At 37.0% G+C, this 72,089-nt stretch overlaps 1 protein-coding gene and 2 long non-coding RNA genes across 5 annotated transcripts in view; 2 read left to right on the plus strand and 1 right to left on the minus strand.

Annotated features, from left to right (window-relative positions):
• Positions 1 to 2,260: 2,260 nt before the first annotated feature.
• On the minus strand, positions 2,261 to 58,733 carry Spopl (speckle type BTB/POZ protein like). 3 transcript variants are annotated; one of them, XM_041674640.1, is made up of 12 exons: positions 58,498 to 58,733; positions 28,336 to 28,471; positions 28,045 to 28,166; positions 27,643 to 27,794; positions 26,008 to 26,135; positions 24,404 to 24,499; positions 20,868 to 21,045; positions 20,735 to 20,790; positions 12,003 to 12,125; positions 10,105 to 10,247; positions 9,971 to 10,024; positions 2,261 to 6,352 (listed from the first exon to the last, which is right to left on the minus strand). In XM_041674640.1, exons 2-12 carry the CDS (start codon positions 28,411 to 28,413, stop codon positions 6,208 to 6,210), a joined length of 1,275 nt encoding a protein of 424 aa, XP_041530574.1. In that variant the 5' UTR covers positions 28,414 to 28,471; positions 58,498 to 58,733; the 3' UTR covers positions 2,261 to 6,207. The 3 variants fall into 3 exon arrangements, with proteins under 3 accessions (XP_041530574.1, XP_041530575.1, XP_041530577.1); XM_041674641.1 differs by lacking the exon at positions 24,404 to 24,499; XM_041674643.1 differs by lacking the exons at positions 28,045 to 28,166; positions 28,336 to 28,471; positions 58,498 to 58,733 and having other exon boundaries at positions 26,004 to 26,135; positions 27,643 to 27,672.
• An 8,795-nt stretch (positions 58,734 to 67,528) lies between these two features.
• Positions 67,529 to 71,022, plus strand: LOC121462607. The gene is made up of 3 exons (XR_005976345.1): positions 67,529 to 67,540; positions 69,352 to 69,416; positions 70,950 to 71,022. It is a non-coding gene; the product is annotated as an uncharacterized LOC121462607 (long non-coding RNA).
• Positions 71,012 to 72,089, plus strand: part of LOC121462608 — a 13,053-nt gene continuing 11,975 nt past the window's right edge. Inside the window, exon 1 of the long non-coding RNA XR_005976346.1 lies at positions 71,012 to 71,047. This is a non-coding gene — a long non-coding RNA (uncharacterized LOC121462608). The remainder of the gene's footprint in view (positions 71,048 to 72,089) is intronic.

Below are 72,089 nucleotides of genomic sequence, written 5' to 3' on the forward strand. Positions count from 1 at the left end.
TGTGGTAGTGGCAGAGATGCCTACACCGAGGATCTATTCCTGAGGGTCATTCCATCCTCTGCCACACATACTCAACCTGCCAGATCTAGCCCAAATCCCACATCCAGTATACCAGCAGTGCTTGGCCACCCCTGACTGTTTCCACAAACAAAATCAAGATTTCTACCAGGACCTTCCCTGTTTGCTCCCCAGCCTAAAGGGATCTAATGTGTCACAGCTAACCTCTCATCCCACAGAGATCTACCTCTACACTCAACATCTAGACTAGTAAAAATACCTTGCACACCAGCCTAGTCTCTTCTATCTACTTGACTTCACCCTACTTAAGACATTAACAACGCCTAGGCCAAACCAGCAGCACATCCTCTCTTCTGTTCCAGCATGTTCTGTACATATCAAAACCGACTAACAAAAGAAGTCCAAATGTCCACATCTTATCCTAAAAATATAAACATGATGAAAAGTCAAGCCAGTAGCTCCCCTCCAAAACCTACCAGACTTGTAGAAATGTTTGTTAACAGACTTACCTAGATGAATCCAAGTACACAGAATTAAAAGAAGAGCCATTAAATTCATCAAACAATTTAAAGAGTTTAAAGAAACAGCTCAATAAAACCAAGGAGAAAGAACTTAAGGAGAATTTAATGCCTGAGTAATGAACAAAAAAATTATCAACAGAGGACTGATCAAAATGATAAAGTTCAACCAGGACTTGAAAAATAAATTCAATAAAGAAAAACACTTTAGAGGACTCAACCTAAAATGAAGATAGAAGTGAAAAATCCTATAGCACAACTAAAAAAATCAAAGAAGAGCCTTACAACAGAAGATAGAGGATCAGCACTTTAAGAAAATTAGAAGATCAAGGCCAAAGAGGCAAAGAATATGAAAAATCAGATAAATCAAACCCAGGAAAGAAACATAAAGGAAATGTAGGACACTATGAAAAGCCGAAACCCATCAAATTATAAGCATAGATGAGGGATAAAAATCCCGTAAATGGCATATACAAAATCTTTACCAAGATCTTAAAAAAAAAAAAAACCCTGACTAAGGAAAGGCATTGTACTTTCATATGTAAGAAGCACATATAACACCAAATAAACAAAACTAAAGAGAAAATCTCCATGGCATATTATTGCTAAAATACTAAGTATACAAAACAGAGAAAAGGTATATCGAAAGCTTCAAAAAAACAAAACAACAAAACAAAACACAAGTCATGTGTAAAAGAAAACACATTAGATAACAGCTGATTTCTCAATGATAACTTTGAAGGAAGATTCTGCAGCAAAGCATTCCAAAGCTGTGAGACTGTGTCTTCTAGAAATATCATAAGCTAGGCCCTTCAAATCTCATCAACAAGATTGCTTAGGCAAAAGCTGAATAAGAACAAGAGACATGATAATATGACTGATGGTGGGTGGGGTAGCCCTGAAGCCCTCAACCCCAACACAAAATACTACTGAAACTACGGAAGGTTGAGAGCAGTACTGTCTTCTACCAGCAAGAGTACTCCAATCGGTTATTTAATACCAAATAGTCAGCCCTAAAAACGTATATAGTACATAGAAGTAACATCAAACAGATTAAGTAGGCTGTATTTATGTATTCATGAAACACCCCCACTCCAATCGCCCATACACATATGCATAAACAATTCATGGCAAAGAAGGTTATGGATTTGAAAACCAGAAAGGAGAGCTCTGAGTGTCTAAAGGGAAGGGATAAATGTATAATACTCTAGTCTGAAAAATAAAAGAAACAATTTTTTAAAAAGTATGAATAAAGCAGATACAATTCCTGGCCCTTTAGGACTTCTCTGAGGTAGCAGAAAACAGAATATTCATCTCAACATTTATCAGCAGTGTATGATTGAAAGGCTCTTTTAAGTTCATTTTTGAGTCTGGATTCCAGCCTCGCTATCTTATTTGGTTACACATGTATGGAAAAGGTTCTGTTTAATAATCCTAATAAGAGCTTGGTGTATGTGCATGTATCTATCCATGTGTTGGGTATATGAGAAGTTTCCCATGGTGTGCTTATAGATGATTCCGTGGCCACAACTATTAAGCACTTTGTTACTCTTAGTGAGCTGCTTTAGGACTATGCTGTCTAAGCCTGCCTTTTAATAATAGCAAATATTTAAAATTATCAAAAATACAAGTTTCCCTGTGTAGAAGTCACACAGTACGTGAAATTTAAATGCTAAAGCAGACCTTTTTGAGAAGACTCAAATAAACCCAAGCAAGCAAATTAATTCTGAATAAGTAGTAACAATTTTATTTTAACTCAACGTGCTGAAACACAAAATCTATTTCCAACATCAAGACACAAATAGTATGTATCTCATTATAAAACACCAATTGATTAAATAAAGGCCAAAAAGTTAAATGTTTATATATCTGAATCTTGAAGGAAGTCAACTTCCTTCAGAACTAATAATTAAATAACTTTAGCAGAACTTTATTTCCATAAATGGGCTCAATTCATTTTTAAGCAATGCAAAATTGACCAGATTATAGTATACAATAAGCTTTACTAACAGGAAAATATTTAAATATAAGTATTCCTTCTCAGACACAAAGTTCACATACAACAACAGAAGATACAGTGTGATTTCATTCCTAGTAAAGATAAAGAGTCTTGCGTTTGAGGCACTCAGTATTTGTTCAGCTAGACCTAACATTTACATCATTCCATGAACACTTAAAACTGGGGCTCACAATCTATATATAAAAAGGTTTGCAAAATATTCTCATGTGTGCTGAAAGTGCTGTATTTATACTCTGAGAACACTGAAACAACTCACTCACTCACCCACTTAAGACCAGGCACGTCCACGTCAGGTTAGTTCACCTCTTAAATTATGTGGCTTTTAGTAAACTTGCTGAGCTGGATTTTCATGAAGCTTACACAAGTCTTCACTGCATTTTTCTAACAATGAATACTATCTTTGAATCCTCATTGTGTGTGTGTGTGTGTGTGTGTGTGTGTGTGTGTGTGTTGGTAGTGCTATGGATCCAACCTAGGGATCACAAATGTTGATCACTCTACCACTGAGCCACTCTCAAAGCCCTTATCTTTAATTTTATATAAAAAAAATTCTCCTTAGAGCTTATATACAAAATTTTAAACGGGCAAATTAAAGTTTTTGACAATTTAAAGTTTCAATTAGATCTTGTTAAAAAGTAAACCAGTAATGCTCCTGACACTTTTAAGATATTTAAAGCCATTATTTTAAAACTTAATCACACTTGACATCCTAAACCAGCAGTTTTCCTATTTTATCATGCAGAATGCTGGTCACATTTTTGAGGATTACACTGCCTTCTGGAAATCCACTGTCTTCTCAAATAAAACACACTAAAATGAGATACATCAATTTATCTGAACTTTCAGCATATATAACTAAGTCCTATTTTTATGAATTCAGTCTTAAACATATTACACACAGCCCAAGGGAATAGAGACACAAACACACACTAACCTCATACAAATGACCACATTTCATTCAAGGTTCTCCAATAGCTATTTGAAGACAGTGACACAGAAGTATTTAAGGAGGTAACATCAGCAAGCCATCTTATGGCACCTTCATATTTGTGCTCAAATATCAAAACACAATGAAAGTAAAAAATGAAAAAGGCACAAATAACAGTATTTTTAAATCTTAGTCTAAAGAACAGTTTTCCAATGGCTACATTTTTGAATTGCAATATTTAGAACCACTCCTTGAGTTCTGAGGAAAGCTTTGTTTAGGTGACTAGAGGTCTAACAGGAGCAAACTGGTAACTTGTAAGACAAAGATCGCATTAGACAGAATTCGTACCTATTTTGACCAAGTTTTATATAATTTAAAAATGAGGGAAGTATGTGGGTGAAATGCTATAATGCCTCTCCGATAAGAATATATTAACAGCCTTTTATCACTGACTCAAGAACCTATGCTACTGAAATATGCATATAAAAATAAAACACTGTATGATTCTGTGAGTATAATGGTAGGCATTGTATCATCACAAAAGTGGGCATTGCAGATAACATTGATATTTGCAGAGCACAGTGTTTGACATTTTTGGTACAAAGTATGTTAGCAAACTAAAAACAAAAATCTTTATAAGGAAATCCTTAAGATTATCAATAAACATTTATAATGACCACTATATGGTATTACTACTGATTTCATTATGTTTAGAAAGTAGACCAAATTAATGAGAATCAGTTTACAATGTGCCAAATATAGAGCAGTATTTTTATGATATGTGACAATATATGTCACAGCTGAGTGGAGTCTTTATTTTTCAATAAGAGGATGGGAAAATCTTGTATTTAAAGTCTATGTATGTATGTATATATGTATTTGTGTGTGTACAATGCTAATATAACAGGCTTCATACTATGATGAAATTAAGGGAGTAAATTTTTGCTTGTCATGATTCTCTTATACAGGGTGAAGCCCACTATCAGCTGAAAAACTATCAAAATAATTCATTCCATTTTAACTTAACAAAGTTGCAAACTAAAATATCTAAAAATATGATCTTTGCTTGTTTGCTCTTGAGAACTAGGCTTATTAGACATTTTCCTCAATGTAAGTATTATAGGAATACTTCCATTAACATCCAATAAAGCTATAGTAAAAAATAGAGTATATTTGAAAACCATAAGCTTAATTTCTTTGTTCTGAATTTTAAAACTAAATAAACTAATTACACAAATTTTAATATGGGTAATAAAGCTATATATGCAAACATACAGGCATATGCACCTGTTTTTCTAGTAACATTCTCTGTCTTTGCGTAGGAAGCACATTATCATGCTTTAGTCATATATGATCTGACAGTGACCACTTCTTCTCTAGGACAATGCATCCAAACATATCTCCCAACTATCAATCTCCAAATATCTGGGTATTTAAAGCTAAGCTCATAATAAAGAACTGGCTCAGAAAAAAAAATTGATAGTTTTTCTGTTCACATTATGCAAAATTTTAGCAATCTGCAAGTTAGTAACTGAAGTGGCAAGGAGAAAACATTTTCTAGAGTGCCTGCATACACTTTCGGAGGCTTCCCTATTTTCCCATGCATCTCCCACAGGCAAACATTATCCACTCATTGTTTAAAAGGAAACACATTGTACAGGACTCATTTATTGTTAGGTGCCTTTTCCAAAGTGTGGTAAAACAGTCATAAATTCAATAATGACTATTTGAAACCTAAATCAATTTATCTATAATCAAGCATATTTTTATGCATTATCACAAACATCCAAGTGGGTTCCATGTGTCATATAAACTTTCAAATGTTAAAACGTAATTATATCTTATTAATCCTGTCAAAAGGAAGAAAATATATATGTACCATTCATCATAGAAAAATTACACATTAAAAGTGCATATATATATGTATATATATGTATCTTTCTTAATTGGCCCACTCATGAAATGTACATTTGGTCATCCTCACTTTAACATCTACTGAATTATTCTTTCAGCTAAAAGTCAATAGAAATGTAAAACATTAGCAAAAACCATGCTTTCTTCTTACTTAACTTCAAATCATTTCTCATTGAAAATGCACATAAAGCCAGTTTCTTGAGTAATTGATATATAGATAAACATCAAAAATTTAACTAAAAGTTTAGGTCAACTCATGGCTTATCTGCCCATTGAAATGACAAATAAATTAACCGGAGCAGTGTATGGCCATCACTTACCTCAATAATAACAGGTTCTTTAGTGTCAACAGAACTGAGACTGGAGGCGCCTTTGGCAATCTCCAAATCAAGGAGAACCTAGTTTTAAACTTGGAGATTGCATAGAACAAAACCTATGAAATTCTTTTGTTTCTAAAATAATGGAAGATCATTTTCAAACTCAGTGTCTTCAGTTATCAATACTACTGCATTGTGGAGCTAGTGCAATCCTGCAAAGCCTTGGCAAACTGACAAGGCACAATAAAAAAATTAAACTACTATATGAACAAGAGAAGTCTGAAGATAATTTAAGGCCTTGAAGTGAATTAATCAGTCTGATTTAAAGCTGAAGTAGAAACCATAAATTATCCACCTGAAAGCAAGTAATAAGCTTTCCAGCTTCTATTCTGTAGACAAGAGACAGGAACAACTGTGGCTTATGGTTTCTATTGGACTCCTTCTGGACCTGCGGAGTAAAGGCAATCCATTTTCCTATTGTCCATGGAAGACTCAAGACTGCTTTAGCCGCTTGCGTGGAATACCAAACTGTGGACACTGTGCAGATGCTAGTGCTCGGAAGGCTTCTGCCACTAAATGAGGATGAGATTGAATCATGGACTTCCACCCTGGGGTTTCCATAATGTCAGTTGCTTGGCTGAAATAGAAGATTAAGTGATGTTTACTAAAAGAATACTTCTCAAATGCATTTTTGAGTTTTCACTTTTGCTTGTTTGCCTTTTTTAATTTGTCGATTTTGAAATTTGAGATAATGATCTACCTCTTTCCAAACATTCATCTGAATTCTTAAAAACATTACCTTGATCTTATTAGCATTTCTGTCAAAACTGAAAAGATTTGTTTGAACCCTGGGAATGTGAACTTGTTCTCATAGCTCTCCAATCACTGTTAACAATTTCTATTCCAAGTACTTGATGATCTATTTTCTTCTTACCTCCTCCAGGTCTTCTCTAGAGTTCCAGTTTTTCACTTACACTCTTTCCCTCTTACTACACTATGTATTTTCCCTCATCTATTAGTCACATTTTTATTTTCCCTCATCTATTAGTCACATTTTTAATGATCGCACCCAGTCATTAGAGACTGACAAGTTAAATCCTAGTGCTTCCCCACAAGGTTCATCATTAATCATCTGCTCTTTTTATCTGAATGAGCCTCAAGTCTCAAAGATTCAGCACTGTCACACAAGAACTCATCATCTTTCTCTTTTGTTTATCCTTCCTTTTGGCTGAAGCTTTCACCATTGCCCGGTGATTTAATTTAAATACCTGAGAGGCCTCCTAGAACCAGTCCTCTAATTAAGCATCAAAGTAACATTTTAATTCCAAAAGTCATCAAGAACCATAAATTAATCCTCATAATCTCACAACTGGATCATTATCACATTCTCCTAATTTTTGTCTTTAATCTCATGTCTCTTACTACAGCTTCTATAACGTTGCTATAGCAACAGGAATAGGACTGTATTATACCATACTCCACCGTCCCCTTTCCCTATATTTAAGGTTTAAAAATGAGAAATGTCAGCCCGGCTGTGGTGGCGCACGCCTTTAATCCCAGCACTCGGGAGGCAGAGGCAGGCGGATCTCTGTGAGTTCGAGGCCAGCCTGGTCTACAAGAGCTAGTTCCAGGACAGGAACCAAAAGCTACGGAGAAACCTTGTCTCGAAAAATAAAAAAAAAAAAAGAAAAAAAGAAGAAAAAAGAAAAAGAAATGTCCAGGGAGGTGGTAGGGCACACCTTTACTCCTCGGGAGGCAGAAGCAAGTGGATATCTGTGAGTTTGAGGCCAATCTTGTCTACTGAACGAGTTCCAGGAGAGGCTTCAAAGCTACAGAGAAACCCTGTCTCGAACCCCCCCCCCCAAATGTGGTTCCATCCTCCTTATTGCTTTCCATTCCACTTTTATGCTCCAGTTACTGTTACTATTTCATTTACTGTGTCCTATATGTACAACATGTTCTCAATGAATAACTGGAAAAGGAATACATTAGTTCTTTATCCTTTTCTTCTCTCTATTACATTATTCCAATTTCCCTTTGCCCATCTGTCAATCTGCAGAAACAATGCTAAGAATGGAAGGGTTATGGTGTTCAATCAGAGGCAGTAACCGTTATTGGAGATTTATTATACTTCACGTCACTGTCAAAAGTCCTAATGTTGCACTGTTTTAAGGATCTGATCTTTGCTTGCTTTCTCTAGCTTTTATTCACTATCCACCTACTTCGCACACCCTTTATTCTGCTTTTCTATAATATAAATGGAGCTACATTCCATAATTCATTGCAATTACTTGCTTAATCAATCTGCTATACACCATAAACTACGTGCATAGAGGGGAAACATTTGCTATGCTTGCCTCCATATTCTCTGTACTGAGCAACAGTGTTCTGGAAACACAGTAAACAAATAATCATGCATCTCTACACAGGGCTATATACTTTGTTTCCTGCAACCCTTTCAGTCCGTCATTTCTGCTATTTCATTTTTATTCCTTCTGCAACCTTTTATTCATGTTTTGAAATGAAGTTCAGCCTGATCTTTGAAGCCATTCCTAACTCCCATGGCTTAGTCAAGTACCTTATACATATCTTCTTCTATCATTGCCATTTTAAAATACAAGGGTACATATGTGTGCATCTACCTCCATTAGATCAATTTCTTAAAAACAAAGACATTTCATCAAATGTCATTTTATATGCAGTTCCTTAGAGAAGTGCTCAAAATATAATGAACACTAAGTATATTGAATAGTAGCTGATATCAACAAACTACTATTCTTTGCCCAGCATTTACTACTATGGCATCATTGTTTAAAATTTTGACTAGTTGTTTAGGATCACAATGCTACTTATTAATTTACTTTAAACTTTTCTTTTAATGATTCAGTAAGTATTTACTGAAACTGCACATAATACGAAAATGTACAATCACCTCTTATTCTAATAGAAGAAAAGTTGTATGACTTATTTTCTTAACAGAGTAAATAAATCTTGAAAAACTAAAACTAAACCTATGCAATAAAAATCAAAGAGAGCCATTGCTGCTAATGCACCATGTTAACTTCATACCCTGATAACCCTATGGGGTCACACACTGGGCAGTAAACAGGACTCCCACGGACTTAAAAAACAGACCAATGCTTTACTTTCAGAAAACAAAATTTACAAACTAATATGAAACTAACAAATGCAATGGGAAAAAGTTAAGTGAATGACTGTCTTTAATACTGCCCCTTTTAAATTATCTTTTATCAACTATCCCCCACCCCTTGCAATAATGTATTTTGTTATAGATATCACACAGTGGCCTGTAACTCAGTATGTCAGCTTTTGATAATTTTCAAAAGTAGTAAAATTGAGGAGTTTATGGGTAAATAATTAAAACTTTACAAAGAAATCTTTATCAATACTTCCTTTTGCTATCTCAAATAATTACAAAGAATACTCTAAAGTAAGAGAAGAAAAAAATTTGAAGATTATTTCTAATACTTTGCACATTTGATGTAGAATCAGCAGGATTTAGCAATCACCCACCTCTGAGCAATCAACATGCTACTGATTTACAATATTAGGCAGATTATGTAAGGAGTTTGGTTGATCTAAACAGTAGCAAGTTAGCTCTTAAGCAGCAAGTCTCTGAGATAGATGACAGTCTAGAATACACAGCAAGACCTTGATTCAAAAATAAGCAAATGCTCAACAAACAAACAAACAAATAAATGAGTTTCGTGGACCTGTGAAGTTCTTCTAGTCTCACTATTTGAGACTAGAACAAGAAGAGTCAAATCTGAACCTATCCTAGAAAATTTACCAAGATCTTGCCACAAAAAGTGTTAAAATTCAGGTAGCTCTGTGGGAGTCCCTGTGTAGCATGTGAAATCCAGGGTTCCATCAATAAGCATTATCAAATAAGCATAAGCAAGAAAAATTAACAGCTTCCAAGGAAAATCTTGAGGATGCAGTCTTCCTTAATGCTTTTTGAGAGAACAGATGCCAGATTTCTAGCAATGCTCATAACGCCTGTACTCAGCTGTACACTGTGACATTTGTACATGTATTCAAGAAATTAAGAGCACCCATCCCAGTATGTCTGAAAAGTCAAACTACCAGAAATTCACCAAAGGCAATCAAATTATTATTGTTTTTTTACATAACTGGCAGTTAGTTTCATCAGAAGTCACACTTATAGGTCATGAACAAAAGACTATACAAATACTTCATTGAACTTATGCAGACTAAAACTGATGTCTCTTACTTGTTATTCCAGTTTTTCCCATCCTTACATCCAAGTTGTCGAAGTACACTGCACCTGCATTGAAAATTTAAACAGGGTTTAAGAAAAGCCCACTGAAGAAATGTCATAGGCACTGAAATTCAAGTATAGCTTACCTATTAATAAAGTCTATTGCCTGGGCTTTCAACTGTTCTGCACTGTGCAAATCTGCAAGGACAAGGGTATCAGCAACATTTTCTACTGAGAGGCTACTACACAAAGCTTCTTCACACATGACCTTCAGCCGTTCCAGTGCATACTACCCAAAAGAAAAACATAATCATTAAACATTTTTTCCAGTTATTTGGAGTGTAAGTACTTGTTGTAACTTAGCAGATAAAGTTCAAGAAAATTTGGTCTGGATTAATGTTATTTTTAAATAAACAAACTGCTGCTTTAGCTTATGAGGACAATGTAAATGAATACATTTAGGAGAAACACTAATTTGCTTTAGAAATCATAAGTGCAAAATATGGTGGATTGTAATGTAAGACAGCTATCTTAGTATCCAGTTATCCTAAAGAGTGCATGGTCAAGTAAACATTTCTTGTCTTCTCAAAGAAAAGAACTCAGCTGAGAGAAAATTTAAGCTGTATTTTACTTAATAAAAGAAAGCAAAGTAGTAAGCATATTTCAAAGAGACCTGAGTGTGCCTGTCCTCAGGTAGGAGAAGCAAAACAGCAGTTTGCAAGATTTTGTACTGTGGATTTGTGATGTCTTATGACATCATTTTAACTTTCTTCTAGGTAGCACCTTCATTTCATCTCACCATACTGTGCAAGGTCTAGAGCCGAGATGACCTTGTTTTAAATTCCCTGTGTATTAGATCTCCACTGGTGAATATATGCAACATTGTAAAAAGTGCCCTAAAATCTCAATTTCTCATTTCGTGGAAAGAACCCAAGCCCCGCTTCAGACCACAGAAGGGCATTCTGACTACCAGGAGACAATAGTTACTATGGCTTAGCTAGCTATCTGCCTATTCAGTGTGAATATACTTAACTACAGAAGTAGTGGTTGTCCAGAATGCTCTCCTGCTTCCTGCTCATATGTCATATGTGCCACCAGTTAACTACTGTAACACTTCATTCTCCTTTCTACTACTTCAGACTCTGCATGTATCAATTATTTATTATCACTATTCAATCTTGAGTGATTTAGTTGAAAGCTAAGTAAATATTAATAACCACTAATTTTTGCAGTTATTAATATAAAGCTGCAGTATTAGTAGCTGTATTGAGGTTTATTGACATAAAATAAACAGTATCCAGTTAAAGATTTTACTTTGATAATTTAATATCCACTGTAAACCCATCACCCACCGAAAAGAGTAAATATACCCTTTAAAGTCTTTCTTCCCCATACCATTCCAAGCAATATTTGTGATGTGCTACTGAGAAATTAGCTTGCATTTTCTGAAGTTATTTGAACACATATAATCACATAGTATGTACTCGTCATCTAGCACTGCAATTCAGTGTGACTATTTGCAGATTCATGCACATCACTGCTTATAGTTCAGCCCTAATATGAGTATCTCTCTTCCACCTCCTCCTACCAATGGACACAAATGTGTGTGTGCATGCGCGTGTGTGTGTGTGTGCATGCATGTGTGTGCATGCATGTGTGTGTCTGCACACACGTGCACGCCAGCTACTTACTGTAAAAACTCATTTTCTTTTCTAGTACTTCACACTCGGCATTTACCACATACTATTTACTTTGCCAAGACTGAGCCTTGAAGAATGACCACTGAAAGTTAAGTAAATGTTAATAATATAGTATGGACACATTTCTAGGCCCTGCATACTTTCCTCTCATGTAGATCTTTTAGACAATTTTATTTCCATATCATCCTACTTTACGTTATGTCATAAAACTCTTAAGTTATTTACAAACAGCACAAACTAATGTGTTATGTCAAAAGTTTTTATAGTTTTTTTTATGTATGACAGCCTCTCTAAGTGTAAAGTTTTCAGGGCTGCTTTTTGGTCTTTAAAATCCCATTACTTACTTTGTCTGCAGCTGCCAACAAGTTGTCAGCCATTTTATCAAGATTTGGTGCTTTTCCTGTGTAAACGAATCTCATCATTTCTTTAAAAACTTCAGGGTCTAAATCATTTATTTCCATGCGATTCTATTATTGAAAATAACACATAAAAAATTAGGAACAGGTACATATATGTGAATCCACATGGTTTATTTATTTTCACTAGACTCTAGTATTGAAAACAACAACAACACACACACACACACACACATACACAAACTAGGAATGGGAACATATGTGAATCCACACGAATCTTTGACAATAATCAAAAAACATATATTAACATTTTCAAATTCTATTTTTAAATCAAAGTTAAGTAATCTGTAGTAACTTAATCATCCAAGCCACAGTATAGGTAATTCTAACAATGAAAGCATACACTTATTTTATAACAGCTATGATAAGTCAGAAAGTAAATACATGGATAGAGAAACCATGTTAAGTATTACCTTGTGGGAAGCTTTCCAATTTTCATAATTAAAAGAGACAAAATATTGCAGCCCAAATAAAATTCATCTGTGTTTAGGTTCTGATCACATTTCCAAGGACAGTTACTGACTTTTCCCTGGTTGACTTTTAGGACCTAATAGAATACTTACTAAACCTTATAACCACAAACTGTATTCACAATTAGTAAGTGAAACAAGAGCCTGTACATAATTTTGATGAGAGCTCACCACCTGAGAACACTTGCTTTTGCAAAATGCCATGTAATGTTATTTACTGGTACTTCTGTACTTATTTGAGATAAACTCCCATTCAAGCAAGACCAGTTGTTTTTATACTTTGTAGCCTTATTTCCCATTCTCTGCTAAGATAAAGGAAGCAGAAAGTGTCATCACTTCAGAAACCATCTTGGGTGATTTTGGTGAAGTCAAGGTGTTAGGAATATAAGTAAAATCATTTTGTGTAACTTAAAAACAATTTAACGTGCTGCCTAAGCTTGCAACCAGGGAGCTTTGATAGAGCTAGACCTCAGAAGGAAGCCCTAAGCAGTTGTGATTAGTGCATAGCTCAGGACAGACTTTGATATGCTAATGAACTAACCCCAAAGTGGTGTTGATCTGCTGGTGAACCAATCCCAGCTGTGAGCCTTGTCAGAGAAAGCTACCATCCAGTGAAATGAAACAAAAATTGGACCTTTGGAAATGGTCCCTAGGATCACACTACTGTGCTCCAAACAAAGGTTTCTCTAGCCTAGGTTGATATTCACTTGCAAGAAGTCATGAGACTATGTGGCCTGACTTCAGTGAACACTGAACTTCAGTACTGTCTAACATTAGGGGTTATTGCTGGGCTCACTATGCCCACCTGTCAGTTATATAGCCATTTGCCTATGCTCTCAAGGACCTCCTGGGACCTCCACCAGCGCCACCCTCCCAGCCTCTTCACAAGGGACATGAGTTGAGTCTGCAAGCTTCTGAAGCATCCTCAATGGAGAAGATTACCCAGTGGAATCACTGCAACAGCATTTTACTCCTAGTCAACTGTTCCCCACTTGGAGATATGTCTGCTTGACTTTTAAATTAGTATGCTATTAAAAGAAATGTTTGTGTGAATAAAACAGGCATATTCGAAAGACAATTCTTGTGTGAGTATCCAAATTGCTGAGCAGTTCACAGCCTACATGAAACATAGCTCACCATCAAAGAGACAATACAGTGTTCCACATAAATGGAATCAGAAAACAATCAGGTGATGCTTGTCAAACATCTGAGAAAATATACCTCAAACCAAATCTAGTAAGGAGAAATAAAGACCACTTCATACTGACAAGGTAAACAGTCCATCAAAAGGACTCATAAAACATCTTTAACACAAGTAGAATTTCAAAAAAAAAAAAACAAACTACATACAACTAGAGATAAAATTAACACAAGCATGGGAAAAGTGAGGGATTTTAAAAATACCACTCTTACTATATGACAGATCATCCAGACAAAAATCGAGAAGTATGTAATTGAATGACCTCAAAAGATCCAACAGACCTAATAGACTAATTGACAACTTCTCCAAGAAAAAACTAGAGAATACAATTTCTTGTCATAAGCCCATGGAAATTTACCCCAAATAAGTTACAAACATTAACATAAAGCAAATCCCAACAAAATATAGGGAATCTGAAATAACTGCTTGTAACCTCTTTGACTACAAGGGAGAAAGCATAAAAACAACAGCAAAAGCAAGTACAGAAAACACACAAACTTAGGGAGATCAAACAAGATACCATTGAATGATAAGTCACTGAATCAATCAATAAAATATAAAAATTTCTAAAATGAGTTAAAATAGAAATATAATATACCAATGCCTATGGGATACAATGAAAGAAGTCCCCAGAAGGAAGTTCATAGCTCGAAATGTCTATGGGGCTTAGACATGTAGGAAATCTGCAACCTGAATGCCAGATGGCCCCCACAGCCTAACTCCTGCTTATCCTAGTGAATCCACCGGACTTTAGCTAATCTGCACCTCCCCCATCTTCAAACTTTGATAGGGTTCCACATCGAGTGCCCACAAATCTAGGGAGCCATGCTGCATTATTCCCAAACTTCAGACTTGACTCTGTTTACAACTGTGTGCCAGTCTACCCTGCTGAATCTCTCTGAACCTAGTCAGCCTATGGCCTTGCCACCTCCCAGACCAAGCCAGGAACACAAATGTTGGCCTAAATATGTTGAGTCCCACCTGTACTACCATTTCCAACAACCAGGCTTACTCCAGGTTACACATCATGTAGCCTTGTTCAGTTTGGTGAGAGCCCTGGGCCTTCGCCAACCTGTAACACATCCATCCTCCAGGGCTAGCCTAGAACACATCTGTGTGCCAGCAGACCTTGTTGAGTCCTAGAAATCATGTCTGCCCAAACCATCTCCAACGTTTAGGCCTAGAATCAGTCACTGAACCTGTGTGCTGACATAGTCCAGTGAGTAATCAAAAACTTGATCCACTTAAACTAATCAGTCTAAAAGAGAAACAGAGCCAAGCGGTGGTAGCTCACACCTTTAATCAAAGCACTAGGAGGTGGGAAGAGATATGGCTGGGTAACATGGGAGATGAATATAATGCAAGAGGGGACAGTATTCAGTCTAAGGTTTTGTAGAGAAAGCATTCAGTCTGAGAATTCATAAGATAAATATCCTAGTTACTGAAATTGTAACAAAATCTACACATCTATAGAAAAAAGTTGACTTCCAAACATCAGATGCATTTAGAACTCCAAACAGACATGACCAGAAGAGAACTTCTCCATGAAGCATCACAATAAAGAGGTCAAAAATACAAAGTACAGGGGCTGTAGACCTTGCTGAGAATTATAAAATCACTGGCTGCTCTCCCAGAACATCTGGGCCCAATTTCCAATGTCCACACTGTGCCTCATACCTATAATATAATGCTAGGTCCATTCTTAACAGACATAGAGGAAAACAAAAACAAACAAACAAAAATCCAACAAACAACTAGCCCCCAAAAGACTGTCTTAAAATTTATATGGAAGTGCAAAATACTATGGATAGAGGAAACAATTTTGAATAAAAAATATACTTGATTTCAAGTTATTCTACAGAGCCATAGTAATAAGAATAGCATGCTGGTGGCACAGAAACAAGACACACAGATCAACGGAACATAAAAACATAGTGGAAATATAAGTCTGTGATGTGAGATTCCCCTCTCTGTAAGCTATGAATAAGTTGTATTACCTTGGTTAATAAAGAAGCAAACTGCTTTGGCCTATGGCAGAGCAGAATATAGGTAAGCAGGAAAACTACACTGAGTGCAGGAAGAAAAAACGTGGAGTCAGGCAGAGGCCATGTGGCTAACAAGAAGCTCCAATTGACTCCCACTTTGGTGGGTCTAGAAGCCCCCCTTTTGTAAAGCTTTCTCAGGCTTTATGTGGAAATCATTGCCAAACTTTGGGTACCATTTGTAAAAGAAAGCTTCTGTCCCACCTGGTCCTGCAGCTCTTCAGTCCCAAAGAAATACACAGAGGCTTATATTGATTATAAACTGTATGGTCGGTGGCTCAGTTTATTTCTAGCTAGCTCTTACATTTTAAATTAACTTGTAATTCTCCTCAGTTTCCTGTGAGTTCTACATCCATAACAGTTTCAAGACTGTTGGCTGAGATGATCCAGACACATAAAACACTCCAGTCAGGACATGATCATAATCCTAAATTGTCTTTGGGTCCCCGTAAGATTATCAATGACCCCAAACAGCAGGAAGTAGCCTAGAAAACTATGCCCACATTCCCCAAAAAATGGATTATGCATGTTTGTCTTTGTTTAGCATGTTGGTTACAAGTTGTTACAGATAATGGTCAGGAAAAAAGCTAAACAAAGGAGCTTAGATTCAAAGTTATTGTTTAGAAAAGAGAAAAAGGGGAAGTGCTGTGGGATAATGTCCGTGCACTTTGTAAAGATCTGTCACTCATATTGGTTTAATAAAATGCTGATTCGCCAGTAGCCAGGTATAAAGTACAGGCAGGGCAACCAGACTAAGAGAATTCTGAGAACTTTCCACTTTCTGATGTCTTCTTCAATTTTTTTCTTCAAAGATTTAAAGTTCTTGTCACACAACTCTTCCATTTGTTTGGTTAGAGTTACTCTGAGATATTTTATGTTATTTTGGCAATTCTGAAGAGTGATGTTTCTCTGATTTCTTTCTTAGCCCATTTATCATCAGTGTACAGGAAGGCTACTGATTTCTTTGAGTTAATCTTGTATCCTGCGACATCACTGAAAGTGTTTATGAGTTGTAGAAGTTTCTTAGTAGAATTTTGGGGGTCACTTATGTAAACTATCATATCACTAGCAAATAGTGAAAGTTTGACTTCTTTTCCAATTTGTATTCCCTTGATCTCCTTTTGCTGTCTTATTGCTCTAGGTAGGACCTCAAGAACTATATTGAATAGATATGGAGAGAGTGGACAACCTTGTCTTGTTCCTGATTTCAGTGGGATCCCTGTAAGTTTCTTTCCATTTAGTTTGATGTTGGCTGTTAGCTTGCTGTATACTGCCTTTATTATATTTAAGTATGTTCTATCATATCCCTGTTTTCTCCAAAACCTTTTATCATGAAGGGATATTGCATTTTGTCGAAAGATTTTTTGGCATCTAATGAGATGATCATGTGGTTTTTAGTTTGCTTATATGGTGGATTATGCTGACAGATTTTTGTTTGTGGTTTTTAGTTTGCTTATATGGCGGATTATGCTGACAGATTTTTGTTTGTTTAACTATCCCTGCATCTCAGGGATGAAGCCGACTTGTTCATAGTGAATGATGGGTCTGATGTGTTCTTGGATTCAATTTGCCAGTATTATATTGAGTATTATTCATCAATGTTCATAAGTGAAATTGGTCTGTAATTCTCTTTCTTAGTAATATTTTTATGTGGTTTCGGTATCAGGGTAATTGTAGCCTGATAAAAAGAATTTGGCAATGTTCCTTCTGTTTCTATTGTGTGGAACAATTTGAGTAGTATTGGTAATAGTTCCTCTGCAGAGTAGAGGGTGCCTGAACTGGCTTTGTCCCACTATCACACTGATGATTATCTCAAATATCACCATAGAATCTTTGTCCAGCGATGGATGGAGATAGAGACAAAGTCCCTCATCAGAGCAACGGACTGAGCCCCCAAGGTCCAGGAGCAGAAGGTCAAGGGCAGAAGGAGGTGGTGTGGGAGAATTGTCTGTATCCTGTTAATTATATTTTAAATAAACACTGATTGGCCAGGCAGGAAATATAGGCCGGAAAACCAGACAGGAAGTAGAAATGTTGTAATGAGAACAGGAGAATTCTGGGAAGGAGGAAACTGATTCCTCCCACTCCTGCCCAGACCACCGAAGCCAACAGGATGTGATCTGCCCCACTGAAAAAAGGTATTGAGCCACATGGCTAACATAGATCAGAAAAATGGGTTAATCAAGATGTGAGAGTTAGCCAGTGAGAGGCTAGAGCTAATGGGCCAATCAGCTTATAATTTATGGAGACTTATGTGTGATTTTCTTTGGGGCTAAACAGTTGTGGGATATAGGCAGGACAAAAACCCCAACAACAAACAGGACCCCATTCATGTACAAGGAGGGAGAAGATGAGCAAGGAAGTCAGGACCACGAGGGGTTGGTCCACCAACTGAGGCAGTGTCCCTGTTCTAATGGGAGCTCACCAAATCCAGCTGGACAGGGACTGAATCAGCATGCGATCAAACTGGACTCTCTGAATGCGGCTTTTCTGAAAATAGGGGCTGAGAAGCCATTGATAAAGGCATCGGGACTTGTTTCTACTGCATATATTCAGCAGTTATAGGTCTGTTTAATTTGCTTATCTGGTCTTGATTTAATTTTGGTAAGTGATATTTATCCAGAAAGTTGTCCATTTCCTTTAAGTTTTTACAGTTTTGAGGAATACAGGTTTTCAAATTATGATCTGATGATTCTCTAGATTTCCTCTGTGTCTGTTGTTATGTCCCCCTTTTCATTTCTGATTTTGTTAATTTGGATATTTTTTTTCTGCCTTTTGGTTAATTTGGATAAAAGTTTGTCTATTTTGTTGATTTTCTTTATGAACCAACTCTTTGTCTCATTGATTTTTAGTGTTGTTTTTCTTGTTTCTATTTTGTTGATATTAGCTCTCAATTTGATTATTTCCTGCTGTCTAGTTCTCTTGGATGAGTTTGCTTCTTTTTGTTCTAAAGTTTTCAAATGTTCTGTTTTGGCAGATACACTGTTATCAGCCAGATGCAAAGGTAGCAAGATAAGAGTGCCTCACTGATAAAAGGTACCAAGCCATGTAGCTACACATGGACAAGAATTATAGATTAATTTAAGATGTAAGAGCTAGCAAGAAATATGCCTGAGCTATTAGTCAAACAGCGTTGTAATTAATATAGCTTTTGTGTGATTATTTGGGTCTGGGTGGCTGGAAAACAAATAGCGCAGTCCCCTTTTACAGGTCTATGTTCTACAGATATCTGATATTTGATAAAGTTGCCAAAAACATATTGGAAAGAACATGTATAAGTGATGTTGGGAAAATTGGTATCTACATGCAGAAGACTGAAACTAGACCCTGCTTTATAACCTTGTTTGAGGGAGGAAGGAAAAGGGATGTAGGAAGCATACAGGACATACTTCAGGGAATCAAGGATCTCAACATAAAATGTGAATTTATGAAATGTCTAGATGAAGAAGTAGGAAAGATACTACTATATGTAGATGCAAGAAAAAAACTGTATAAATCGGACCCTGGTTACTCAGGAAATAATGCTATCGATCAACAAGTAATTGCACCTCATATAACCAAACGTTTCTATACCTGGAAGGAAAAGTATCGAGCGGAGACACAGTCTACAGAATCGGAGAAAATCTTTAACAGCTATGCATCTGATTTAGAATTACAATGTAAAAAAAAAAAAGTAAAAGAAAACTAGAAATAAAAACAAAGAACCCAATTAAAATGTGCCATGCTTTAGAGCAGAGCACTCTTAAAGGAAGAAACACAAATGACTAATGGAAGCAGTGGTCAACATCCTTAGCCATTGAGACGATAAAATTAAAACTCCTTTGAAATACCCTATTACCCCATTCATAATGGCTATTATGAAAACAAAAGAAAATATGTTAAAGATATGAGGGAAAAGGAACCATTTTTTCACTTTTGGTGGGAGAGCAAACTGATACAACCACTATGAAAATCTGTGTGGATGCTTCCAAAAAACAAACAAACCAAAACAAAACCTAATAATTGGTCTGCCAAATGACCCATCTATACCACTCCTGGGAATATATACAAAGGAATGAATACCTAGCTACAGAGAAACTTATACATCCATGTTCATTGCTCCTCTCTTCAAAATAGCCAGGCAATGTAAGCAACCTAGAGTGCCCATCAGCTGACAAGCAGATAATGAAAATGTGGTAAACATACAATTTAGAATTTTAATCAGGTGCAAGAAAAATGAAATTATAAACAGATGGATCTAGAAAATACCATATATTAAATGAACTAAGCAAGTCTTGGACAGAAAAATTACACATGGTCTCCCTTAGGATTCTAGCTTTGAATTCTTAGACTGTGATGTTATGTTTAACTTAGAGAGACTATAGAAAGGGTCCATTAGTGGAAGTGGAACAAAATACAGGCCTAAGTGGAAGGGGAGGGCAGCAGAAAGCATGTGCTATGAAAGTAGAGAGAGGGAATACTAAGGATGAAAAAATTTACTTTCATGGAGAACAAGTTAGAGAACACAGAGAAGTAGGTGAAAAGATAATCAAAAACAATGACATAAAGAAAAAAAGCTCCACAAAGTTAATGATTGGCTATAAAATGTGTGAATATAGGTACCCCAAATGGGTGGCTAAAGTATGTCACAGAAGCCAGAGATTACTCAACAATATTCCAGTATGGTTTCTCCTCCTCCCTCTCTTTCCTTAGGGATGAAACACAAGGCATGGAGGCAAGTGCTCTAGCAATGAGAACATCAAAATAGCTGTTACTTAGAATGTTCAGTGAGCATTAATATTGATAGGTACCTACTGTTTTATTTCAGAACACATTTCCCCCAGTTCTGTGGTTTCTAAAGTTCTTCCCTGATATAACTTGAGAACAAGAACATACACAGATATTTTTAATATGTGCACTCTATCATTATACATATATACAAATTAATAACATTTTAACAACATTTACCTTTTTGCATTCTTCCATTTCATGTTCAAACATTGCACTGAAAACTGGAGATCGAGCTGTAACAATAATAAGCACCATTACTTAATGCACAAATTTATTTTTAAAATATTTTATTATCCAAAGGAGAAGATACCTGCAAGCACAGACTTATGAGCTTTGAATTCTTTTCCTCTCACAAAAAAGCAGCAATCTGTAAATCTTGTGTTTTCCCAGAGATTACCTAAGTCTTCTGCTAGCCGACATTCTGGTACCTTCAAAGTGTTTGTATTAGTATATCCTGATACATTTACTGAATCCTGAACCACACTCACCTAATAAAGAAGAAAACAAGGAAAACATTTTATACAGTATTTTAAATAATCAGTTACTATGTGTACATTTAATATTTTCAACTTAAAGTATCGTGGTTAATTCAATATATTATTGATCAAAAATCCTAGTACCCTCTTAAATAAATTTAATATAAGTGAGTGAAATAGCATAGAAGCTTAAAAATAACCTAAATATTTTTCAATAGTGACAGTGTATATAAAAGTAAATGTCTTACCAATTGATTAAAAAGTTAAATTATTACAATCACAAAATTATTTCCTAATAGAAACTCTGCAATATCATCATCAAACTTGGCAAGCTTACATTTCTGTAGAGTAAATTCTGTTGTTGCTTTTCACTTATAGCTCATTGTATTAACAACTCACGGTATTATACATACAACTTGTATAGTTTTCAGAGACATACAACTATTATTATACAGAAATTGGAAATTTGGGGCTGGAGAATTGGCTCAAGAGTTAAGAGCACTGCCTTTCCCAAATGACCTAGCTTTGATTTCCAGCACTGACATGGACATTTTCAACCACTTGCAACCCCGTGGAATACAACACTGTTTCTGGCCTCTCTGGGCCAAAGGCACTCTGTTGGTAGGGAGACACAGATGCAACCCCCCACCACATTAATAATATAAAACAGATATAAAAATAAAAATGGGGAACTTAATTTCAAGTTTCAAGATAAGTAGAATTGATTTAAATATTTATTAAAATTGATTTGAAACTTTTAGTTACAAGAATTCCCACAAAAGTGACTGCAATTATCAAAGTTCACGATATTTTATAGAAAGACAAAAATGAGTAAAGTACAAATATACTTTATGTGAAATCATAAGAGCTGGGATAACTGTGACACTGCCTTTATGTAGTTCCCATTAAAGATCACTGTTTACTGAATCAAATCTTTCAACTTTCACATCATCTTTAAAAGAAAGCACTCTATAACATTATGTTGAAAATTTCATATTACAATAAATGACAACAGAAACGAAGTACTTCAACTAGCAAAGCAAATAATTCAGAGCAAATGAACAATTTTTAAAAATTAACTTACATATGCTATTTTAGTTATGCTTTTGAGTGCTAAATATTGGGAACATTTGTCATAAAGCAATAGATAATTTAATTCGTTTCTTGAAAGTATAATTTAAAGATACACACATTAGGCTTTGGGATGGTTTAGGTGGTAAACTGCCTGCTGCTATACAAACATTAGGACCAGAATTTGATCTCTAGCCCCCATGTGAAAAAAACAATTACAGTATCAAGTGTAATCTCAACACTGAGCAGGCAGGGAAGAGATATCCAGGTGCTTATCTTTCCTTATAACAATTCTGATCAAAGGCATTTATTACAATCTTATGAGAAGGTACTATAAAAATTTGGGGGCCAAGCTATTATGTATACAAAGTCAATAATAAAGGTTCTATTTTAAGACTTCCATCATTCAAATTTCAGTACCTTCAAAGAGAAAAAAAATACTTCCCTGATCTTTACTTGATTGTCCCATTTTATTATATATCAGTATACCAGAAGTTAATGATGCATGTGGAATGTAATAAATACTGACATAAATAAGTACTAAGGTTTTATTTAGGATTTTTTTAGTATATAATGTAATTAATTGATTATATTAAGCATTACTCTTGAAATTTTTAGGTAGAGAATCATATCTGTTTATTAACCTACATAAATTACATAGCAGATATAAAACAGTATGGTAACATTTGATTTAGGAAAAGATTTCTTAAATCCCACGTGTTGTCTCTAATTCACGGTAACATAATTGTGTGTGTGTGTGTGTGTGTGTGTGTGTGTGTGTGTACATGTGATGCGAATGCACAAGTGTCATACTACCAATGCAGCAGTCAGAGGAAAACTTTGAGAAGTAATCTCTTTCCTTCTACCTGTTTCTGAGATTGAGTCGGTCTTGTTGTCAAGTTATTTCAAGTTAGACCACAAGTTTTGGACTGATTCTCCTATCTCAGACTTTCATTTGTTACAGAAGTGCTAGACCACAAGTACATGCCACCACATCTGGCTTTTTACATGGGTTCTAGTAATCAGGCATGCGCGTGGCAAGTGATTTTACCCACTGAATCATTTCTTTGGGCCCCAAGATAGTATATTTGATGTAAAAACTTGACGGAAAACACACAATAAATAGATGACATAGATAGACAGACATAACTAAGAATGAAAGAAAACAGACGTTATCATCATAGATGTGAAGCACAGCTGCATTCTGTGTAAACAATCATAATTAAAAAACTTGTATTCCTTACATACCTCCCTAGTGCTAGCAAGGCAATGACACATTTCAATTCGGATGGAAATTAATGACCTAATTAAAACTGAGAAGTGATGGGTTCATTATTCTCATATCTAAAATTTGAAATGATAAAAATATTGAGAACAGGTAATGAATAACTTTATTTATGGAACCTAGAGAGAAAAATTCAGGAAGAAGGCTGAGATTTTCAATGACTTAATAAACAGGACAGTTCCCTTACTAAACTTGCCACTGATTCACCCTAAGGATATAGCATAAAACAAAAAAGAATATTTGAGCAATATAACTGAATGTGCATGTAGCTAACAAATCTGCTTCTTCTCTTCTGTGGGACTGAAGACAATACTGGTTCTACCTTTTAAAAACTTGAACCCTCTAAAACCATCCCAAAAGCAAGATGCTACTAAAGCCACAAAGGACTACAATGCTGTGTCTCTAATCAATGACTTGCTTACTCTATACTCACTACAGAGGCAGAAACTTTTAAAAGTCCAGTTTAATGTACCTCCTAGAAGAGGTAGATGATAAGAGTTTGCACCTTTCAATAACCATTTTACAAGTTCTGGTGATGGCAAGAGGGTAGTCACATTTTCATTTCTCACAGCTAAGAGTTCAGAAAACAAAACACATCTTCCACTTATTACCGTGTTTTAAACAGTCAAGTCAATTTGATACCTCATAAAAAGGAAAAGGTTTTATTGTTTTCTTTAAATATGTTCTTAAGAAAGAATGAAGTTAGCTTTATGAAAAGCTTCTCATTTATTTTAGCTATACATATATTTCTCTGTTTATTAAGGAATGCCATAGATCTGTAGACTATCAAGAAAATTTAAAATTTTTAAGGTTTCAAAAGATGAATGAGTCTGACCCATGTTCCCTTTCTCTAACTCATTCTCAAGTCTCACTTGTTGCATCACTTGGAGAAAGGAAGTATGGCTGTTTACACTGTTGGAAATTCTCACCTAACTCTTGCCACGTGAGCCACTACACAGACTGCAAGACTAAGCTATGTCTTGCATAAAAACAGGTAGCACCCAGCTGCCTTACCTGTCTACAGCACCACTTGCAGTGGAGGGGGAGGTGCCAGTTCTCTAGGGAGGGCAGTGCAATGCTTCCTCCTCTTCTGCAAGCAGTGTGGAGATGCTGTAGAAGGAAGGGCATCCATGAGAGGAATGGAAGGAATGATGGAGGGCACAAAGAATGTTGCTTAAAGGTGATTTTTGCCCACCTATGCCCTAGTGTCCAAGAGATCATGTCTGGGCTGGTGAAAAGCGCATTTCAAGATCTAAAAATGGGATCTGATCATTACCAACTTAAAACCATGTGTCATAATACATTCTATGGGTCACCAGAATTATTATTTAGCATAGAAATAACAAAATTCAAAATGCATACTTGAATAATCCTAAAATTAATTTCAGCCTTAATTCTGAATTTATTGATTGTCTAGGTTCCAGTACATACACTCGAAAAATACCTATTCTCACACACTACTTCAGGTCTATAATACAGATTACTTAGATTCTTTTCTAAAGAAGGTTCATTCACTTACTCAAGATTCTCAGGTTGTTGCTTGATTTTTCCTTAATACATTACTCACATAATCTTTAAAGATCATTAAATTCTAAGACAACAGTTTAAAAAAACAAACATTTTTAAATTAAGGTAAACTCTAAAAATTCTGGAAGAGGCTATATTAAACGCAAAAAAAGTATAACATTTTTTATTTTATAAATAAAATCTGTTACTTTATTATAAAAGTATAAACTTTTATTTAAAATACTACTTAAATACCTCCTTATTGCAAACAAATGTTACCGTTTTTTTCCCTTGAAATCATGAGAAACTACCCAAGTAATTGTATTTATAACAAATAAATTGTATAGTTCATATATGCAAGTATTTCTCTATGGTCTTATTTCAACTCCAAAACATCTTCAGTATGATACAATACAATGACATGCAGTTGATAATCTTGAAAATATAATCTTTGGGTTTACTCTACAAAAATAAATCTCATGATTTCATATGAATAAGTCTACCCAATGATAAAAATGACAGAAGCAAACCCAAACCAAAAATGAAAATAAAGAGTAAATTCCAGGTACAGGAAATGCTCATAATTTTCAAAATATGATGTGTTATGAATATAAATTAAGCATTTATGTTTGTCAAAATATGTGGGCATATCATTAACATCTCAGATTTGTTTTTTAGAATATTAACACCTATTTGACGATGTTAATCCAACAGCTTGAAAGACAACGTTTTCCATATACTTTTTATTCAATCAAACTATGAGTACTAAAGTGGAATCAGATTAACCTAAAAACTGGTTTCTTATATCAGAGTTATTCAGAATGAAGAAGATATTAAATAAACACAACAAAGATAGACATATCCAGCTCATTCAATAAGAAGGATTTAGTATATGGTAGGCATAGCTATACAAACAACTAGAGACAGGATAAAAAAATACAGAACATCACATTAATTTGTAAGATAATTTTAGTCAGCTTTTTATGCTGACTTTGCAAAAGAATTTATGAAACATATCAATCACTTTAATTTCAAAAGTATTAACCTAGTTCGTACTTTTGCCACATCACTAAGTAAACCATGGAATTCTTTATTAATAAAAACATACCCACCTCACAGAATAACGTAAGCTTGTCATCTGGTAAGAGACCATTGGCTTCATCAAGCAAAAAATCCCTTCTAATGAATTTTTTAAATCCCCAGTCTTTCCCCTGCACAAATCGATAAGCTCTTTGGCTTTCTGGTGGAAAACAGAAGTTTAAATAAAACAAGTATCAAAGATATATTTTTTCCTTAATGGTAAAGAAATATAGATGTACAGGACATAAATAGAATATTAATTGTGATTCATTAACCATGTGTATAAATAAAGTATCTGAAAAAACGTGCCAAGGAGCATAAAACCACTTCATTGTTGCTCAAAAGTTTGGCCAGTCAATGAACTTAAATGAAGATTTCTGACTCTCTTAAGCAAAGACATCATATCTGACAGAAGGAAAAAACATATACAGACACACAGACACTCATTTTCTCTTTCTCTGTCTCTCTCTCTCTATCCATCTTTCTCTGTCTCTCACACTATCTGTTTCTCTGTCTCTGTCACTCTCTCTGTCTCTCTGTCCCTCCCCCCCCCTCTCTCTCTCTCTCTCACACACACACACACACACACACAGCTTGCCTAAATGAAATAAAATCAAAACACACTAACACAGGCGTAAGTAGTCATCATCTAATTTCAAAACTCTGTTAGAATATATCTTTTCCTGTTTCTCCCCTTAAAACTAGGCGCTCTGATTCATTAAGAATTTTATTCATTTGTTTGTTTGTTTGTTTGCATGTATGTTTTTCAAGGCAGAGTTTCTTTGTAGCTCTGGAGCCTGTCCTGAAACTAGCTCTTGTAGACCAGGTTGGCACAGAGATCTATCTGCCTCTGCCTCTGCCTCCCGAGTGCTGGGATTAAAGACATGTGCCACCATCACCTGGCCCTCATTAAGAAATCTTTCAAGTTCTCCTGGTGAACCCATCCTATTGATTTAAATTTGCTGAATTATAGAAAACTTAAAATTGGTGAGAATGTTAAAAAGCCTCTTGCCATTCCCAAGATTTTAGAAAAATCTCATGGAATATAGTTTCATACATAAAAGGGCAAAAAATGCTTTTAGTATAATCTGTAAAAGATTTTGATATCTAAGACCTTTCAAACATCTTAGGTACTGCTCAACTGTACACTACAAAATACATAAGATTCTCATCAGAAAGTATTCATTATATAGTATTATCCATACAATCAGGCTATGACTTAAGTAAAACACTCTATTTTAAACATCACATAATATGTAAACATAAATATTGAAAAGTTTATGTGTAATGAAGTTATTTGGTTCTTTGACTCACAACTATTTACAACTCGGTGTGGCAGTTTACAGCCTTCCACCTCCTTTGTATTGCTGTGTAGCAAGAAGGCAAGGGAGGAGAAATTTCTAATGACATTGCCCAGGAATCCTGTTTCAGCAGCAACTATTTTTCGTCATTTTAAGATACGAAGTAGTTAAAATTTAACATTATTTTAAGTACTTCTGTAGGTCTACAGAAGCTAAAACTTTACAATGTGAAATGCACAATGAAATAATGGCTACAGATAAATTTTTGGACTAAGGAAATTTGAGGGAGGAAAATAATCCAAAACTTTTCTAGGTAAAGTCACTGTATGTAAAGAGACTCTTTCCCCCAATTTGCCAATCACTTACCCATTGCTTTTGTTTCTTCCCTTTTAGCATTCAGAAGGGAAAATTTGAATTTTGCTCGAACCTCACTTTTTGGGCAGCTGACTAAGAGCAAATATAAGGACAAGTAGTCTTTACTTTCATCATCTAACCCCTTTGGGTTTACCCTCAGGCACCTAAAATAAAACAAGAGGTCACTTAGAGGAATTTAGTATTTGATATTAACAAAAGGACAGGAAATGCTGAAATCACCTGCAAATTAATATCCCAACAGCACTCCTGTAATAAGTCCATGTTTTTTCAATTTCTCCATTTGAATAGAAATTAATGACTAATGTAAAAATTATACTAATACCCATAGGACCAACAACAACAATGAACCCAAAGTAAGATAAATACAGTTAAAAATATAATAATAATGCTTACCATTTCATTTTATCATTTGGGCCAGAAGAAAATGTTGAACTCTTTAACACTTCACCCATTTCTTCTCGACAAAAACTGAAGTTATTAATAGTCCACATGTAGGAAAATTTCACTACTTTAACCTATAAGATCAGAAAGCCACTTTTATATGCATGACAATCTCTTGTCACAATCCAAATAAGCATTCTAATCTTCTAGTGATGATGTCACACTGTTTGACATTTTACATAAACTTGTCATGACCAGAAAATTTATGAAACAAACATCAAATGCATTTTAAAAGGCAGGTACCTGTGTGTAACACCAGCTTTCTGCAACAGGGCTAGGAGACATATCTCCAGACAGAGATGGAGTAGGTTCCATAGACATTGCCACTTTAGAAGAAGCTTAAGATTCATATATTATCCCACAAACTGGAGTTATTTAGCTACAAGGAAAAAAATAAATTTATTGATCAACCTTTGAGAAAATTAAGAGAGAGAATATATTTAAGGTTGAGAAAAATTATTATTAAAATTAGATTTGAAGGGACACAAGAAGTGTTAAAATAATTTTAGAAATTTTTAATAAATTAAAACAAACATCTGTCAACCAAAACAACTGAAATCTAAACAAGATTAATATTTATATATGACACTATTTTTCAAAATATCACAAATCAAAAATATCCATGTAACATAACATGTTATAGAAACTTAATGACATCAATGTCTGCTTCATCTTCTGCCATTAACTTCCTGAAGTCCAAAGGGCCATGAGCAAGTTAGCGCAGTAAGTACTTGTCATCCCCATTCTTACCAAAGAACAGACTCTACAACAGCCTACAGAGAATTCCAACAACCTGGCTGTGTGCTAAGACTGTATCTCTCTCACAGTGTTTCCTTCAGAGGTGTACTGAATCATGTACTTCCCTTCTAGTTATCTGTCCCTGTACCAAATCAGTTTGGATGCACAATCATCCATCTATCTGAATGTAGTTGAACAGCATTTGTTTGAGATGCTCTTCTTTCTCCAATGTGTACTTTTGAAATCTGTGCCAAAATTCAGTTGGTTGTAGTCATATAAGAGAACTTTAATACCCTAAAGCAATATATTTCCTTATTGTTGGACTGTGTTCTCATCTTCAGTATTCTAACTTTCCATTCTCCTCCTCTCCTCTGATTGTCATTGTTGAAGTTGTTGAATATACTGTACTGTGTAAGAGCAGTAACAACCTACTTTTGATTTAAGAACTGATAAAGAAACCACATTAATCCTATGGAGGGATATACCTTCAAGGAGACAAATCCTTCAATAAAAAGAGACATAATTTTCTCTAAAACTATTGAACACTAATGCGAGAAGAGAAAATGAAGATTGAAGTAAGTCACTTGAGAGACTGAGAAAGAAATAAAGCTATAAAAGATAAACTAGCAAATAAAACTGGGAATGAAGAAGCCCTTTAAAACTCTGCAACAGAGATATGAAGCAGAAGCCAGGAATCAATGTGCAGACCTGGAGACCTAGGCAGAGAGCAGTACAGAAACACAGCCTGCTTTACATGGCAAATTCCAATCTCCTGTCTCAAAACTAAAACAAAGAAAACAGAAGGAAGAAAAGGAGAAAAGGGAGAAGCAGTGGGAGGGTAGTGGTGATGATAATAGAGCACGAGGCAAGAAAACTGCAGAAAAGGAGAGAACAATAGGAGGAATGGAGGAGAACGGAAGGTGAGGACACGGAAGAAGAACCCAGTCAACAATAACAAAGAATATAATTTTAAAATATTCAACTTCTGCCATGCAACTACAACCAACTGGCTTTTGATAAAGACTTCAAAAGCAGACACTAGAGAAAAGAGAACATCTCAAACAAATGCTGCAAGAAAACCTAATATCTATCTGCAAAAAAATGAAACTTTACCATCATTTTTTGTCCTACCAAGACAAATAAATAAATTCTAAATGGACCAAAAGACCAGAAACTGATACTGCTGCACAGAAAAGTCAACCTGTAAGTACTTTCCGACCAAGGTTGAACCCATCCATTCATGAATGGAGGGAGCGCTTTCCACAGCGGCACGGGCTCTTCACAGGGAAGCAACATGGGGGAAGGGAGTCACTGTCTTCAGTGGTGTACCACTGCTGAGTTATACAGACTTGAATGAGATAATGAATGAGGTTAACAATAACCAACCAAAATAAGAATTCAAATTTAGGCCAGTGAGATGGCTCAGATGACAAAGGCTCTTTCCATCAACCCTAACAAACAGATTCCCTTTACTTGAATGAGGAAAAAAAATGGTAAAAAGAGAGAACTGACCACAAGGCAAAAAGAAAGAATTGACTCCTGAGACTGTCATCTAATCTCTACATGTGGGTCATGCAAGTGCCCACTCACCCTTTCTACAAACACATTAAAACAAAACAATCAACCACACACAGAGAAATCACCAATGAAATATATTTCTATGAAATTCAAAATGAGTAAATAAAAGCAAATTAGTGTGGCCTCATTTTTCTATTTTCTGGTCAAAACTTAGGGAAAACAGAATGATTACTAATTTCATGGACTTTTTTCAGGCTTAAAAAGCAAAATGATAGTATTTCTAGATATGTAAGACATGTACACCATACTCACCTACTTCTTGAATGGATAAATTCGCTGAAATTACTTCCCAGTCAGAAAAGAGGAAAAGAACACAACAACCTCCATATAAAGCAGTTTTGATTTTTACTCCACTTAAATATGAACAAGAAACTCATGTCCTAAAAGAGATGATGGCACACACCCATAACCTTCTAACCTCAGCACTTGGAAGCAAAAGAAAGAAGACTGTGATTGTGAGGGCAACCTGGGCTACATGGCAAGACCTTGTCTCAAAAACAATAATAAAAAGAAACTCTTAAAAGACTGTGACAAAGCTAGGCAGTGGTGGTGCGCGCCTTTCATCCCAGCCCTCAGGAGGCAGAGGCAGGCAGATCTCTGAGTTGGCAGCCTCACTGGTCTATAGGAGCTAGTTCCAGGACAGGCTCCAAAGCTACAGAGAAACCTTTTCTCAAAAAAACAAAAAGAAAAAAAAAGAAAATATAATCACTTATTTTTAAAGGTTAATGTAAACAATAAGTGAGATTTGACAAGGTCTGGTATACAGCAAGGAAATCTGACAAATTATAATTCATTCATCTATAAATATTTTTATTTGCTGGCATTGATATATGCTCTTCAGGCTTGGAAAACATTACTTTTAATATGTTGAAATTTTAAAATAAAATATGTAAAATTAAAAGCAAATAAAAGAAATAAGATGAAGAAATTCATATGCAATAAATGAGAAATCTTCAGTTAGACGGGAAAGAGGCTAGTGCAGAATGGAGTAATCCCTAAGGTGTACCGAAGAGAACATGTCAACTTTATTCTAAAACAACTGTGATTCTATCCTTAACTGGCTTGGTAACTCTCTGAAAGTCTGGCTCAAGGGTTTGCCTCTGTTTCACCTCTTTATCTTCCTCAAGACCCAGATAAACCACTGCTGGATATAGACACAGAAGATGGTTCCTCCTAACACAAAGACATCTACTCAAGTATGCGCGCTGCTGTTTTATTCACAATAGCCAAAAACTAGAAACAACTTACATGTCCTTACAGGATAATGGATAAAGAAAATGTGGTTCATTTTCACAATAAAGTATCACTCAGCCATTAAAAAAATTACATTCTGAAATTTGCAGACAAATTGATGAAATTAATTAGAAAAATCATTCTGAATGAGGTATCCCAGGCCCAGAAGGACAAATATGGTATGTAATTGCTTAAAGGTGGATATTAGCTTTTAAGGTCAGTGATAAACAAACAACAATCCTTAGAACAACAGAGGTTCTGTTACAGAACAAGGGACTAAAGGGTACAAATAGAACTTGTGAGGAATGGGAAATCAAATAGATCATCATAGAAGGATGGGGTGATGGCTGAACTAGGAGGATCAAGTGGGGAGGGGGAAGTGGAGGAGGAAGAACAGGGGGGAAGGAGTTGAGGGAGGACTATGAAAAGAAAGAGCTTAACTTAAGGGCTATTTGGGGGGTAGTATGAAAATCACATAAAGTAGAATCTTCCTAAAATACATATATAAAGGCAATCTAAATGAAATTGCCAAATGATGGGAAAACAAGAGTCCCAACAGGTAATCTCATTCTCAAACAAATCTTCCAGGACTAGAATTGGGTTACATCTAATTAAGTTGTTGGCCAAAGGGAATCTCCAACAACTCAGGCAGTTGCCAAGACTATAGGCTTCTCTTTACAAACTGTCAGTATGGCCTCACTGCTGAAGACAACATCTACAGAATGCATTGAGCAGAAGGAAGCTGAGCTGGTATATACATAGAGCCTTCTCCCCATGTTCTAGTGGCTTTGGTACAGAAAACACTCTGCACACTACCAAAAGAGAAACATAAGCACCAAACCAGCCACAAACCCTTTGCTCAACAATGTCTTCACAGATGAAACCTATAGGTGACACCTGCTTGGGTAAACAAAAGCCAGAGGTAGACTAGGAACCTAGGGTAAAACAAAATACTTAAAAAAAAGGGGCTTAAAAAAAGGGGGGGGGCTTCTAATAATATTCTGCTGTATTCATAGATCACCGCCTTGTTCAGTTGACATCAGAGAAGCTTCCTTCTACAGCAGATGAGAACGAATACAAAGGCCACCCTTCCCCATCACACACACACTCCTGCAGCAAGACATTTCCCACAGAATGAAAGACCTTGGAACATTCAGCCTTCCAAAAAAGGAGGTATTCACCAAATCCCTTCCCTCAGAGCTCAGGGAACCCCTCAGAAGAGGAGGCAGAAAGAGTGTTAGAGCCAGAGGGAATGATGGATGCTAAGAAAACAAGGTCCTGTAAATCAACATAAGCAAAGCTCATATGAACTTACAGAAACTGAAACAGTATACACAGGGCCTGCACAGGCCTGTACCAGATCTGCAGCATACACATTATGGATCCAGTTTAGTGCTTTCACGTGATTCCTGACTGTGCAAACGAGTAGGTCTCAGACTCTTGTGCTCCCTTTTTTCTGCTGGTTTGTCCTGTCCAATTCAAATATGATGTTTTTATCTTATCTTTGTTATTCTGCTGGCTGGTTTTATGTCACCTTGACACAAATTAGAATTACTGGAGAGGAGGTAGCCTCAACTGAGGAAATGTGCCAAAAACATCAGCCTGTAGGCAGGCCTGGAGGGTAGTGACAGAGGGCCTAGCCCATCATAGCTGGTACTTCCTTGCATAGGGGGTCCTGGGTGTGTAAGAAACCCAGCTAAGCAATTCAGTGGAAGCGAGACAGGAAGCAGCACACTACCTCCATGGCCTCTGCATCAGCGCCTGCCTCAGGATCCTTCCCTGTTTGAGTTCCTGTCCTGATTTCCCTCAGTGATCAACAGCAGTAGGGAAGTGCCAATCAAATAAACCCTTTCATCCCCAGCTTGCTTTTTGGTCATAGTGTTCCATCACAGCAATAGAAATAGAACCTTAGAGGGTTATATTTTATCATTTTCTCTTAGAAGCCTGTTCTTTCCTGAGGAATGAAGGTGGGAAATAACTGGGAGAAGGGGGGAGGGGTAAATTGTAATCAAGATATACTGTGTAAAAAAAAAATCTATTTTCAATAAAATGGAAAAAATTAAGGAAAAAAATTAATAAGTGTCCCCAAAGTAACAGGCAATCTGCAGAGACTAAAGGTTTTATTTAATTGAGAACTTAATACACAGGCACTGCATTTGCATCTTTCCTGCTCCTCCAGATCTATGATCACAGAAATCAAAGTCTAAAGTTTCTCTCTCTCTCTTTCTCTTTCTCTCTCTCTCTCTCTCTCTCTCTCACACACACACACACACACACACACACACACACACATAGAACCATTTAATTATATCATGCAAAAATTAACCGAATAGAAACAAGAACAGAACATTCTCTACTAATAGATGAACATATCATTACGCAGAACAAGTCATAAGAAGATGCCTTTAACAGGAGTATAAAAGAATCTGATCTAGCAGTCATTTCAGTCGTTAACAGCTGAAATCCACAAAACAACTCAATAGATTTTAAGACTAAGGTCATATAAAGCATTCCCTCTTATTAAGAGTCAAACTAGAAATTTATATCAAGTGAAATCCATAAATGTGAAATTAAACAATAAATGGAAAAAATTCACAAGACATACATTGAGACAAGGGAAAAAAAGAGCAACATAAATATACCATAGCTTAGGCCATGAGGTGACCGAAAGCAGCTGAACACATGCATTTAAAAAAGTCTTAAGACCACTCCGCACCAGGGACACTCCACCTTGCCCATATATCATAAAGACACATAGAGGCTGCCTGAATGCCCCTTGCCAGCCCTCTTTCATTCAGGTTACCCCTAATCCCCATAATAACTTGCCAGGAACATCCCTTCCAACTACTTTCCTTTCCTTTGGGACTCCCCATTTCTCAGCCTGCCCCCAGAAGGCACTCTCTAGGAAAGGCTGAAGAAACCCAGTCAAATCTCTCACAACTTAACAGAGCCTAGGCAGCTGCCTGAGATCCTCAGTTGCCGTATCCAGCCTTGAGTTCAGGAAACACTTGTTCCAGGTGACTTGATCATTTCAGAGAGCACCAGACTATAGCTGACAAACAGATGAGCCATAGCCTGAAATATCAGGTCAATGAGGAACATAGACATCTCAACCCCGCTATGAATCTTCCCATGAACACTAGAAACACCCGTGTTGAAAGTGATCTGAAAAAAAAAAGAAAAATTTAACAACAAATGCACAAATCTAAACACATAAAAAATATGAAAAACAAAATATCTAATTCAAAAAGGGAAATCCCATAATAGTCCATATCGAAAATAACCTGGGAAAACTCCCAGACACAGAATTCAAAGGAATGATTGTAAATATTGTTAAACACCTCAAAGAACACAAAGACAGAAGAGTGAAATAAGGAAGTCAATCCAAAATAGGATAACAGACTTTGAGTCTATGAAGAAAACCCAAGCTTTAATAAAACTTGAAATGAAAAATTCAGTAAGTCAATTAAAAAACCCCAGTGGAAAGCCTCACCAATAGAATTGATCACATTAAAAATAGAAAGTCAGGGATGGTAGATGAAGCAGAGGAATTGGAACACCTGGTAAACTTCAAGGGAAAGTTTGAAAACAAACACATGAACAAAACATGGAAATGTAATAATAACCATGAATAAACCTACCCCTGACTTATGGTGAAGAACACCATAGGGAAAGCACACAGAATATCTTCAGGAAAACATAAGAGAAAAATTTCCAAACTAATAGAAAAGAGTGCCCAACCAAAGAGACCTACAGAATAGCAAACAGACAAAAAAATAATAATACTCCACCATGTATTACAGTAAAAATATTACCAATACATAATAGAGAAGGGATATTGCAAGCTTCAAATGAAAAATATCCAAGTCTCATTACAAAGGCATACCTATAAAGTCACATACAATTCGAATACTACAATATCTAACAGAAATCTTCAAAGCCAAAAGAGCCTGGAAAGATGTTTTCCAAGTTCCAAAAGACTACAACTGTCAAACAGAATTTTAGACCAAGAAAAACTATTATCACAGCACTTGGGAGGAAGAAGCAGGCAGATCTCTATGAATTCAAGGCCAGCCTCATCTACAAGAGCTAGTTCCAAGACAGGCGACAGGCCCCAAAGCTACAGAGAAACGCTGTCTCGAGAAACAAAAAACGGAACAAAACAAACAAACAACAAAAAAACTCTTAAAACTGAAGAAGTAAATTTTTTATGATAAAAACAGATGACAAATAGTTAACTATTACGACTATTCCACTGTGGATACTGGTAAGAACAGTTCAATCTGAAGAAAAAAATAAATAAAAACACCCAAGTCAGAGGGATCAAACAAACAAAAAAATCAATACCAGGACAGGTGTTTATAAAAAGAAACCTGAAAAACAAAACAAGTAAAAACTACCAAAAAAAAATCAACAAACTGACATGAATTAACACATGTTATATAAATAACTCTGAATACAAGTGTTCTAAACTTATCAATGAAAAGACAGATTCACAGACTGGGTTATAAATCCATCTTTTTGCTTCCTCCATGAAGCATATCAGACCATCAGTGATAGCTACCACCTGAGGGTAAAGGATAGGAAAAGGCATTCCAAGCACATAGAACTAAGAACATAAGATAGCTATTCTAGTATCTAACAAAACAGATTTCAAACAAAAATTAGCAAAGATAAGGACATTTTACACTCATTAAAGGGAAAATGCACCAACATGATGGTGCAAACCTAAGCATATGGCACCAAACACAGAGGCACCAAATTCAATATCAGAAATACCATTCAATATAAAATTCACAGACTGACCCCAATAGAGTGATAGTGGGTATTTCCAATACCCCACTTTCACAGATAGAAAGGTCATCTAGAAACAACAATAAAAAGCCTAGAGTTAGTAACACCATGAGTCAAATGGACCTAACAAATATCTATAGAACACTCCTTCCAAACACTAAAGAATACACATTCTTCTTTTCAGTAGCTCATGGAGCTTTCTCCAACATCAACCACAGATGAGGGCATAAAACAAGTCAACACTCACACAAAAACTGAAATAACAATTTGCATTCTATCTGAACACAATGGAGTAACACTGGCTATCAACAGCAATGGAAATAACAGAAATTACACAAATTCATGAAAATAAATAATATACTTTTGAATAAGAATTTGACAAAGGCAGAAATGAAAGAAATTTTTAAATCCCTAGAATTGAACAAAAATAGAAACAAAACATGCCACAATATGTGAAACAAGGTGAAGGCAGTTCTAAGAAGAGACTTCACAGAATTAAGCGCCTAAACCACTTAAAAAAAAAAGATAGGGACACTAACCATTTTGGGGATCAAATGACCCTTTCACAGGGGTCACCTAAGACCACTGGAAACCACAGATATTTACAATACAATTCATAGCAATAGCAAAATTGAATTAGCAAAGAAAATAATTTTATGGTTGTCTGTCACCAAAACATGAGGAAATGTATGAAAGGGTAGCAGCATTAGAAGGCTGAGAACTGCTGAATTAAGAGTTGAATAAGGGAGTGTGTTCCTAGTTTTATGTCAACTTGACATAAACTAGAATTATCTGAGCAAAGAAAACAGTAATTGAGAAAGTGCCTCATTAAGATCAACCTGTAAGTAAGGCTGTGGGGTATTGTCTTGACTAGTGATAGATGTGGGTAAGCTCAGCTCACATCCTTGTGGAAAATTATTTTAAGGTGTGTTGCTTTTATTTATACTGCATTTGTTTAAATCTGTGAAGCTGTGACTCTTTCTCTAAAACACCTGATGGTCCAATAAAGAGATGAATGGTTAAAAGTGAGGCAGGAGAAAGGATAGGTGGGGCTGGCCTGCAGAGAGAAGATATAGGAGGAGAAATCTAAGGAAGAAGGAGCAAGAGAGTAAGGGAGGAGGGAGCAAGATAGAACAAGGAGTAAGGATATCAGGAGCCAGCCATCCAGCCAGCCTCGAAATAAGAGTGAAAGTAAGATTTACAGAAATAAGAAAAGGAAAAGTCCAGAGGCAAAAGGTAGTCAGGATAACTTAAGTTTAGAAAAGCTGGCAAGAAACAAGTCAAGCTAAGGCCAGGTGTTTATAATTAAGAATAAGCCTCTCTGTGTGATTTATTTGGGAGCTGACCAAATAAATGTGGCGAGCCCCCCAAAAAGTCAAAAGAGTAAAAAGAAAAAAAAGAAACAACATCATTTTGGTGTTCCAATATTGGGCTAGAATAAAACACCAACAACACATCCTTGGGCAAGGGATCCTGTATACTGTCAGAAAGCAGGCTGAGCAAATCATAAGGATAAGCAGTGTTCCTCCAACACCTCTGCTTCAGTTTCTGCTTTGAGTTCCTGTCCTGACTTGTTCCAGTGATTAAAGTGTAGCCTGAGAGTTGGAAGATGAAATAAACCTTTACCTCCCCAAGTTGCTTTGGCCATGGTTTTCTTATCACCATTAATAGAAACCCTAAATAAGACAGAGGGGGAATATGATCAAAGCACAATATATGAAATTCTCGTGAACTAATAAGAAAACAGGGTCAAGTCAATGTGCTACCATTATACCATAAGGAATGAAAAAAAAAGGACACATAAAATAAAATTTGTGTAATTAAATAAGATTAGAGAAAGACAAATACCATAGACAACCAAAGAACAATAAAGAAAATCAAAACCCAGGATTTGACTTAATAAAACTGATACACATTAACTATATTGTGTAAAAAGGAAAAAAGGAAAGACTATAAATTTATTTTAGTATTTCACAAATTCGTAATTAAATGATTCATTCTTTAAGCCTCATTCTTAGCATCTCATTGATTTTTTTTTAATTCCTTAAGGATATTCATTTAAGGATAGCACCATTTGTTTTGTGTGTATCTGAAATGTAAGCACTGGTCCGGCTGTACAGTGGTGCACAATAAAAAGTAACTGAATGATTATCATTAAAAACTATTATTGTAAATTATGACATTAATCAAAAAAATAAAGTAAAAAGCTCAGTTTGATAGTTGAAGAAAAATATTTGACAATGACTAGCAGTGGTGGTGGACACCTGTAATCCGAAATAATCAAAAGACTGAGGCAGTAGCTTTCCAGGTACACGGAATTCCTTCCCTACACACTGAGTTCCAGGTCAAGGCTAGGCAGCTGAGTGAGATCCTGTCACAGAATAACTTGTGCTTACCTGTTCTGAGCAAAGGCTTACACTAGATGCTTGAAGAAGAATTTTGAGCATGTTAGTAGCACAAAATACTGTTTAGTTAAAAACACAAAGCAGTGGAAATGGATTTTGTGATTTCAATTCACATATAAGGCCTTCTCTCACATTTCAAGAGACAATACTTATGATGGAACTTTTAAACAGCACAGTTAAAGACAGTAACATGCATACTGTTTATCTGTCATGTTTATCCCCCAATATACCTATGAGATATTTTCATGAGGAAAATGATAAGCAAGCTCTAATAGGGCTAAAAATGAAAAGTGGGGATACTGGTGGAAAAACAAATTTTGAGGTATTCAAGGTAGATAAATATAAACAAGTTATCAAAGAAATAGGAGAAATATTACAATTGAAGGAACTAGACATAATTTCTCTGGGGAAGTACAAAAAACCAAAACCAAAACAAAACAAAAAAAAAACCCTAAGGTGGACTGGGCTGGCTAAGACAGCTGGCTTTTCACAAAGATAAGTCGTGGTTTTATCATCTTCACAAATTCTAAGAACTGTACACCAAAAGACGTGGAACACTTGACTACATATATTTTTTTTCTAAGCATGTCAGCTCACGAGAAGCAAAAAGGACACACAGGGCTTATCTGAGTATCCTAAGGCATATTAGGAAAAGGAGAGAAGATAACAGAAAATAAAATTAAGGTCTTTTCTATAAAAAAAATAAATCCTTTTATTTTGACATGTGTAAAAGATTCCAATATACAAGGAAGTGATCATACTGAGACACCCTGACCTCTTACAGTGAAGTGTCCACAACGTTTCTACTCAGAAGAACATTGCTGAGGAAACAGACCTGCACAACTTGAGAGAAAACCATGCCAGCCACACAGTATTACTTTACAAAGTTGTTGTATGCCTTAAAATGTAAGCAGATCATGGAGGAAGAACTACAGCTACTGATTTACTAGACCAGCAGAATCCCTAAAGATTAATTCTTATACCCACAGAAGAGAAAAACAGGAAGCTTGCTGTGAGATTGTATCTCCCAGAAATGTCAAAAAAGCTATGACCACGAAGTCTCATTGAACTGGCTGCCTAAAGAAGACCTGAACAAGGGCAACATCAATAGACATGCTAACACGGAAGGGTGAAAGCTCATGAGGCCTCAACTTTGGTCAAAGAACTAGGGACAACTAAGGAACGCTGAGAGCAAGAGAAATAACCTTTCCCAGGAGGAAGTACACCAACTGGTTATTCAATGGCCAGCACTGAAAAACATATACATGCAATATATACAAGTAACAGTATATGGACTGAGCAGGTTGTGTGTGTGTGTATGTAAATATATATTTTATGCATAAACACATGTATGTAACAACAATTAAAGATAAATGGTCACGAGTTTGAAAGAGAACAAGGAGGGTACATGGAAGGGCTAGGAGGTAAGAAAAGAAAAGAGGAAATAATATATTACCATCTCAAATGATTTTTAAAAACATATTTAAGCAAAAATATGAGCAGATCAATAAGGCTAACTAACATTCAATTAGGAAGAAAAAAAGACATTCAAAAGAAGAACTAAAACAGAAGAAAAACGGAAACAAGTACCTTATATAGTCAATTCAGGAGACATAACTGTAGACTTAAATTTTCTTATAAAATAGGAAAAGACAGGTGGAGCACTGCGAGTTTGAGGTCAGCTTGGTTTACACAGCAGATTCTAGGCAGCCAGGGCTACATGGAGACTGTCTCAAAAGATGGGGAAAAAGTAAAAGTCTTCTCATAGAGTTTATTTGAATAAAACAAGAGTAAACCGTTTTGAAAATGTGTTCATAAAAGTAAGTATTAGAGAAAGAATAATTCAATTGGTAAGGTAAGTAAAATGGTTACAACTCACTCATAATTGGAAAACAAAAAAAAGATTATTTTTGAAGACCCAAATATAGGAAATGATGAGCCATTGTGAACCAGATTTAGCAACATGTACTAACAAACAAAATTAAAACAAGAATAGTGATATGTGTGTGTGTGTGTATGAATTTCTTTAAAAAACAGGTTTATTGTCAAGAGATAAAGGAGGGAGGCACAAGGTTATCAAATCAAGCCTCATAAAATGTCAAGAATGGTTACTGAGAGATCTAAACACAGACACTTCTGGTAAAACTTCAGAATTCTATTTCTTAAAAATATAAAGAAAATCCTAAAATTCATCATGTTATCTACAAAAGACCAAACCACACTGAAATCTAAATGCTACCAACACAAATCATAAGTATTGTTAAGATTTTCTGAGAAAAAATGAGCTTGGAATTCCATAATCAAATTTGCTCACAACTGAGTGTCAAATAAAGAGTAGTTTCAAACTACAAACACTTGAACAGTTCACTCACCTCCATGACCAATTACTCAATATTGTATTCGGAACCCAATGAGCCCTAACTCTTTTTGTGTCGCACAGATGATTTCTTTCCTAATCTTCCTCCTTCATAGTATACATACCCTTATAAAGTGGGTATCTTATTTTGAGGATTTCAGCTCTAACTAAGTAAAAAGAAATCTGAGAAAGAGAAAACACAAGTCAAAAACACAAGAAAGCTATAGTCTCAGGGGACAGGAAGAATTAGAGTTAAGAGAAGAATCTATAAGAATTTGTTCTTTGTAATTTTTTTCAGTGGGTAATAGTATAGAAAGGAATATAGCTATTTTATGAGACCAACTTTTTTTTTCTGCTGTGTGCATGTATTGACATATTTCTAGGATTAAATATTTTAACACTGACTCAGAAAATACTGAAGAAAATATAGAGCATTATATAAATATTTTGATGATATAAATTAGCAGGAGGACTGGGCAATTGAGTTGTAAGGAAGGAAACAAGACTGTTACTCACAGAGATGGTAACACTGACCAGAGCCAAGGAAGAGAACTTTCACAGAAACCTACTAACACAACTACAGGAAGGCACAGTTCAGGAACAGAACTTAGTGTTGGTCAGCAATTTCCCTCTGTAACTGAAAGACTTGTATGACTGGAACTTCCATTTTAAAATGTATATTTTAAGCAGGGGGGAAGAAGTACATATCCAGTATGCCAATTTTAAAAACAGAAACTATATTTGATTGTCAGACAGCTCATAAACAGTCCTATCATCCCATAAACCCTGGAGTGTGCAGGGTGTGTGTGTGTGTGTGTGTGTGTGTGTGTGTGTGTGTGTGTGTGTTGTGAGGGTCCACTGTTGTTTTGCTAAATCATGTTGCCAAACAGCCTTCCAAACATTTATATTTATACATATAAACCTGTGCTAATCCCAACAGTCAGAAGAGCCTCTTTCTGTAGTAGATAGTATTTAATGAGATTCATAACTTGTCAAAGTGCTGAGAAGAAGTGATCATGTGTGCTCAATAAGACATACCTATCAGCCTCTCTCTCCCTCCCTATTCCTACATAGCTCAGGGAATAGTTCAAAAAAGGGGGCCGAGAGAATGAAAGCGCCTGAGAACAGGAAGAAGTGCTACGAAATGTTTTCTTCTAGACATAATGTGGTCCTTATAGCTGAACCAAATCAAAGCAGCCATAATTGCAGTCTAGAAGTGAGAGATGGCAGTCCTGAGGCCTTATATCCAGCTAAGGAACCATACTGGCAATTGATCGCTACTGTGAAGAAAGAGTAATTTTTCACTGGGGTATTAGAATAGACTATTTGCTCATGCACCAATGGCCTCACACCCACATGCACTACCTGGACTCACTGGGTAACTAAGGGAGTGGGGAGGATGCGATGGGTAAGCCATCAAGCCTGATGACCTGAGTTTGATCCCTAGAACCAAGACAGAGCAGAGGAAACTGATTTCCCAAAGATGTCCTCTCACCTCCACTTGTGCACCACAGCACACATGTCCACACACACAAACAATGTATTAGAAAACTAAAATTTTTAAAAGGACATGAAGTTGGGTGGGGCTTCTTAGGAATTATCTAAGAAGAGTCAGACAAGTGGATATGATGAGAATATATTTTATACACTTACGAAAATTTCAAAAACAAAAATACTTTTAAAAGCACTAGGTCCTATTCAGCTCTACATAAATTAACAGAAATATCCCAACTCTATATTCTTTCTAAAAATCAGCTACAGGGAATCCAGAACATGTGTATGCCTGGTACCATAATACATTCATGCCACAAGATCTTCGGGTATCATTTTTAAAATCATCCTTTGTAATGTAATAATATCTGTGTCAAGTTTGGAACAAAAAAACGTCCAAATGTTTTATTATTTGCATAACTACACAGATACAGGGCATACTGTATATGCTTTGTATAGAAGCTCACGGCATTTGTGTTTATAGATATGTATTCTTAAGATAAATAAAGCAAGATGTTTCACCTTTAAAGATCATTTCCAAAATACAGTTAACAGCAATTTTTAAAATCAGCTTTACTTAGCAGTCTATGTGGTGGCTAGTTTTGACTGAACTTGCCACAAGGTAGTTATCTGAAAGAAGCGACCCTCAGTTGAGAAAATGCTTCCATAAACTCCATCTGTAAGGCTTTTTTTTTTTTTTTTTTTTTTTTTTTTTTGGTTTTTCGAGACAGGGTTTCTCTGTGGTTTTGGAGCCTGTCCTGGAACTAGCTCTTGTAGAATTTTCTTAATTGTTAGTGATTGAACCAGCCCACTGTGGGTGGCTCCCTCCCTGGGCTGGTGGTCCTAAGTTCTATGGGAAAGCAGGCTCAGCAAGCCATAGGGAGCAAACCAGAAGCAGCACTCCTCCATGCCTCCGTATCAGCTTCTGCCTCTGAGTTCCTACCCTGTCTGAATTTCTGTCCTTCGATGATGAACAGTGATATGGAAGGAAGTCAAATAAACCCTTTCCTCCCCAACTTGATTTTTGGTCATGGTGTTTCATCACAGCAACAGAAACCCTCAGACAGTCTGAGTGACAGTCTTTTAAACACCTGCAGAATGCAAACAGCACATTGAATCGGAGCAGTAGGCAGACTACTCACCATGCCAACCTCATAATCTCTGAATTATTTTCAAATCACTCATTCATGTATTCATACACTTTCTCTTAATCATTAACTCCGTGAGTATCTGTAAGGCACCTACACTAATTTGGGTCCTACAGAAAGAAGCAGACAGTCCTTACTTTCCATTTAATATGCACTCAGGCGTTTTAGGTATAATTTTTTACACTTCAATTCTGTTTAAGAGAATAAGCAAGGCAGCAGAAATCTGACCCTCTTTTTTTATAAAACGTTTAAATTGACTGAAATTTGTTCTTACTCAAATATAGGTACACATGTGTGGGTGACGATGTATGTAAGTAACACAAGCATAATAAAAAGGACAGGGTCACTGAAGGATGCTCTTAACTCTAAACCATCATCTTCAAGTTCATGAAGTCAATAAGAACACATTTACTTTAGTATCTACTTACAACATTTTGAAAATTTTAACCAATGGTTTAAAGCTATGACAAGTCAAAAATTACCCAAATTGTAGCTATCTTAGCAAACCATGTATGAAGTTGATACAAGTTCGCAAAATGAATAATACATTCATGGAATTTTAAGTTTTTAAAGACATTTCAATTAAAGAAACAAATTGCAAATTATAATTTAATCTTATATCTTCATGTAGCAACAATCTGAGTGTGTGAGAGAGAATTTTTTAGATCTACTGTCACAAGGTATTAGTTCTAATGCAGAGGTTGGCAAGGAATGGCTGTTCCAGAGGGCCAGAACTTAGTCCAAAATAATTAGCCTCTGGACCTAGAACATTCTATCTCCACAGTACTGAAACTGTAACCAGCCAGTCTCTATAGACTCCTTTCAGAAGTTTTTGTTCACAGCCAAAACAGCTTATTTTCATAAGTTTTCATTCAGAGTTCATCCTGTTGGCCAAACATCACATTTTGTGCATTCGAGAGTCATGTGTTGCTTATTAACTATTATAAGGTCTCTCACAGCTGGGAATCTTATTCCTATCACTGAATGTAGATAAGCCTGAGTAGTGGGCAAGACAGCACTCTTAGAAGTGAGAAGCAGCTCACAAAGGCCATTAAGAAGGAAACTGCTGGATCATATAAAACCTATTAGCCATTAGGATTCAGGTCTGAATTTTTTTCACCCTTTCTATCTGACATAATATTTACATGTGACATAGATTATTGTGTCTAAAATTAAATAATAATGAACACAATTTGGCCTAATGGAGTGAAGATTATGGATGAAACAAATATCTAAAACAAAATTTACTGTATTGACTATACAGCTCCCTCTATTTACAGTTACTTGCATTTGATGAACTATCTCATTTATATCTAAGCGGATAGAAATGGTACTTTAAAAAGGAGTTACTGTAGTGTTGTCTCTCCTTTACATAACTAAAACATTAATTAATGTTTAATCTCAGCAGACTGTACTATGGGACATTTTAGATAACAACTAAATTAAGAAAAGCAGTACTTAAAATATAAAACATCATTAATATTATTATTTGTCATTGATCTCTTTAGTACAATTTGGATAAGAAGAATTAAACAAAATCTTTGTGGAGTTGAAGTTTAATCTATAGACTAGACACTTGTTTTTTCTTGTGCCCTTGCCAGGCCTTTAGCCTGCTATTTTTATCATCAGGCCCTCATAAAATTCCTAAGTTAAAGGCCTGGCACGTTCACAGGAGAAGCAGCAGGAAAATGCAGAATTGTGCATTTAAGGAATGTCAGGAGACAAAGGACAAATGATAAGAAATAAGAAATCAAAACCTTTCAAAGATAAGAAAAACCAAGACAACACAAAAACCAAAATGTTTTCAAAATTTCAAAACTGAACAATACTGGAAATGAGCTAAAAACCAGAATTCAAAATGCCTTTAGGGATCCAAAAGCAAGTAAGCAAATCAAACCAAATATCAAGATCAAAATGCTTACTCACAAAGCAACCAAATCAGATACTGTAAACCAAATACCTTGAAAGCAGGCAAAAATGGTACCTAATAAAATAGGATCTTTCTTAACCAGCTCAGAATGCAAAAAATGGATCCTCGACCAAACTAATAGAGATCCAGAGCCCTGAAAAACTCACTAATAACCCACCTGAGGACAAAACACCAGATACACTGTATTCAATGAGTCCATCCAGGCACTCAGCTTCCATTCATGAGAGTCATCCCATGAAAAGAGGGTCATTCTCAGGACCTGAGGTTAGGCACCATAACTGTCAATGTAAAAACATAGTTCTCATCTTAAAGGGAATAAGCAGCAGTCCACAGTGGCCAGTCTTTTCCTGGTGGTGGTGGGGGTGCTCGAGGGCCTCGCCTGGACAACTGCCCCTAGATGGAGCCCTGCAGGCAATACAGAGTGTCATACATCTGCCCCTTCAGACATGGCCATTCCTGTCAGGACCCTGCATGCAGGTAGACCTTTAGGGGCAGAGAAGAGATGACATACTGTGTGTTCCCGGTCTGGTGTTGTAGTTATGGATCCCTGCGCTGTCATACCTACCTGGCTAGAGGACTTGTTGATCCCCATCTAAATTGATGTAGTTCTTGTGACTGTGGAAGTATCACTTGGAACCACAGGCCACCATACTGGATTGGTTTGCACTAGCACACCTTCTTGGCTATCATTATCCAAGTTCAGCTGTTGCTCCTCCATTTGATGACATGTGCAGCGGCTCTATGACATGCCCTCCCTGTCAGCTGCATGATGTTCCCACTCTCTGACAGGTCCACACACAGATGACCATGGCCTTCAAGTTGGAGAGGTTTTCTAGCAGGTGTCAGTTATGCGTGAAGCAGCTGATTCTGAAGGCATGGTCTGGATGAAGCTTGCTGATGAGTGTACACAGGCTAGCCACACCTATGGATCCTTAATCTACCTAAAGCTACACTTCATTCTGGAGGTTATGTTAACAGAAGCTGGTTCATGACTTCAACTCCCCCTTGGTCAACTGCCTAAGCTCACTGTGTGTGGGACACTGGTACCATATGGAACTGGACATGACTGGAAGGCAATGTGCATAAAACACGGGCTAGTTTGCTTTTCTTCAATATCAGTTCTGTGATAAAACTCAGCCTTTTTCTTAGTAAAATAATTTGCTCACAAGCTACCTGACCATTTCCTTAATGCTTCTTCATGAATTACAAACTATACTGCAGTTAATTATACAATGATCAGTAAGGTTTTGCTCCATGCCTTAAACTTTATGTCTATAGATATTATTTCACTTGATCTTCTAAAAAAGTACTGTAAAAGGGGGGGGGGGAGTAGAGAGATGACTCAGTGGGTAAGAGCATTTGTTGCTCTATCAGATAAACTGGATTAGATTTCCAGCATCCCACAACTGTCTTTAATACCTCCTAGAGCAGCAGGTTGCATGTCGTTTCAAGAGATTCATATATACAAAACACCCAAACACATAAAATGAAATATTAAAATATTAATGTAATCAATAAAACTTTTAATAAAGATATTTAAAAAGCCATGTGAAGAGCCTACTTCAGATAAGAAAAATTTAAATGCAAAAAATACCTGACATAATCTTATGGTATAGATTTTTTTTTTCTAAAACGTCAGGAAATCAGAAAATAAACTCATAATTTCTAGTTGAAAATATGACTACTTTTTCAATTTGAAGTTCCTTTTGATTACTATATTTTCATCTATATGCTTGGTATAATAAGTCAAATTTATTATTAACTAGACTTTAAATTAGGCCACTGCTAAAGAATGACATACTTCGAAAAGCTGTACATAATTTACTGCCTTCAAAAACAAAGCACAAAGTTAAACTACTCTTAAAAGAATAATTCAGAGAATATTATCAAAGTTGAGATATTAGATTTAGTTTCAAAAGCAGTGTGGACTCTCTAAGCCTCACTTTCCTATTCATAAAAAGAGAATAATAAATTCAAAATTCTAGTGTGTTCAAGAGGAACACACACAAGATATTTACTAGAGTCTGGTACAGAGAAAGCACTTCTAGTCTTATTTGTGCATTAATATAAAACTCAAAAATAGAATTAACTTAGAAAACAGCATTATCAGGAACAATGAAAGAAAGAATTTTACTCAAACAAGGTTTTTAGGCTTATCCCTGCTTTTTTACTCTTTATCATTGGGCCCCCATCTGTTTTTCTATTGGCTATTAACTTAGATGCTCTCATGGTGCTTATCTCTAACAGCTTTATCTACTTTTTAATCCATGAAGTGAAGGTCCTTGATACCCAAGCATTCTCCCAGGAATTACATAACCTGAGGGAACTTCATGGAACTATGGGATTGATTCATATCTCTATTGAGTTGTTGAATACCTCTATCAAAGCTCACTAAAGTGACTCTTATAAATCTATGTATATAACTTTGTTAACTTAAAAAAACAAAGGGCTGGAGACTCTAGGGGAGATGCAACAGAGGAGGGTGAGTCTGCTGAGCATAAATAAATAAATAAGGCAGGTCCTATGGGAAGATGCATTTAAAAAATGGTCTCATGATATTGGAAGAAAAGACGGTGGAGCAGAGCAGTGCAGCGAGAGGAGGCTAGAGACTGGGCAGCAACCCAATGGGAGTGCAGCTGCAGCACACAAAGGAACATGTCATTGCAGTTTGATTGGTCCTCAGTCTGCCTGCAGGATCAGGCAAACATGCCAGGCCTGCAGCATGGAGCCACCTTTTCTGCAGCTCATGGGGCTGCAAGCGCAATGGTTGTATCCAGTTAGTGTGTGGGGTGGCCAGTACCAAGGGCAAAGAGGTATGCAGCAAACCCGGAGTTCTCCCAGATCTACTACTCCTCACACCTGTTGATTTTCAACCTACTAGCAACAAATCCCTTGGCCTTCTAAGTCTCATCTACTTAACATGCCATCAATCCTTCTCATATAAACTTGGTGGATAGCTTTACTAGTTCTGAAAATAAATCCTGCTTCACTGTTTTATAACAGATTTAATCCTTTAATACCTTTCTACTAATACATCCCTGCTCTGTCACCAGTTTTTCTTACAATTATCTTCCTTATCAAACATGAAATCCACATGGTATCACTTCCAACACTTTCTAGAGGGCATGCTTAACAATACACTCTTCTGTTCCATTACCATCACCTCCAGGCAAATCCTCTATTCCTCAAGATCACCACCTTTATTTGAACTGATGAATAAAGCACAAAAAGGCTCCAAAAAAAAAAAAACAGAATAACAGCTTTCAAGGAGTATAGATTTCATTAATTAGTGCTTTTTTAAACTCACAGCTGTCAAACGATTTGCTTCAAAGTAAAAGTATTACCAAATGATGAAATAACTAGTTGAAGAGATTATATTTAAATATCACAAGAGCTTTCAGACTATTCATAATGGTAGGTCCTAGACAAACATACCTATTGCAACTTAAATTGTAAAATTATTAATCCAATTCCAAGGCTGTTCTAGAGTCACTTTAACTGTTCACAGACCTATAAAGTAATAGCTCCATCATGCCACACAGATTTATTAAACAGAGCCAGTAAGCATGCTCTAAGATGAATTGACCAATTTTTCGATTCATATACCTTCCACACTTGTGATGGCTGATCTTGGCTGTCAACTTCACAATATCTGGAATCAACTAAAAGTCAAGCAGCTGGACACATTTTTGAGAGTGTCTTCACTGAATTATTTGAGATGGGAAGACCTACCGAATCTGGATCATTTGAGATTAGAGTTCCACCTTAAATCTGGGCTACTCATTCTAGAGGCAACACATGTAAAAGAACAAGTGAGAAGCTACGTTTTGCTTCTAGCCTGCTTGGCGTCACTCTCACAGGTAAGTTCATCCCTTAACTGGCGTTAGAGCCTTCTTCGGGACTCCAATACAGTCTAGAGGCCAGCTAAAACATTCAGCCTTGTGGACTAAGCAGCTATTCCTAGCCTTTATGTCAAGAGATGGCCACTGCTGGGCTAGCCAGACTACAACCTTTAAGTCCCCTTTAAATATATATATATATTTATATATATATATATATATATATATATATATATATATATATATTTATGCTATCCGTTCTGTTCCACTAGAGATGCCTGGATAATATCCGTAGTCGTCACTTACTCCTACCTGGCAATTGAAGAATAACACAAGCTACAGAAATATACTTTTTGTTAGAACTCAAAGAATCCAATAAAGGGAGCAGCATCAAATATATCTCCAATACCACTCATGGCAGGAATGAATTTGCGGCTCTTAATCCTCAGTGTTTGTCCAGGTTAGGTTTGCTGTTATTGCTGTTATTGACACAAGCTATGGTCATCTGGCAAGAGGAACCTCGATTGAAAAAAATGCCTCCACTGGATTAGCTGTAGCCACATTTGTAAACATTTCCTTGATTACTGATTAATGTGGGAGGATCTAATATAGCCTATATTCAATAAGAGTTTAGACCTCCCACATCCAAAAATAAATACAAATATTACAGGCTATTACCACTGCTCTTGGATGCCCACCAGACCCTCCTGGGAAGATACCGCACATTTTGATCTCAGGGCACACAGAGAATTCCAGTGGATACCGACTGGGAAGCGTCCTTCCTGATGGCTAACTTTCATAGTACAACAGGGTGCTACGTGCTGTGGGATGATCTTTCTGTATGCTGTGAATATGGATTGTTCCCACTGGTTAATGATAAAAGTTAGCTGACCAATAGTCAACCAGGAGAAGTTTGGCAGAACAATCAAACTGAGAACTCAGATGAGAAGGGGTGGAATCAAGAGAGATGCCAGTCAGTCACCAAACAAGCAGGATGTGTTGAAAATGAGGTAAAAAGCCTTGAGTCACATGACAAAGCATAAAAATATGGGTTAACTTAAATGTAAGAGTTAGCTAGTACTATGTCTGAGCTATTGGTGAAGCATTACTAATTAATTTAAACCTCTAAATGATTATTTGGAAGCATCTATGGGACAAAGAGAGCAGAGAAACTGCCATTTACAGCTATGCATGCTGTTGAAAGAGAAATATCAACAGTCTTACCTATCTGTGAAGCCTAGAAGCTAAAATAACTACCTGCCTGGCATGATATGTACATGATACAATAGTGACATAAATATTTTAAGGTAAGCTTATAATATTCAATTGTTTTCTGATTCAATTTATGAACAGCTACCCAGGAGAAAATGTATACCTGGTACTGTAAATCTGGTCAAGAGCTCATGGCAAGAGAGCTCATGGGCCCTAGGAATGAACTTATGTGCTGGCTAGTATGATGTCAACTTGACACAAGCTATAGTCTTCTGAAAGGAGAGAACCTTAATTAAGAAAATTCCTCCAGAAGATAAGGCTCTAAACAGACAGTCCTGTAGGGCACTGTGGGTAGGGACACCCCTGAGATGGTTTCCTGAGTTCTGTAAAAAAAAAAAGCAAGTTAAGCAAGTCATGAAGAGCAAGCCATTTAACAGCAACAACTTGTGACCTCTTGCAATAGCTCCTGCCTCCATGTTTCCGCCCTCCCAGTCTGAGTTCCTGCCTTGGCTTCCCTCAATGGACTGTGATATGTAAGTCAAATAAACACTTTCCTCCCCAAGCTGCTTTGATCACTGTGTTTCATCACAGCAATGATAACCCTAATTGAGACAACTTTCTTTCAAAATGGGCACAGCACCAAATTGCCCTCTGAATATATACCTCTATAGCAACAGATCAATACAGCTCCCAGACCTCCTCAGAGAAGCTTAAGCAGGAGACCACTGAGCAAAGTGGAGTGAATATGAGCAAACTACACTGCATGAATGTATGAAATTATCAAAGAATAAAATATTAAATCAGTAAGAGTTTAACTATAATAGTCACAATCAAAAGATACATTGTAATATTTTGTGACTTTAATTCCATAACTCAATTAGAAAAATAAAACCTAGTAACCTTCAGTGAAATTAAGTTTAAAACATACATATAACAAAAAATTAAGTATTAAAATAAGCAAGTTATGAGCCCATAGTGAAATTTAATCTCTCAATATTTGGTCATTTTCAGTTCTGGAAACAGTAAACTCATGTAACAGTGTTTCTCTCCTTAAAATGCAACAAAATCTTACAGAAGAACAAAAGAGACAATCACAACATTGGTAGTAGGTCACCAGTCAGTATATTACACTGTTGTGTAATTAAAGCTGTAGCAATATCGCAGATTAATTCAATAAGTGCCTAAAAACTTGACTTGCTTGCAAAGTTTGAAGAGCTGTTCCATGTGTAGTAAGTTACGCAGACATGTATCATTTGCCAAACACTAACAAATTATATTGGGAAGTTATCATTTTTATGAGAATCTTATTTTCCTCAAACAACATTGAAATCTGTTTCATATTCTGCATCTGGTCAACTGAGACCATCTTACAGATTTTGTGAGACTACACAGGTCTCTGTTCCATTTTCCCTGAGTTTGTCTATAAGGAAAGAAGTCATGTTTTTTTCAAGAAAACCTATTCACAATGCAATATCATTTTATAGCAATCAGGATAGCTAAAAAATAAGATATGATATAAAGCTAATGCGACAGAATATGAAAGAACAAGAATTACAGCTCACTATTATAAGGTTACAGATGCATAAATTATATATACTACTCATAAACCACAGTGGAATTAAACTACAAATCAAAGATAGAGATGGTTGATGTTGTTCCTTTGCAAGACTACAGCTCCTAGCATTCTCCTGGACTCCCAGAAGCCTTTGTATTCCTCGTTAAAAAGCGAGGGTCCTACGACCTCTCTCTCTCTCTCCCTTCTTCTCTCTTCCCCCGCCTTTCCTACCGTGTCCGCACACCCCTTACCTGCCTGTTACCCCTCCCCCATTAAAGTGCACCCACGTGGGACCGCCGCGTGTCTGTGTCTTCTTCCTCACATAACGTCTTTACCCTCTAACCCGCAGAATTAAGAACAACAGTTGAGAAATTTCAAAACACCTGGACATTAAAACATTGCTAAATACACTAAATTAAATGAAATTAAAAGACAACTTATTAAAATTTGTGGATGTACTAAAACAATCTTTAAAAAGAAAGCTATTGGCCAGGCAGTGGTGGTGCACGCCTTTAATCCCAGCACTCTGTGAGTTCAAGGCCAGCCTGATCTACAAGAGCTAGTTCCAGGATAGGCTCCAAAGCTATAGACAAAACCTGTCCTGAAAAAACAAAAAAAAAAAAAAAAGAAAGAAAGAAAAAGAAAAAGAAAAAAATTAAAAGTTATTAACCATGAATGAATATATAGTTGACCTCATATACTTGTGGAGTCAAAAAGTGCAGACTAAAATGATATTTTTTAAGAAACAAACTGCATGTATACTGAACGCACAGGCTCAGAAACATTGTAAAAGATGAAGCAGAAAGATTATAAAAGCTAGCAGACTCAGGGAGTTTGATGTGAAATTCTCTCCCATAAGGTCAGCAGCTGTGCTCATGAAGTCTAAACATAAGCTGTGCAGGCACAACAACGGCCATGGTTAAGCATAAAATGAAAAGACCACAAGGCCTCACTCTGTACACACAACTGTAGATAACAAAGGAAAATAGGAGAAAAGTCTTCCAGAGGGAGACCAACTGAATATCCACTATCAAATGGCCAGCCCCGAAACATACATACAAATAACATTATACACAGATGGGCAGATTATATTTAAGAGAAAAAGAGTGTGTGTGTGTGTGTGTGTGTGTGTATTCCTGTAACAACAAAGAAAAAAGGGGTTTAAAGGGAGGAGAAAGAAATGATGTAATTATATCATAATCCTAAAAATAAAAGAAATAATAAAAAATAAATTAGAACAATTCTTTACAAACTGTTGGAAGATCCAACCTATCATAACCTTAATACTAAATCAAATCAGAACACTACAAGAAAAGCACAAATAAGTATTTGTCATAAACAGAAAATTCCCCAAAACAAAGTAGAAAAATCATAACAGTAAATTGTCAGGTTCAAAAAAACTCCATTTCCTGGTGGCAAGACAAAAGCCAGCATTCCTCAGGAACTTGTGAAGCCAGTTCCCTCTACCAAAGGACCCATTAAAGTAATCACTGCCAAAAGGGACAAATGGCTATGGCATACCACACCTCTGCTGCCCTCCAGGTTCCCTCAGTATCACAAATATGGTTATAGATTCCCCCCTCTATGTTTATAGTGGTAACTTTGGCAATTAAAACAGAATTTAATCATGAAAATTTAGGGGCGGACTGACTGAAAATGTCAAAATTGTCTGCATGTTGCTAAAGCCAAAGTGTAGTCTGTAGTTTTTTTTTGTTTGTTTGTTTTTATTTATTTATTTATTTATTTATTTATTTATTATGTATACGATGTTCTGTCTGTGTGTTGCCTGCAGGCCAGAAGAGGGCACCAGACCTCACTACAGATGGTTGTGAGCCACCATGTGGTTGCTGGGAATTGAACTCAGGACCGTTGGAAGAGCAGGCAATGCTCTTAACCTCTGAGCCATCTCTCTCAGCTGCATTCCAATTTGTTTCCTGGGGTCTGCAGAGATGGCTGAGGTTAGGCACATGTGCTGCTCGTGCAGAGGAGCTAGGTTCAGTTTCCAGCACTGACATGGTGGTGTGTAACTCCACTGCCAGGAAAGCCAAGCCCATCTTCTGTCCTCTGCAGGCACTGCATAGAGGCAATCATACTACTAGTCATGGATACTTGCCTCTCAGGCTACACCCTTCTGGAGCCAGCCTTCTCCTCTGAGATCCCAAATCTAGTCTATAACCAAGTCCTCTCAATTTTGTCTTTCAAATATTTGAAAAATAAAAGCTACTTCAACTCTACTGTTGCCACCCTAAATCATTTCTTGTTCAAATTACTTTATCTCCAAGTACTTGGACTAGAAAGCAGCATCTTAGACGTGCGCGATTCTAACACTGAGCTGCATCAAAAAACGATTACAGCTATATTCAAAGCCATTCCAAACATGTTCTTTGAACTACCAATACAACTACTCCACAAACTTTTAAAAACCTTAACGGCCATCTGACATACAAAAACATTCGTTCTATTGTGTTGCTGAAACAAGACAAAGAGCAAGAGAATCAAACACAAATGCCTTCCATATCTGGTCACACATACAGCCTCAGATAAACTGTCCCACGTGCTCTCTACACAGCACTGCTCTATTTCCCTAACAACCTAAAGGAAACCTCAGCATCTAGATCCAATTTTTAAAACTAAGTGAGATATTCAGAAAGGTGAGACGCTTACCTACGGTAGCCAGCCCAAAGGGCTGGTAGCAAAGGATAACAGACTCCAAGTCATTCGTTGTCACTGCATAGCTTCCTCAACTACAGAAACAGTATTGTTTCAAGTTCCTATTTTGCAAAAAGGGAATGGTAGTCCCAGTCTAAATAATATGAGTTTGTGTATGGCACAGTGTTCTATAAACATGAGTCACTGATCATTATCTTCAGCATGACTACCAGTCCTCATTTCAATGGATCTGCTTCCTTACTGCCACCTGTCAGTGCCACCCTAGAGGGTGGTGGCAGAGAGGTGGTCATCATCATCATTATTCTCCAACAGAGCATTCCTTATCCAATTCTCTGCAGAAATTAAATCCCCAAAATCTGACTGCAATAACTATTTTGTTCTCAGAAGTAAACGTTCTCAAAAGTGGTATACAGCTAGTACCATGAAAGGTGCTTCGGAGATGAGTAATTCACTATATACTCTGCAAGACATTATAGTATTAAAATTTTGATTTTTGCTGGGACCATGGCCAAGGGCTTCAGTGTTTTCCAATGAGTGGCACACAACTGACGCCCATTAGACATTTTTAAAGGACTGAACCTTTAGAAAATAAATAGTGCTAAGCAAGAGATAGACACTGCATGCCAATATTCTCCCTTCTCTCTGTTTCAAAGCTTTAAAAGTCAGATTCTCTATCAGTTATTTTCCTTCCAGTTGTGCTGCCTACATTATCTTAACGCCAAAAAACAAATGCAAATGTGAGCAAACCAGGAAACTAATACTAGCAACAACTAAAGAGAAGGTAGGAGACAGAATCTGCATGTGCAAAACTTAGGACTGTTCTAGGCCAAGGCATAACTTTGGCAAAGCAGTGTCACCCAAAGCGTAATGCACATTCCACAGGTAATACTAAACCATTTCAGGCGCTACCTGGGAGAATATTGTTATTTCAAGTTATGTACTGTGCTGATTTGAAAGAGAAGCATGTGTTTGATGCTGGGTCCAGCTGGTAGTACTGTTTTGGGAACTATGGAATATATAGGTGGTTCAAGTGTTGCTGGAGGAAGCACATCATTGGGAAATGGCTTTGTGAGTTTCTAGCCTTGCCCCATTTCCAACCTGTTGCAAGATATTTGACTACACTGTAAAACAATGTGTTATTGTGATTGTTTAATAAAAACCTAAACAACCAATATAGCTAGGCAGGGTGGATAAGCCAGATGTCCAGGCAAAGAGAGGAACTGGGGATGAACCTAGGAACACAGAGTACACGCCAGGAAACTAAGGACAAGTCGAAGGTACAGAATGAAAGGTAAAAAGCCACATGGTAGGACGCAGATTTAAAAATATGGGTTACGCTGAGCTGTAAGAGCTAGTTAGGAACAAGCCTAAGCTACAGGTTGAGCTGGCTGGCGGGACAGAGAAAGACTTGTTACGCCTACTCTTGCTCTCTCTGGTTTCTGTATGAGTTAGATATATGCATTATCTTGCCTTCTTGCTCACACTGCCTCCAATGATACCTTCCCCACCAGTATGGACTCTCCCTCAGACTATACACTAAAATAAATTCATTATGTTGCTTTTGGTAATGGCATTTTATCCCAGAAACACAAAAGAAACTAATACAAGTTCATATATATTTTTGTGTAATTAAAAGGGCAAATAGTTCAAATTTTTATTACTTAGAATAATGAAGTGAATCAAAAATATCTTACATGATAGTTCACAGAAGGTAAACAAATACAGAAAAAAAAATGCCACAACTTCGAGGTGAGTAAATTTTAGTAGTCAGGCAAAAGTCCGGGAACATGAATGCATGAAACAGGTGCAATGACAAGAGCTGCCATTCTTCTAAATGAAGGCAGAGCTTTACCGCATGCAAAGTCATGAAGAAGACTACCAACCCTGCTCTGCGTGTTTAACTTGTAGCACTCAAGTCATCATGGAATTCTCCCATTATGAAAAATCTGGTAGGTCACTTCATTTGTTCTTGAAACACTAAAATTTTACACATTCCAAACAGATACGTAAAACAGGCACCCCAATTTTCCTATGCAAAAATAGGAAATGTAATGTTAAAACCATGAGTTTTTAAAGAAATAGTAATTCACATAATAATGCAGTACAAATCATACACACATCAAAAAATCTTAAGTAAAAACAATTAAGCAACTCTCTTTTGTTTGTTTGTTTTTCGAGACAGGAATTCTCTGTGTAGCTGCTGCGGCTGTTAGGGAACTCATCCTCTAGACCAGGCTGGCCTTGAACTCAGAGATCCACCTGCCTCTGCCTCCCTGGGTGCTGGAAAATACTACACCACCACCTGGGGCAACTCGCAATCAATTCTTACCTTCCTTTCCTACCATCAACTTAGCAACAATCCCATCAAGTGGGGCTAGGAAGTGATGATACAAGTACCATTTCCCAGGCACTCCCAAGTACTTTAGGTGCAGTAACTTCCGCAAGCACTACTACCACCGAAGAGTTTTACCACCATCTCCTTTACATTAAAGGCTGGAGGAGTTAAATGCCTTTCTCTAACCCAGAACAGGGGTAGGGAGTTTGGCAATTCAACTACACTCTCTGAGCGCCTAACCACGAAGCAACACTTCTCTTAAGAATGATGGTAATAATAATCTAAAATATTCTGCCACTCTTATTATCCGGGGGGCGGGGTGATTTTCGGAGTTATAAGCCTTTTGCCACTTCAGTTTCCAGCACAATAAACAGTGGATTCCAATTGCAGAGAAAATAAGAAAAGCCTCCTAACGGGGCAAACTAAGCCCAGAATTATTCAGATGTAGATGAAATGTCAGAAACGTGGGAAGAATGGGCAGACAGCTTAACCATAGTAATCAGTCGTGGAAATAGAGGAGACGGCTTTTATTTCTACAAGGACCTTTAATTTCTCCGAGGGAGAAAATTCTAACATCCCTTTCCCTTGAGTTAGCACACAAACATACATTATATTTAAGAAGAGAGAGAATTAGGGGAAAGACAGCAGCCAAAGAAAAAAAGGGGGAAGACAAACTGTCGATATTTAAAACTTAGACCCTGAATCACGGGATTACCCTGTCACGTCCTGGTAAATAAGAGCAGTTAGGGGCAAGTGTGTGGTTGGAGACGCACACTCCTGTGGTCTGGAGAATTGAAAAGACGCCCTAAAATGAGCTAACAGGGACGACAGTTTTCAGTACCCCTGCTAGAGGTAAGGGGGACAGGGGAAGACGACAGAGGGGTGCACCCGCTTGCTTTGGGAAGGAAGGGAAAGGATGCAGGTGAGGAGGGAGTTAGACGCGAGCAAAGAGGGACGTGGGGCACAGCAGCGGGCTCCAGCACGGCCAGGAACGTCCCGAGGAAGCAGAAGCGCCAGAGGGAGGGCCCCGGGGACAGGGCCGAAGGGCACCGGCCGCAGGGGCGGCGGCTGGCGCGGCGAGCGGAGCCGGCCCGGTATCGGGCAGCGGCAGCAGCACCTACCCGGACACGCGGGGCGGCGGGCGGACCCTCGCCGGGGGCCGAGGCTGAGGCGGCGGCGAGCTCCTGCAGCGGGCGCCCCGGCCAAGCCGCATCCTCCTCCTGGCCGCCCTCCTCGCTCTCACAGGCTGCGAAACTTCTCGCCCACCGTAAACACGCTCGGCCACCGCCAGAGGCTGCGCTTAGCCCGAGCCCCCGCCCGGCCTTCGGGCTCGGGCGTCCAGTTTCCGGCCCGCTAGTCACCGGGGCGCATGCGCCGAAGAGCCCTTCCTGCTCTGAGGCTGGGAACTTCCGGCGGCGGGTGTGCCTGCTTGCTGGGCTGCAGGCTTGAAAGTGTTAGGCAGTTTGCTGCTACCATCGCCCTCATACCTCCTAGTAGATAGCTTCCCCAGATGCCTCCTAACTCAGGAAGTGCCACCTAGTAAGAAAACAGAAGGGCCCAGTGCCCTTTAGGATGCACCGGGGTGTAACGTTTGCTTACCTCCCATTCTGAGCCCCAAACTCAGTCAGTGTTAATAACTGAAAACTAAATCAGTGTGGGTAAATCTCTGAAGATAAATCCCTCTTTAGGTTGGAGGGATTGAAGGGAACTTTTCCATACAAGAGAGAAGTCTCTTTCTACGAGACCAGTCAACAACTGGAGATTGAACCAAAATGAATTAAAATTTAGCAAATGTGTGCTTCATCTATTTAGCCATTTAGAGTTTAGAGAAATGGATGACACCAGGACATTTTAATGGGCAAACTTACATTGGTTACTCGTCTTGTTCCTACAACAAAATACCAGAAGAAAACAATGTAAAAACAAGGTAGCGGTCAGGGAGTAATTTTACTTGCTCATGGTGAGATGATACAGAAAATCATGGCAATGAAGACATGGTGATGGAAGCTTGGGACAACTGATCATATTGCAACCGCTGTGCAAAAGCAGAATGATGAATGTTGACTGTCAGGTCCCTTCTTTGTAGTCAGTCTGAGACCTACCAGGATGACAAATTTAACTATCACAAACAGAACACCCAGGTGACAACAGAAATCTCGTGCACCACAAACAATCAGCAGTTACGGGAAGATAGTTATTGAGAGGTGAGGAAACAGGGATGTACAAAGAAAAAGACCTTTTGAAAAAACGGAGAGGCTTGGAAAGCCAAAATCCAGTCTTTTCTCGAGGGCTGGGTATTTTCCTTACTTTGGAGGTTGGTCAGTTGAAGACAAATAGGCTGGTTGATTGGTTCACAACTGTAGTGTGACATGCCCGGAACTTGTTGACAGTCCATCAACAGGGGGCTTACTGGTGGGAGACAAAAATCTTCAAGACTTATGTCTCAAGTCAAGATAATAAGGAAGAAACTGGCCAATTTGGAAATTTGGCATGTTTACAATCTAGTCAAGGCCTCTATGCCTATCTTTTTTTTTTTTTTTCGGTTTTTCGAGACAGGGTTTCTCTGTGGCTTTGGAGCCTGCCCTGGAACTAGCTCTGTAGACCAGGCTGGTCTCGAACTCACAGAGATCCGCCTGCCTCTGCCTCCCGAGTGCTGGGATTAAAGGTGTGCGCCACCACCGCCCCTCTATGCCTATCTTTCTGCCTACCAGGAAGGCTGTCTAACCTCTGGTCTCTCATTACCGTCTCTCAGAGATCACCCTAGCTGTGCCTAACAGTTTGGGAGGCAATGATTGCTTAGCTGCTTTGAACTGACAAAGAGTTGACAACGTGGGGGCAGCAGTCAGAGTGTCTCAGAGGAGGATCTATCTAAGGGACCAGGATAAAACTTAACTGATGGTTGGGATCCAGGGTATAAGACAGCCATTTGGTGATGATGTGTATATTTGGAACTTGCCATAGGAGTGGGACACCATCTGTAACATACAAAAAGGGAGACTTTGTAGTACTATAATATCTACTGAGAGCACAGTTAGAAAAATAGCTGGGACAGTTTTGCCCTTAGGAGGGGAAGAGAACAGGCAAGAAAATCATCCCAAGAATTCTTAGCAGAATGTGTCATAGGTAACAATGGCAACGAAGATTTCGCTGCCACCATTACCTACTGAAAGATGTGTACACCTTGGAGGAGGCCGTTTGGCTAGTTAAGAAGTTCAAGAAGCCTTCCATCAACCATTTTAAATTTAGAAGTCAGTCTTTTAGTTTTCTCTATTATATACCTCAGGGAAACATTAAGAGGCAAGATTAGTGGGAAAAGTTTCTCGACATCATGATTAACATAAACTTTGTTTAGTGAGGTAAACTGTAACTGTATGACCAGCAAGGTAGTGCACCAGAGATCCCTCTAGGACTGATGGAGTGGATCCCAGTTGCCACTCTTCCTCAGGGTAAGTGCCTTGTCTCTATGTACATGGGGACTGCAGGAGTCTGTTTGAAACTTTCCTTTTTTACACATTTCACACCTTATACCACCTATTAAACTGCCTCTCTTAAGTCTTGTCTTGTAAACATTTTCTTTGCCCAAATAAGTGTGTTTTCTTATTCCAGGTGATACATATGATATAAAGACTTTAAGATTTTTCAATTGTAGGGTCTTTGTCAACAATAGTTGGCCCTTGGATGTTATCCACCATCCCTGGGCAGAGAGTAGGGTTCTAGACAACATCCTGTTTTAAGGGCATAGGTCATCTCCTCAGAGTAATACTTGGATGTTTCTAAAGGCAGTAGGAGCTCTTTGCAGAGGATGGGATATTCAAGGTGTCCCAATGCATATCTCTTGGCCTCAGAGTTCTCATCCTATTTCCCCTTGTAACCAGGTCATTCTCTCCCTGATACCCAGAAAGTGGACCACAGACACTTGGATGAGTAAAAGGACTGCATCCAGGAGCCTTAGAATGTCTTGATAATATTTTACACAGATCCCAGCAGCAGTTAAGAGGACTTCCTAATGTCCTTTCAAGACAGTGGCATGAGTATAAAGGATGAAGAAGACATATTTAGAGTCTGTGTAATTATTGACTCTGTGTCTATGGGACAATTCTAGAGCTCCAGTGAGCTGTCACCTCAGCTAATCTGTCCTTGAGTTTCTGCTGCAGGGGCTGCTTCAGCTCCTTCTACCAATAGACTTTAAGATACCAGCCCACTTGGGCGTGGTCTGATTTGCTTTTAAAAAACAGCAGCAGCTGTGTGCTAGCTTTCTTGCTTCTTATTTTTTTTTTTGTTTTTTTTGTTTTTCGAGACAGGGTTTCTCTGTAGCTTTGTAGCCTGTCCTGGAACTCCCTTTGTAGACCAGGCTGGCCTCGAACTCACAGAGATCTGCCTGCCTCTGCCTCCCGAGTGCTGGGATTACAAGCATGCGCCACTACCACCCAGCCGCTCTCTTGCTTCTTGCTTCTGGCTCCTAGACTCCTTTCCTGATCATGCAGAGGGCTGTTGTCTGGGACGGTGATCTGTAAGTTTTTCCCCTTTAAATAAATAACCATTCTATTAATCATGATTCCAAACTGTTGTGGGATTGTTTGTGACTTACGATTTCAAGTTTCTAGGAATAGTCTTGAGTACCTCAAAGTCAGTGACTGTTGCATATCCTGCATTCCATATTCCTTCTTTTACAAAAGAGCTTCCATGTGTATAGAGGACTAAGGCAGGGGTTTCTAATGGTTGATATGAGAGAGCAGGGTGAACTATATAGCTATCCATCAGGATATCCTCCCAAGAGTGGATAAGCTTTCCTTTCTATTCTGGTAAATAGGTGGCTGAGTTTAGGTTTTGACAGATCTTGAGGGTGATTTTGGGTGCTTCCAACATGAGGTCCAATGTTTAAGAAGTCTGGTATTAGTCAGCCAGAGATTTCCCTTTAGAAATTAGAATAGTTCCTATGTTAGAAGGCATATGGACTATAAAGGGATGGCTGAGAGTAAAATCTTGAGCTTCGGGAGTGTTGTTAAGTATTATGCTGGTTTAGCAATTGTAGGTTCTCTTCCAAGATCCATGATTACAACTATCCTTGGGTAGTTGACTAGATTTCTAGTACCAGTAATGATTTCCATCTTGTTGATTGCACCTTTGGTTACTACCAAGGTATACATGCCAGTATCATACACTTAAGATTGTAGTGCTATGGTAGCTGTGGTGAGTCCTTGAAGAAGAGGGATGTATCCTAATCTTTCCTTCTTTTATATTTATTGCCCGCATTTCTACTTAAAGTTCCTGTACATTGTTTTCCATTTAATGGTTCAAAAACACTGTACACAGTTATCCCATCTCTATTACCCTCCATGGTATCCATCTACTATCATGGTTTCTGCAGTTACTCCAAGTTATGCACTTATATCTAAAAATATGCTGCTAGAAACCACAGGTAAGAGTGAATACATAGTCAGTTACTCCCACAATACAGAACAGAACTGAATCTATAGATTGCTTTTGGTAGGATGGCTGTTTTCACAGCCTTAGTCCTACTAATTCATGAGCATGAAATTCCTCTCCATCTGATATCTTCTTCAATATCTTGAAGTTTTTGTTATTAAAGTCTTTCACTTACTTGGCTAGCATTATCTAGAGATATTTTAACTTTTAGACTATTGTGAAAAGTACTGTTTTTCTGAATTCCTTCTCAGGAAGAGTGTCATCTGTATACATGAAGGCTACTAATTTGGATATGTTAAACTTTAATCCTATTACTTTGCTTAAAATTATATCAGCTGTAGAAGTTTCTTGGTGGTGTCTTTAGGGCCTTTTCATATAAAGTCAATTATCTGCAAATAAAGACACTATAACCTCCTCTTTCCCTATTTGTATACCTTTTATCTCCTGCAAATGCCTTTTTACTCTTGCCAAGACTTTGAGTTCTATACTTAATAAGTGTGGATAAAAAGGACATCCTGATGATTTCTGTGAACTAAATTCATTTCTCTCTGTTTAGGATCATATTGGCTCTGGATTTTTATACCTCATTTTCACAAGGTGTAACTTCTCTGTATTTCAAGCATACACAAGAAAGCCAAAATTCCCTAACCAATTAATTTAAAATATACAATTTTGTAACTCAGAAGTATTACTTACAGGAAATATCCATTCACATTTGACATTGCAATATTTCTATGACTTTTGAAGTAACGATTTCTGCATTTTCAGAATACTACTTAAGACTGAACTGTACATATTCTGCATGTACAATAAGAGAGCTAAATGAGAAAACTTTTTAACAATTTATGATGTCTCAATATTTTGTTCCAGAAAAATAATTAGGCAATCCATTTATGTGGGGGGAAAGTTCATACTAACTTGAGAGCTTTAGAATGGTCAGTCTATGATCCACTGGCCCTGTTGCTCATGGATCTGTAGTACCATAATAGATCATGGTTGAAATATATGGTAGAAAAGGCCCATTAGGCTCAGTGGATTAGGTAATTAATTTTTCCTCATCTTTTATCAGTTTGTGAGAATTTCATACAATGAACTTCACCTCCTCTCCCAGCTCCTCCCAGATCTGCTCCCTTTGCATATCCAGCCCACACTGTGTTCTCTTTTAAAAAATATTCCGTTGGTACTGATCATACATTTTTTGGATGTGTGGCTTTCACTGGAGGGTGGTCAATCCACCAGAAAATCCTTAAAAGAAAACTGACTCTCTTTCTTCTAGCAGTTACCAGATATTTACTAATAGATTCGTATCTATGTGGGGGACCTCATACCATTTTCCATCTCAGTGCTAATATTCTGTCTTCCCTGAACCTGTGCAGGTCTTGTGCATGTTGTTTTTACTCCTGTTAATTCACACGTACAGCTGCTCTACTAATGTGGGATTCCCCTCTGTAAGCTATGAATATGTTTTATTACCATTGGTTATTAAAGAAGATGTTTCAGCCAATGGCTTAGAAGAGTAAAGCCAGGTGGGAAATCTGAACAGAAATATAGAGAGAAAGTAGGCAGAGACAGAGAGATGCCATGTAGCTGCTGAAGGAAAAAGATACCAGCCACCAGCCAGCACCTTACTACTAGGCCACAACCTCATGGCAATACACAAATTAATAGAAATTGGTTAATTTAAGATGTAAGAGTTATCTAGAAATATGCTTAGGCTATTGGTCAAACAGTTTTGTAATTGATATAGTTTCTGTGTTGTTATTCAGGTCTGAGAAACCAGGAAACGAATGAGTAGTCTCTGTCTACAAAATGGTGCACCAACATGAGTCAACTACATTCACATAAATCCTGAGAGAACTTGGGAAGGAATTCTAGACACAAAAGAATAGAGTTAAGGATGACCTCTTGGTGGCCATACTATTTTTTTTTCCAGAATTGCCGTTTGCTAGAAGTAAGCAGAGATGCAGCACAGTTCCTTTAGGAGAAGGCTTCCTGACTCAACAGTAGCAGCAAAAACTGCACGGTTCCTTTGAGAAGGCTTCCTGGTTTGTGCTAATTGCATGAATAGCTCTGGCTGTTTCAGGAGGCTGAACACTTGAATGGAGTTTGTGGGCAGTATGCTCCAAGTTACTTGGTGGCAGCATGGGCCAACTATTTCCCAGAGATGAGGCGGTAAGCACAACTCCCTCCCTGTGGTCCCAGAGCTAATAATGAACTATTTCTGCCATGTTAGGTCTAGAGAGGTGGAACCAGCTTCCAGGGCTGCCCCAACCACACTGCTTACCATTTCAAGTGCTTCTGGTGAGAAAATGGTTACAGATACATAATAAAGACAGATTAAGACAGAAAAAAATCTCTAAACAGATAACAGTGTGCTTAAAAATGGACATATGATTGAGGGAGAGAAGAAAGAGTATAGACAGTTATAAATAAATATTTTTAAAAAATAAAATGAAGTCTTCAAAGAGACAGAGTATAGATAGTCATAGATTAAAAGAGTAAAGAAAAATAAGCCACATAAAAATGGAAAATACACAGAGAGTCTGAATTATGTATATTATTGTGCTTTCTTTGAATGTTTTGACTGTGAATGAGCTAAGTACTGAGATATTTCATTGTATGGGCTGCTAAGCTAACCCAACATATATATTTTAAAGGTACCTTGACTTCAAAATTTGGGTCCAAGGATATGTTGATTTGGAAAAAAAAAGGTTCTGCTTTTGTTTCCACAAAGGATAGAAAACTGTGGATTCCTTACTGACTAATATGATTTGATCAAACAAGACCCCCTGAAGCAATGGCCCAAATGGTTCAACATCCAGCTTCAGGACTGCTGGTTGAGATGGACCTACAATACAATATACCCCATAGAAGACCTGATTAATAACACCCCCAATCAGGAGGAAGTAGTCCAGAGAACAATGCCCAAATTCCCTAAATGATTGTTTATAAATATTTGTTTACATTTAAACGGGAATATGCTATAGAGATGAATACTTTGCATTGCTATGGATCTTGGTTTATTGATACAAATTTGCAGTCAATTTTGTTATATATATATATATATATCTGCTCTTAATTAAGGTATTGTGTTTGTGCAACTCATTTAAAATGTATAATTAAGAAATATAGGTTACTAGATAGTTGTCTATAATAGTAAAGCTTATAGTAATGTTAGTAAGGTTTTCTAGATGTACAGAGATATATTTCAGATGGATAGGTATTCTTCAAACCTTCCAAAGACTTGCAGAATATGACATTTAAATGTTTTAAGAGCTTAAACTTTTCTCAACAATGAGACACACCCACTCCAGGCAGCATCAATTTACTTCAACAGGATGATAGGCATCAAAGAGGCTCCTTATAGAGTTGGTTAACCATTTGGGCAAGAAACTGCTCTGGTCTGGACTGCTTGATGATATGGTGTATGAACTGGACATGTAGTACCCACAGAAAAATGACTACTGAACTTGTCTAAAGGTGAGACAGTCTTTCAGGATTCCTGTTTCATGAAAGAGTCTACCAGACATTTTTTTCAGATTACAGAAGAAAGTGACTGACAAACTGACAATAAAGGTAAAATAGTCTTTCAAATTTCCTGCACCATGGAAAAGTCTACTGAGTACTATGGGCCTGTAGGCTGAAGATGAATGCCCCAATCTTACAAAAGAACTTTGGGTGACTATCCAGACAGTGAGATGTCTCTGTCAATTCTAGAGTTTTAAATGTTGCTTACAATATACTTTGTGTTAACTTACATAATTTTATATCCTTCTGGGGTCTTTGACAGAGTTGAATAATAAATAGTTATGATTATAGTTTTCCTTAGTTATGATAAAAGATAAAATAAATATAAATATTGTAACTGTAATTCTTACTTGATACTGCTTTTGTTGTATGTAATTTTTCTATTTAAAGTTAAAACCTTTCTTTTTATTTATATGGAAAAAGAAATATGATGTGGGTTTCTTCTCTGTATGCTATGAATATGTTTTATTACCATTGGTTATTAAAGAAACTGTTTCAGCCAATGGCTTTGTAGAATAAAGCCAGGCAGGAAATATGAACAGAGATATAGAGAGAAAGTAGGTGGAGTCAGAGAGATGCCATGTAGCTGCTCGAATGTGAAGGACGCCAGCTGCCAGCCAGCACCTTGCAGTGGGCCACAGCCTTGTGGAAATACACAGATTAAGAGAAATGGTTTAATTTAAGATATAAGAGGTAGCTAGAAATATACCTATGCTATTGGACAAATAGTGTTGTAATTAATATAGTTTCTGTGTTATTAATCAGGTCTGGGTGGCAAGGAAATGAATGAGCAGTCTCCACATACACTCTACTATGCCCGTAAAACATCATTTCCTTAGTCATCCACTGCCTATGGCTCTTAGAATCCTTCTGCTCCTCTTTTGCAGTGATCACCAAGCCTTGAGAAAAAGGAGTGTGATACAGATATTCCATTTAGAACTAAGTAGTTCATAGTCTTTTCTCCTCTGCACTTTGATCAGTTCCATCTGTATCATCTACAGCAAAGGGGAGTTTCTCTAATGAAATTGACAAATTCCTGTATCTATGCATATAATATTTGTTTAGTATGGTGTCCAGCTACCATAGTAATAGTAGTAGGTTTCCCCCTAAGATCTATGGATAAGACTGATAATTGTTTTTTCTCCTTAGGTAGCAAGCATAACACATTCTGGTACTATGAAAGCTAACAACTAGGGATGAATCTTCAAGGTGAGTACAGACTTGATTTCTCTGACTTTATTTTCTGTGACTCAAGTATGTGATGCCTTCAGCAATAGGGCCTTACTGTCAAGTTCTTGGGAATAACCAAGAACATTGGCAATAATTGTTAATATTTGATAGTCTATGGGAAATCACTTGCCAACAACTCCAAAAGAAGTGGCATGCTTCTGTTACTGAGTTTATTATTTGCTAGGTTCTAGTATCTGAAAGTGTTGGGAGGCCCTGTGGTCAGAGGGTGCAATCTACCATGGCTTGACAGCTCCCTCTGAGCTTGGCAACATGGAGGAGTGCTTTCCTCTGGCAGAGGGCTTCCTGTTCTCTAACCAACCTTGACACAGTTCCCTACAAGCGCCCTTCCTCTGCTGCCAATATGGTAATTAGGTAAGATGCTCTAGCTATTTTGATAGGGCCATGCTGCTACTAACCAAGCTATATGACAGGAGCATACCACTTAATGCCAACTAGGTGATTTCCCAACTATCATCTCCAATTCCATATATCCCCTATAATCTGGAATAAAGCTGAGCTGCCTCACTGAGGATGTCTCCTGGAAGGCTATTCATGTTCACAGGATCATTCAAAACTACCTGTACCACTTTGTCTTCGTGGGCTGGTGGCCAATGGACCATAAGGAAAAAAGGGACCCCACAGAGAAGGTGTTGTTGCCCTGTTATAGGAAAACTCCATTTAAACTATTTTTATAAGTATATCTGTATAATTTTAAGAAACTTCAACAGTAGGTTTCCACATGAAGATATTTTTCAAAATATCTTTAGTGTTAGCCATGCCTGCCTATAGTCCCTCATCCATACTTCCCTCCCATTGTCTTTTCTCATTTGTGGATGTTAGGCTTGAATCTTCAGATATGTGTGCTCCATTTGCAATACCTACAAAAGCCAGGGAATTACTAAGGGACCATAGGGGAAGGGATTCTAGGAAAAGAAAATAGAATGAAATGGTATGAAGCTTTAAAGGGGAATGGCGGTATATAATAACCTTTTTGAAATTCTTTTCTGATGTAGTCTATAATTCAAACTGGAAAGGGATTAAGTTATTTCATTTTCATTGTGAAATATGGTAATTAATTACCATATTGGTAATTTTCATTGTGAAGAATTCAAAAACATTGCCTCTATTTTGACTTTGGGGTTTACTATGTGAAAATAGATACAATAAAAATCTCATAGTTTCTAGAAAGTTATTTTCTCTGTATAATCCTCCCCCCCTTTTTGAGACAATATCACTCAATAGTCCATTCTGGCTTCAAAATGTAGTAAACATTCTATTTTACCACTCCCAGCTTCTTAAAAAGTATATATATAGTATATGCAAGTGTACATATGTACACACATATACATATGTGCATATAGTATATGCAAGTGTACATATGTACACACATATACATATGCGCATATAGTATATGCAAGTGTACATATGTACACACATATACACATGCACATATAGTATATGCAAGTGTACATATGTACACACATATACATATGCACATATAGTATTTCTTTTCATTCTAGCCACTTATCACTAAAAAAACCCTGCATGTTTACATAAAGTCTTATTGTACTTCATTTCCAAATGTCTTTTATTTTCCGTTTGATTTTTATTTTTCTTTATTTATTTGTTTGATCTAGGACAGACAAAAGATATACACTTACTTTGGAAGAAAACATGACTATATTCCTAAATATTTACTTAATGCTTTAAGCCAATTTGGAAAACAAAGAGATATTTACAAAACAGGACAGGAGACAAAACACTCATTTTGATTCTTTGTCCTGTGGCAGGTACACTCTTTAAAGCACGTATATGACTGGAAATGGATCTTTCCAATGTCAGTCTTCAGAAGCAAGTAAGATGTGAATACATTTCGTACTTCCGTGCTCTGTTGGTGTGCGTTACTCAGGACAATTGGTACCTAAAAGTGCTAACCTCATTGAATTTACGAACTTCTCATTGAGCCAAATTTCTACAATGCAGAAAAGACAGGATGAAATGGTTGTAACATGGAGAAATCCCCACAAGTAGGAGGACAGGGGAGCCTGTGTGCTGCTGGTGGGTTTCTTCCAGAAATAAACTTTCCAGTTGACTCATAAGCTAGCATAGCATAGTATTTTTATGGGACTGCTGAGTATGTAAATGAGTGGGCATCTGATTCTTGTGCTTGATCTTGGGCTTTTTTCCTCTGTTGGATTGCCTTGTGTAGCCTTGATGTTACAGTTTTCGTTTTATTTTGTTTTCTAAAAAAAAAAAGATACAATTATGCAAATCCTTGTAGCTGATGATAAAAGATAAGAATCGTAATCACATCTTATCTACTTCTATAGTATCTTCTTAATCAGTATTTTTGAAAAAAGTAATACATTTATGTTCTATACACTGTTAGAAGATGATAGAAACATGCAGGCTAGATTTGTTGATTCTCTAAATGAACAGTATTTGCCTGAAGACTAACTTTCACCCACAACAGGCCTAGAGTATCAAACATCAATGTTTTGTGTGTTAAACTAGTAAGATTTGGTTTTGTTTCTTATATATAACCCATATCATCAAATCTATAACATGTTTTAACTAACCTAAAAATCTAAATATGAATTACTGAGCTCCTAAGATGAGGTATACACCTATAATTTTCAAACTCAGGATGATAAATCAAAATATCTCAAGTTCAAAACTTGTGTGGGATATATGACAAGACAATTCAATAGAAAAGAAAAACATTAGAACGTGGTAGATTCTTATGTTTTTTTGGTTGTGGTTTTTCAAGACAGAATTTCTCTGTAGTTTGGAGCCTGTCCTGAAATGACTTCCTGTAGACCAGACTTGCTTCGAATTCACAAAGATCTGCCTGCCTTTGCCTCCAGAGTGCTACCATCACCCAGGGAATTCTTATTATTTTAATATTGGTAATACTCTGTATTTTCTTATAGGAAAAAAGCAGCAAAATAATAAATTAATTATTTTTGTTATTGTTACTAAATTTCTTATAAGAATTTTTGTCTTGTGTGTGTATATTTATACATACACACACTTATGTATATATGTATTATGTATGTATGTACAAATGTGAGTATACATAATTGTGTGCATACAAATATCAGGGGATAACCTCAGCACCCTTATATGCTACCCATTTTTTGTGAAAGCATCAAGGTTTCTTATTGGCCTGTAACTTTCCTAGTAGACTCAGCTGGTGAGCAAGTCATCTATCTCAGCTCTGAGATTACCAGTATAGACCACTACACTTGATGACTATGAGTTCTGGGCTTCAATTTCATGTCTTTGTCACTGCAAGGTAAATTGTCTCCTCAGCCTGCAAGAAGCAACTGAGGGGTAAAAACTTTATATGGGCTCATTTTTGACAGACACTGTTCATTGTGTTTAGGGAGGCACAATTCATGAGAAAGTGGCAGGAGCAGCTCACAGCTGTGGATGGAGGAATTTGCTCACATCTAGGCAAATCAAGAAGCAGAGAGTGAACATGTAAGGCACTCAACTGGCTTTTTCTTTCTTTTTATTCAATCTATGACTCTACAGCATATAGAATAGTGCCATCCACATATGGAGTACCTCTTCTCTTCTCATTTGCATCTCTCATAGACACACCCAAGGTATACATCATTGAGTAATTCTTTAATCAGGTTGTTGATGGAAATTAACTATGATGAATGTTTGCATAAATAAAGAAATATGGATATCAGCTCCAAGGATATTTAATCTAGAGATGTTTAAAGTTTTTATCTCTTTTAAAAATAAAAATAAGCTACTGTTTTTCTTTTGTTATTTTTGTGATTGTGGGGATTGAAACTAGGTCATAATTATACTAGGCAAATATTTGCTATGCCTTTGAGCTATTTTCCAGCCAAATGAGATTTTAATGTAACAAATCATATGGAAATTATAGGAATGTGCTGTTAAAATATTATCACCAGCACTTTTGAAATTTTTATTTTAAGACATTGATTTCAAGATATCTACATTTCCTAAAAAAACTTTAAAGACTAAATTACCTTGTTCAAAAATAAGGATGATACACAAACCTACCAGTGGAGTCAGAAATTTAACTTGTAAGTATCTTTGCCCATGCTGTTATTGTGAAGAGTCAAATGTTTAATATCATAAAATAATAAAGTGTACCCAAGTGTTGTGAGATCTTTTTGAAATGAACACTCTGATAACAAAGAGAATAGAAGAAAGGAGATGTCACTGGTAGCCTGAATCCAGGATAGCTCCTGAAAGGCTTCAACCCCAGGCTCAATTTGTATTCTCATACTCTAAAACCACAAGGTAAGGCAGGAAAGCAGGCACGATCTTAGAGAAGTGTGAGCGGCCACTAGCAGGTTGTCCCAGGCAATGTCCCTTTGTTTCAGATGTTTCTTTAAGTCATCCTGTTTTGTTTAGCAAGTTGTGGTGATTCAGTAAGAATGGCCCCCATAGGGTCATATATTTGACTGTTTAGTCACGAAGGAGTGCAATTGTTTGATAACTAGAAGGATTAGGAGGTGTGGCCTTGTTGGAGGAAGTG

This window comes from Microtus oregoni, unplaced genomic scaffold, assembly GCF_018167655.1.
Source record: "Microtus oregoni isolate MIOR12 unplaced genomic scaffold, Mior012 000025F_ref0000491, whole genome shotgun sequence".
NCBI classification, from domain to species: Eukaryota; Metazoa; Chordata; class Mammalia; order Rodentia; family Cricetidae; genus Microtus; species Microtus oregoni.

What these genes read in the sequence shown, in the direction of transcription:
- Spopl (XM_041674640.1), bottom strand. Translation starts at nt 28,413, where the DNA reads ATGTCTATGGAACCTACTCCATCTCTGTCTGGAGATATGTCTCCTAGC. An exon ending in GGAAGAAACAAAAGCAATGG is followed by an intron (nt 26,136 to 27,642) that starts GTAAGTGATTGG and finishes GTTTTCCACCAG; the next exon opens with AAAGCCAAAGAGCTTATCGA. An exon ending in GGGAAAAACTGGAATAACAA is followed by an intron (nt 6,353 to 9,970) that starts GTAAGAGACATC and finishes CTTCTATTTCAG; the next exon opens with CCAAGCAACTGACATTATGG.